This window comes from Nicotiana tabacum, chromosome 11 (genome assembly GCF_000715075.1).
Source record: "Nicotiana tabacum cultivar K326 chromosome 11, ASM71507v2, whole genome shotgun sequence".
NCBI lineage: Eukaryota > Viridiplantae > Streptophyta > Magnoliopsida > Solanales > Solanaceae > Nicotiana > Nicotiana tabacum.
In genome coordinates this window covers 125200713-125272801 of record NC_134090.1, presented here as the reverse complement: position 1 = coordinate 125272801, position 72089 = coordinate 125200713, and the positions used below count along the sequence as shown (strand labels likewise).

At 38.6% G+C, this 72089-nt stretch overlaps 1 long non-coding RNA gene and 1 pseudogene across 1 annotated transcript; one reads left to right on the top strand and one right to left on the bottom strand.

Annotated features, from left to right (window-relative positions):
- The first annotated feature begins 38450 nt into the window (after nt 1–38450).
- On the top strand, nt 38451–40937 carry LOC107803780 (20 kDa chaperonin, chloroplastic-like; annotated as a pseudogene).
- LOC142166362 (uncharacterized) lies at nt 40233–44587 on the bottom strand. Its single transcript, XR_012696736.1, has 2 exons — nt 44153–44587; nt 40233–40787 (listed from the first exon to the last, which is right to left on the bottom strand). It is a non-coding gene; the product is annotated as an uncharacterized LOC142166362 (long non-coding RNA).
- Between the last annotated feature and the right edge of the window lie 27502 nt (nt 44588–72089).

Below are 72089 nucleotides of genomic sequence, written 5' to 3'. Positions count from 1 at the left end.
CATTGCATTTGCGATAAAAGGCTTCGCAATTGCGAAGCTGGAAACTTCGCAAAAGCGAACAAATGTTCGCAAATGCTAACTTAGTCCAAATCCTGCCGAATTCACAAATGCGAAGGGGAAGTCGCAATTGCGACATTTGAGCCTCCACTATTACCTTCGCAATTGCGAGGTTGGTGCTCGCAATTGCGATAACTGAGCTCCAACAACACTAGCAATACATTTTCAGTTCAAAACCATTCCGATACATATCCGGAACTCATCCGAGCCCTCAAGGCTCCAAACCAAACATTCACACAAGTCTAAAAACATCATACAAACTTGCTCGTGCGATCAAAACACAAAAATAACGTCTAAAACTACGATTTGAAATCTAAAACGCATGAGTTTCATAGTAAAGTTCAAGAATTTCTAGAATTACAACTAAGCGTCCGAATCCTATCAAATCAACTCCAAACGACACCAAATTTTGCAAACAATTTTTAAATAGCATAATAGACCTATTCCAAGTCCCAAAATCAAATTCTGAGCTCGATAGATAAAAGTCAACCTATGGTCAAATCTTTCAACTACAAATTGCCAAATTTCGGAAAATCAACACAATTCAACCTCGGACTTTTGAAATCAATTCTAGGCATACGCCCAAGTCCGAAATCACGATATGAAGCTATTAGAGTCATGAAAACATAGTTCTGGATCATTTTCATAAAAGTCAAAGTTTTGTCAACATTTCTAATTTAAACTTCTTAGTCAAGAATCAAATGGTCCAAATTAACCTGAAAGCTTCCCGGAACAAAAACTAATCAACCCCGCAATTCATAGACTAACGTGCATAAGGACATACCTGAAGTGATGAATAGATGAAGATAATGACTCTCCATGTTATGTTCGGTCTCCCAGGTCGCCTCCTCGACTGGGTGACCCCTCCATTGAACCTTTATTGAAGCAATGCTCTTTGATCTCAACTTTCGGACTTGTTGGTCCAGCCACCGGCTCCTCAATATAAGTCAAATCCTCATCCAATTGGAATGTGTTGGAGTCTAGAACATGAGACGGATCACCATGATACTTTCGAAGCATAGAAACATGGAAATCCGAATGAACTGCAGATAAACTAGGTGGCAAAGCAAGCGTGTAGGACACCTCACCATTCCTCTCAAGGATCTCAAAAGGTTCGATATACCTAGGGCTCAATTTGCCCTTCATCCTGAACCTCATCACACCCTTAATGGGTGAAACCCAGAGTAAGACTCACTCTCCAACCATGAATATAACATCGTGAACCTTCTGATCCACATAACTCTTCTGTTTGGATTAGGCTGCACGAAGCCAATCCTTGATCATCTTGACTTTCTCTAAGGCATCTCAAACAAAATCTGTGCCTAATAACTTAGCCTCTCCCCGCTCAAACCACCCAACTGGAGAACGACAACGTCTTCCATATAGGGCTTCATGAGGAGCCATCTGAATACTCGATCGGTAGTTGATATTGTAGGCGAACTCCACAAGCGGCAAGAATTGATCCCAAGAACCCTCGAAATACATAACGTAGGCACAAAACATATTCTCCAAATCTAAATGGTGAGCTTGGCCTGTCTGTATGTATGAGGATGAAATGTTGTACTCAACTCAACCCGTGTACCTAACTCATGTTGTAAAGCTCTCCAGAAATGCGATGTGAACTGTGTACCCCGATTAGAGATGATGGATACTGCCATACCATGAAGTCGGGCAATCTCGTGGATATAAACCTAAGCCAGCTGCTCTGAAGAATAGATAGTCACTACCGGGATGAAATGAGCCGACTTGGTCAACCTGTACATAATCACCTATACCGCGTCAAATCTCTTCTAAGTTCATGGGAGCCCAACAATGAAGCACATGGTGACACGCTTCCATTTTCACTCGGGAATCTCAAGTCGCTAAAGCAAATCACCCAGCCGCTGATGCTCATATTTTACTTGCTAATAATTTAGGCACCGAGCTACATACTCCACTATGTCTTTCTTCATTCTCCTCCACCAATAGTGTTGTCTCAAATCCTAATACATCTTAGCGGCACCTGGATGAATGGAGTATCGTGAATTGTGGGCCTCCTGAAAAATCAACTCACGCAACTTTTACAACTTCAACACCAATAACTCAATAATGAGACAATGTATAACCATGATATTAAATAAGAATAACTTGCAATAGAAGAGATAACGTATAATAATGACTTCAAATAATGGAGATCAATAAGGAAAGAGATAACATGAACAATAACTTCAAGTAGTGATAATCAACAATGAAAGAGATAACACGAACAATAACTTCGAATAATGATAATCAACAACGAAAGAGATAACACGCAACAATAATAGAGGCAATAAGTTCAACTAAAGCATGAGAACAATTATCAATTAGGATGTAGAACAAGTATTAATGAAATCATTTAAGGCATGTAAGGATAGACTAACATAAGTAAGAGTTGATTGATTATGAGAAGTTAGAACATGATACGACAATTCAATTAAAGCATGGAAAGAGTCTAAGTACCCTAAACCGGTCAAATACCACGTACGATTCGTGTACCCACTCGTCACCTTGCGTACATCACTTTCACATACAACAACAACAACGACCTAGTAAATTCCACTACCCCTACCACGAGGGAGTAGAGAGGCTGTTTCTGAAAGTCTCTCGACTCAAGAAGATGAAAAGAGAAAAGAGACAATTGTGAGCACGTGATTTTTGCCTCACGAAAACTACTCCAAAATAAATCAAAAATAAAATTAATTTCTTTTAGTGTGCAATTTTAGAATTTGTGTTGCGTTTATTAATTGTTTGTGTTTTGTCCGTAAATGTTAACATTGTTATAATTAAACGAAAATAAAAATACATGTTGCATGCATATCTAGGATTTAATTATGCATTTAAAAAATAATTGAAATAAAATCACAAAAATATTCATCCACCCCATCCCTATATAAGTCCAAACCCCTACCCCGGCCCCCTAACTAAACACCCCCCCTCTCCACTGTTCATCATCGTCTCAAAAAACACACCCCTAACCCTAGCCGCCCTAATTCCCCATTGCCTGAAACCCGGCGGCAACAACGCCGCCGGTCACCACCTAAACACCCCAAACTCATCACAACCTCCTCTTCACGGATCTGGCATTAGTTTCCTTCGAATCAGGTCCCAACTCTTCGAATCTTAAATCGAAGGTTGGCCTGAAAACCTTATCTTCTCCAATGGCCTCCAAAGTAACACCACAGCTTCCCCTGAATACCCTCACCACGGATCTGTTAGTAGCATGGCTCGAATCCTCCTGGAACTGCTCGAATCTTCATTTGAAGATTCGAGTGAAACCTGACCCTATCCCAACCTACCTCAAACTCACACCAGTTACCCACCTGACCTCCCTCGTGTCTAGAATACCATTGGTTTGATTCGAATATACCTAGAAATGTTCGGATTTGAAATCAAAGAATCAGAAACCCTAAAAAATTTCAATTTTTGGGTTCTGCCCCAAATTAAATAAAAGGTTGGGGTGTAATCGACCTTAGTCGAAGTATTTTCAGTTGATAATACTTCGACTAAGGTCTGTTTGATTTCAAAAGTTCGAATCCAAGTTGCCCCTGTGTCCGTGTGAATTTGAAGAAGTAAAGGTATTTTCCCTATTTTTCTTTTGTTTCCTATGTGTATAATGTTATTTGTTTCAGTAGCTGGTGTAATTTTTCATATTTGTTTAGTTGGTTCTGTGATTCTATCTCATACCCGTCTATTTGATCAAAATTATACTATTGTTTCTGTTGGTATGATTACTTACAATGTGTGTAATCGACTCGATTAAGTTCGTCGATTAGTTATAGTATGAATTCTCGTTTATGATAATACTGATTGAAACAATTTGTTTCTATTTTTATAGACTGTTTGTTGACAATTGTTGTAGATAATCAGTTTAATTAATACTCGTCAATTAAATCACCCTTGTTTATATTTCAATGAGTCTGTCAAAATAAATGTTGTGTATATATTGTTTCCTGAACATTAAGTTTCAGGGCATTGTTAGTATATTGACAATGCTCCTGTGTTTGTTTGATTTTAGTCCAATGTTGAAATTCAGTTTAACTTGTTATGTTGAATTCAGTATAATGTTGTTGTGATGTTGGGTTTGAATTCAAGTTTACAGGGGTTGGTTAAATACATCTATGTTAAGAAGTTGATTAGGATTGGTTCTAGTTGTTTAAATCAGAAAGATAACTAAGCCTGGATAGATTATAAGATCTGTTTTGTATCAGATTCTGATTTTTGTATTAAGGGCAGTAATAACAGTAGGATTTCAGGGTATTTCTGGGATAGAATAGTGAGGGTAATATGATAGTATAGTGGGCTGAAAGTGGAATGTTAATGGCTATTACTTAATGAGATAATGGGAAACAAAGGGTAATGGGCTGCTGAAATTCAGGATAAGATCACTTAATGAGATTTAAAGTAGAAAAAGCAGATTTTAATGGGACTTTCTGATTTTAAAAGAAGAAAGGGTCCAGGCAGCATTTAAGATAAGGGGGGTAGACCTGTATAAATACAGGAAGCAGATTTTTAGAAAAAAAAGATCAGATTTTAAGGCAGATTTTTTTAAGAGAGAGATTTGGAGAGAGATCTGATTGGAGAGATTTTGAATACACAGAAGAGAGACATTAAGAGGAAAAAGAGAGAAAAAATCTGGAGGAATACACATAAATACATATATACAGAGAGAAAATCTGGACAGAAAGAGAGGAAAACTGAACAGAAAAATCAGAAATAGGAATTTGAAACAGATAGAAGAAAGAAACTGAAATCTGAAACAGATAGAAGAAAGAAACTGAAATCTAAAAATGTTATTTTTCTAGAATCTATCCGTTGTTTGTTTGTGGATATTGTTCAGTTCAAATCTGAAATTTTTCTCAAGTTTCTGTTACTGTTCATCTGGGTTAACGGGTCTTGTTCAGACCTGCTGTGTTATTGGTATATTCTGCTGATTTTGTTACTGCTGCTACTGGTGAAATTTACTCCTTCTACCTTCATTTTCATGTACATATCTTTTAAACTCATGTTGTGAAAAGCTTCAGCACGGCAAATAAATGAAGTTTGGAGTTATAATTCTGTCTTCTATTCATCTAAGGTCTTTAGTGTAAAAGTTTGGTTTTGTTTCAATTGATTAATATAGTAGCATGTTTTGACGTGATGACTATAAGTTAAATGTCATTTCTTGAAGTTCGTATAAGTGTTGTAATAAGGTTAATTTCGAAATTTTCATTAAGTGAAGATATAATTGAGTTGTCAAGGTAGGGAACATGCCATAAAGTTGGCCATTATTTAAATTTTATGGTATTGTTAGCTAAGTAAAGAGTAATGTAGAAATATCAAGAAAACTACATTACTAACCTCTGTTGTTAAATAAGGTTAAAATGATGTTGGTGGTATTTTTCGTATATAAGATAACGGGTGTGTGTATAACCATTAGTGAAAGGTGGTTTGATATAGCTCGTTACGATGTTAAATGTTATGAATGTTTCAGACGTACAATTATGTTGCATGTAAGGCAAATTTTATTGAATCGATTTGTATAATAATTCCCTTTCTTATCAACTTGATGCCTATCTACCATCGTAAACAAATTAACCAAACGATTACAACTTTGGATTAAAAACAAGTAATGTAGAAGGTGATTAGGTTTATAAATTATAACATTTTTTTAAAAAAATATAAAAATAGCATTCGCCTCAAATAGAATAATGAAAATTCTTCGAAAATATCACTTCCTTTCTTACATCAATTCTTTCCCAATTTTATACGTAATTCGCACGTTGTTTATTTGGGTAGGCAAATATTGTATTCACTAAATGGTAGTATTAATCACACGTTGTTTATTTTTACTCCTTGAATTCGAATGGTTTGAGGAATATAATTCATACGCGAAAAAGTATAATTTGTGATCAACGTCCAATAAATTATAAATTTTTTCAAGGAATTTAGAGACTAGAGGAATATTTATTTCTCATGATGTTCACATAAAAATACGTAGATATAATAAACAATCTGTAAACAAATTTATACTACCATCAAGAATATTTTTATGATTAGGGATACGTTCGCGTAACCTGATTATATTTCTAAAAGCAACTCGGATTATGCGTTCGCGCAACTTCGAGTGAATATTTAATAAAAGGGATTTTTCGGAGAATAGCAAATGAATTTCCTAAAAACCCGAGATGTGCGGTTCACTATTTAAGAAAGACGAACGTTCTTAATTTTATTTTAAGCGCAGTTTCGAATATCAAATAAATTTTTTTTTTATATATAATAAAAATATAAAAATATTATCAACCTTTTTGTGTACACGTATGCGTGGCACGATTCTCTACAATTATAAAAGGTATATAATACGAATATACGTACGCGTAATTCGTTTATATAAATTGTAAACAATAAACAGAAGCGGTAACAAAATCATGCAATAAAAATGTAAAATCGAGATAATTAAGCCAAGAATAAAAACAGTTAAGCGACCGTGCTAGAACCACGGAATTCGGAAATGCCTAACACCTTCTTCCGGATTAACAGAATTCCTTACTCAAGATGTCTGGTTCGCAGAATAACAAACAGAGTCATATTCTCCTCGATTCAGGGATTAAAACCGGTGACTTGGGACGCCTTAAAATTCCCAGGTGGCGACTCTGAAACAAATAAATAAATCCCGTTTCGACTGTCCTTTAATTGGAGAAAACTCCCTATGCACCTCCCGCGGGCGCGGTAAAAAAGGAGGTGTGACAGCTCTGGCGACTCTGCTGGGGACCGAACCCAGAATCTCTGGTTCAGGGTTTAAGAATTCGAGCTTAAAATAACTGTTATAGTTGGCTTTATTTATTATTTGATTTTTACATGATATATGCCCAATGTGCTAAATAACACTTTTACCGCTTTAATATTATTTGAATTATGAATATATACAACTGCTACGAAACCCCCTTCTTTCTGAGTCTTCTAAATTTATGGTGCACACGTGCGCGTGGCCCACCTTTCTGTTAAAGTCATACCAAATAAGACGAAGTTGGGACAAGTAACTAGGCCGGGTAGACTTTCGTGCTCCCGGTACGTTGCCCCCACTTCGGCTCAAACTGTCCGTTTGGGTAAGCCAGGTTTAGAACAATATGCCTCAGGTTTTTCACCTAGAATAACTCAGCCATGTACCGGATCCCTAGTAGGAACGTCTATTTGCATCATGTACATTTGGCCTTGGAGACTCAACACAAGGGGTTGGGTCTGTCTAGGACAGGTGAACCTGAAATAAAAAGACCATCCTGATGCATCCTACTTGCTACCTGTGCATTCATTTGCCTCGAATTTGCTTGTTGACCAGCTTAATTGAAAATATTTTTGAGAGCCGAGGAATAAAATGGATTATTTTTAGAATATTCACAAAAAATAGTTTTAAACCTTGAAATAAAAAGTGTTTAATAAATAAAAATTGAAAATGATTTTTTTTTTTAGTGTATATTTTCAAAATGAGTCTTGACTTTATTAAAATTAAATTTCAGATACAAAATGAGCACCACACAAAACCCCCCATCCACGAATACAGACGAGTTTCTATTTCAGCTTCAAATGTGGTGGTATGAATTAGGCGAAGACGGTCAAAAATGGGTCGTCAAGCATTTGGGAAATCTCACGGATATTATGAAAGTTAAACCCTGTGATGATCTGATTGCGGCGTTAGTAACTTTTTGGGACCCTGTTCACAATGTCTTTCGTTTCTCTGATTTCGAGCTTACTCCTACATTAGAGGAGATAGCTGGATATGTTGGTTTTGACGGAAGTCTAAGAAATCAAAACCTAATATTTACAAAGGCTCCCTCGGTACATCGATTCTTCGGTCTTCTGAACATCAGTAATCAAATCAGGAAAAGCAATGTCATCAACGGATGTTGTTCTTTCAACTTCTTGTATTCAAGGTTCGGAAAGCCAGATGGATTTGAAATTCACGAGAAAGGCCTTACTAACAAGCAAAACAAAGACACCTGGCAGATTCACCGTTGCTTCGCCTTCATAGTGGCTTTTTTAGGAATCATGGTCTTCCCAAACAAAGAGCGAACAATTGATATTCGCACGGCAAAAGTTGTACAGGTCCTCACCACCAAGGAAAATCACACTCTTGTCCCGATCATTCTCTCAGACATTTATCGGGCGTTGACTTTATGTAAATCAGGAGCAAAAGTCTTCGAAGGATGCAAAATTTTGTTGCAAATGTGGGTGATTGAACATCTCCAATATCAGCCCAAGATCATACAGTATGGGCCAAGCAATGATAATTTCATCGAGAGTTATGAGGAAAGAATAAAAGATTATAAGTCCCCAGAAGGAATAGAAGCATGGGTATCTCATCTAAGGGCTTTAATGGCAAATCAAATTGAGTGGACTTTGGGATGGCTCCCGATGAGGGAAGTGATACACATGTCAACCTCAAGTAGTTATTTGCTACTATTGGGATTGAGAAGCATCCATCCATATGCGCCACTAAGAGTTCTAAGACAACTAGGGAGATACCAAGTAGTTCCTGATGATGAAGATTTGAGTATGCAAGTAATCGAATTACACCCGGAAGCCACTATTCCCGAGGCTCTAATTCAGCAGATGTGGAATGGATGTCGATACTTGAAAAGTGATACTCAAGTCCCAGACACTACAAGGGGTGAGATAAATCGTGGATATGCAAGGTGGTTTGAGAAACGGTCTCGTGTGGATGATGTACCAGAACCCGAGTTAAGAAGGCCAACAAAAAGACCCCATGTTCAAAACTTTAATGATAAAATCCAAGAGCGGTTGACTTGGGGAGAAAAGGAAAAAGGGTACAAAGCAACTATCCATGCCCTAAAGGAAAATCTGAGGAGCCTCAGTCTGGAGAAAGATTTGCAAGCACAAGAAGTCGAAGGCGAGAAGAAGAGTTTAGCTTGTGAGAATGAAAATCTTCACGCTCGATTTCAAAAAATGAAAAGAGCTTCTGAAACACCAATGAGGAGTTGGAAGGATCAAAAACCCATCGCCAATCTTTTTGAAAGAATGCAAGATTATGATTCCATTCTTGCAGAAAACGAAAGGGCGTTGAGCAAAGCTAAAGAAAGAATCCAACAATTAAACGAAGAAGCCAGATCTAATAAGGAACGCCAAGTAAGGCAATCCGAAGAAGACAGGGCACAATTCAAAAAGGAAAAAGACCATTGGATACGTTCAGAAGACCAACTTCGTGCACAACTAGAAGAGGCAAGAAGATACAATAGAGAACATCAACAAGCGGACATCGACAGAGAAAGAGCGCAGGCAAGATTAGAGAAGGCCAGACTCCGAGCTCTATTAGAGTCAGCTCTAGATCGTGAAGACCGTGTCAGAGATATAGCCACCACTCGCCAGCAGCAATTGCAGAACCAAGACCAACGTCTCCAAGATTTCAGGGCACAAATCCACGACCTGGCGGTCTACACCTCTCAAAGTTATGTAAACTGCCAAGGAATGTATTATGAAAGGTTTACAGAGCATGCACCCATTTTTGCCCATCATCTAGCAATGGAGTTGGAAAGGATGTATCGTACGCTGGGAGGTCATCCAGGTCAAGCCCCACATTGAGCAAATAATCCAATGATTGACAACAAAAGTGGAAAGTGGGGCATGTTGTGAGATGTTAAGAGTTGTATCTTTTATTTGATTTGAGTATGTGTGTTTCAAACCATTTTCTTATAAAGGTTTTCAAATGTAATGTCTGTTCCATCTTTGTATAATAAATAAAAGTGTTTGCCTTAGGTCCGAACTACGCAAGGTCTGATTCATGCGGGGGCATGATACGTAGGCAATCTCTATAAGATTCGACCACAATACAATAAAAAATGTATATAAGAAAATAAAATAAGAGTGAACAACAATAAAAGACCAAGAAAAGCTGGGATGACGCAAGAAGCCGAGCAAATGCATAATAGAAATGGGTTATTTGTCTAGGAGCATCGCATCTCAACGTGTAATTGTATATGTGTTAAACTCTCAAAACTAACAAGTTTGCTCATTTCCAGAATTCAAGCAGTTAGTTTCTCTAAAGAGTATACTGGCATATTATCATTATCACACGAGATCAAAAGGACCAATACCCGAAAGTATGTCTATCCCAGATGTTGACACAGGTATTGAGATAGAGTAGATGAATGTCGGGAAAATAAAAGAAGAGATGTTTAAACTCAAGCAGCAAATGGCTGAGATGTACCAGGCCTGGTCTACAGGGCAGTCACCCCCATCTTACCCAACTAACCCTGCTCCATCAATGGCCCAAACTCAGGATAATCTTACCACTGAATTATCCCCAAATTTCCCCATCTACCAACACTACCAAGGCACCACCTCTCAGACACAGCAGTCTCCCCCTCCTAAACCAGTTCCATACTTTCCTCCACCAGTGACTCCTATTTTCGTAGCACCTCCCCCGGCTACATTCCACAAATCTCCTAGTGAGCCCATATTCCAGGCCCAGGACAATCAATATTACCCCCGGAGCCCACCTTCAAGGCCTCCGAAATCCATTCAACTACTCCTCGTTTTGACCTCCCAACCGAAATTGACAAACCAGTCAAAAATGTTGAACAAGAAGAGATGTTCAGAAAGGTCAAAAGCCTAGAACAATTGTTCCGAGACATGCTAGGGTTAGGAGGATAGGTCAGTGTGGCCTACAAAGATTTATGCTTATTCCCAAATGTGCAATTGCCAGTTGGCTTCAAGTTGCCCAAATTTGACCTATACAATGGGCACGGCGACCCAGTAGCCCACTTAAGGGGTTTCTGTAGCAAGATGCGAGGAGCTGGGGGAAAGGACGAATTATTGATGGCTTACTTCAGTCAAAGTTTAAGCGGATCAGCTTTGGAGTGGTATACACGCCAGGACCATGGGAGATGGTACACCTGGGATGACCTGGCACAGGCATTTGCATACCATTTCCAATACAATCTGGAAATCATCCCAGATCGACTATCTTTGACAAAATTTGAGAAAAAACACAATGAAAGTTTCAGAGAGTATGGCTTCCGGTGGAGAGAACAGGCAGCAAGAGTGGATCCTCCTATGAAGGAGAGTGAAATGGTAGACTACTTCCTCCAAGCCTTGGAACCAACTTACTATGCCCATTTGGTTTCAGCGGTAGGTAAATCATTCAACGAAGTAGTAAAAATGGGAGGTATGGTGGAAGAAGGCCTCAAGACAAATAAAATCATGAGCTATTCGGCCATCAAAGCGACTACTCAAGCTATTCAAGGCGGGGTAGGAGGAATCGGAAGAAAGAAAAGGGAAGAAGCAGCGGTAGTTGATTCAGGAACTTGGTTGGGATCGAGAGGTTCACCTCCTTACTATAATCAACATCGACCTCACCAATCAACTCACCACCACAATTCATCTCAACACTACTATCACCCTTCGAAACCTCATTTTTCCATCAACCATACACAAGCATACAATCATCCACCGGCACACGCTAACTGGCGTGCTCCTGTCATACCAGGTACTTACCCACGAGCCTATCCCAGACCAGGTTTCAGGCCTAGGCCAGCATTCAGGGGAGAAAGGGAATAGAAAAAGAAAACCTACACTCCATTGGGAGAGTCCTACACTAGTCTGTTCCACAGGTTGAGACAGCTAGACATGCTAAGACCAATACAATCCAAGCTACCCAATCCTCCTCCAAAGAATCTGGACTACACCATTAGCTGTGAGTATTGTTCCGGTACACCAGGCCATGATACGGAAAAATGCTGGCATTTAAAAAATGCAATACAAGAGCTAATTGATACTAACAAAATCGAGGTTCAAACCCCCGAAGCTCCCAATATCAACAGAAATCCAATGCCAGCCCATCAAGAGGCTAATATGATAGAAATAGTACAGGTTGATAGGGAGACAAAGAAGTTGTCACAAACCGTCATGATGATCAGGTCTCATGAAGCCAAGCCGGATAAGCAGTTAACAGAGGAGAAGTCGGTACTTAAGCAAAACAGAAATGATGATGAACCATTTGTGGTAGTCGAGAAGGGATCTTCGAGCAAAGTAGCCACAAAGCCAGAAAGGCCGAAAGTGATAGTACCAGGGGTTGCCAGCAAACCCATTGTATTCGTGGAAGGAGCCCGTACAGATCGGGTTATTATCAAACCTGTAACCCAGCTACCAGTGATCAACAACAAGGCCATTCCATGGAACTATGAATGGGTGACTGTAATGTACAAGGGAAAAGAAGTCAAGGAAGAAGTCTGTGAGGTGCAAGGCTTGACTCGTTCGGGAAGATGTTTTACTCCCGAAGAGTTAAGAAAAACTAAAAATAATCCAACACCAATAAAGAGAGCTGTGACGGAAGAAGAAGCGGAAGAGTTTTTAAGAAAAATGAAGCTCCATGATTATTCTGTTGTGGATTAACTGAAGAAGACGCCCGCTCAAATTTCATTATTATCATTATTGATCCATTCAGAGGAGCACCGTCTGGCTTTGATGAAAATCCTGAATGAGGCTCACGTTCCCGATAAAATCTCTGTAAATCATTTGGGAAGAATAGCCAACAGAATATTTGAGGCAAATAGAATTACATTTTCTGATGATGAATCGCCTGTGGAAGGGATTGAGCACAACAGAGCTCTTTACCTCACCGTGAAATGTGAAAACTCCGTAGTAACCCGGGTATTGGTTGACAACGGGTCAAGTGCAAACATCTGCCCTCTCTCCACTTTAAGCAAATTGAAAATCAAAGAGGAGAGGATCCAGAAGAATAGTATTTGCGTACGGGGGTTTGACGGTGGAAGCAGAGATTCATTTGGCGACATAGTGTTGGAACTGACAATAGGGCCGGTTGAATTCACGATGGAGTTTCAAGTACTAGACATAACTGTTTCTTATAATCTGTTGTTGGGTCGACAATGGATCCATGCTGCTAAAGCAGTCCCGTCAACACTACATCAGGCGGTCAAGTTTGAATGGGATCATCAAGAAATAGTTGTGCATGAGGAAGAAAGTTTAAATGCTCACAGCAGTGCCATTGTACCGATCGAGGGAATAGAAAATGACCAGGGACCATGGGTTTACCAGGTGTCCGACACAGTGTCGGTAGAGAAAATTCCAGAGGGGAAGTACATTCCGAATCCAAAGATAACCTCTGCATCAGTCATGGTAGCCTATGAAATGTTAAAAAATGGTTTTATACCCGGCAAAGGTCTGGGCTCATCTTTGCAAGGAATTATACAACCAGTATCTCTCCCCGAGAACTGGGGAACATTTGGTTTGGGATTCATACCCACTGTCACCGACGTGAGAAATGCCAGAAAGCTGAAACAAAAGGCATGGGTTCTTCCAAAACCAGTCCCACATCTATCAAAGTCTTTTGTCAAGACCGGTGCTAAAAATCGCCCGATAACAACAATTCCTAAATCCCTGGTCAATCCTGAGGAGGAATTAATTGAAAGATTCGAGAAATTGTTTGACGATGTGAATATGGTGGAAAGCGGGGAAGGTTGTAGCAACGCAGAAGTTCAATTCGTTGGACCAGAAACAAAGCTTAATAATTGGAAAGCCACTCCTCTCCCCATTCGAAAGGAGTCTTGGTAGTTTATTTTGATTTTCCTTCAGTTTGTTTGGGTTACCTCAGGGTTGTAATCCCAATGCTTATCTTACAGTTTGTTTGAAGTGTGCAAACCTTGTTATCTTTCATCATCCAATAAAATACAGTTTCCTTTTTCATTATCATTCCTGATAGTTTTCTTTTCCTTTTCTTCTTTTTCTGTACAGTTCTTTTTACGCTGGCTCTAGTGATATGGCATGCATGAGGAATCCTCAGCCCAGTCTTAAAAATCAATCTGGTTCCGAAATAATAATTCAAGAAATATATTGTGATTATGAATCAGAATACGATGAAGATGAGGTTTTTGAAGAGATTAGTAAAGAGTTAATTCACTTTGAGGAAAAAACCAAATCTAACCTGAGTGATACCGAGGACATCAATATAGGGGACACGAATAATATCCGGGAAACTAAAATAAGTGTCCATCTCGAACCAAGGATCCGAGAAGAGTTAATTAAAGCACTCATAGAATTCAAAGATGTTTTTGCATGGTCATATGACGACATGCCGGGTTTGAGCACTGATTTAGTGGTTCACAAATTGCCCACCGATCCAATGGTGCCTCCTGTCAAGCAGAGGCTGAGAAAATTCAAGCCTGATATGAGTGTGAGAATTAAGGAAGAAATCACCAAACAGTTGGAAGCAAAGGTCATTCGAGTCACTCGATATCCTGTTTGGTTAGCTAATATCGTTCCCGTACCAAAGAAAGACGGCAAAATTAGAGTATGCGTCGACTACCGCAATCTCAACAAAGCAAGTCCAAAGGATAATTTCCCATTACCCAATATCCATATTTTGATCGATAATTGCGCCAAGCATGAGATAGGATCTTTCGTGGATTGTTATGCCGGGTATCATCAAATTCTAATGGATGAAGAAGATGCAGAAAAGACGGCATTCATCACACCATGGGGAACTTATTGCTATCGAGTAATGCCTTTTGGTTTGAAGAACGCCGGGGCAACTTATATGAGAGCAATGACCATAGTGTTTCATGATATGATACACAAGGAGATTGAAGTATACGTGGACGATGTGATCATAAAATCAAAGCATCAGGCCAACCACGTTGGGGATTTGAGGAAATTCTTCTTAAGACTTCGCAAGTACAACCTCAAACTTAACCCTGCCAAATGCGCATTTGGAGTTCCATCTGGAAAGTTGTTGGGATTCATAGTCAGTCGATGATGCATCGAGCTAGACCCGTCAAAAATCAAAGCCATCCAAGAATTGCCACCTCCAAGGAACACAACTGAAGTAATGAGTTTGTTAGGGAGGTTGAATTACATCAGCAGGTTTATTGCTCAGCTCACGACAACCTGTGAGCCTATTTTCAAATTGTTGAAAAAGGATGTTGCGGTCAAATGGACCGATGAGTGTCAAGAAGCGTTTGATAAAATAAAAGGATACTTGTCAAACCCACCCGTGCTGGTCCCACCGGAGCCAGGAAGACCTCTGATTCTTTACTTGAAGGTCTTGGAAAATTCATTTTGTTGTGTATTGGGGCAACATGACTTCACCGGCAGAAAAGAACAGGCCATCTACTACCTTAGCAAGAAATTCACAGCTTATGAGGTTAAGTATACTCATCTGGAAAAGACATGTTGCGCCCTAACGTGGGTAGCTCAGAAGTTGAAACACTATTTGTCGTCCTACACTACTTACCTCATTTCTCGTCTGGATCCGTTGAAATATATTTTTCAAAAGCCTATGCCAACGGGAAGACTTGCAAAGTGGCAGATATTGCTCACAGAATTTGACATCATTTATGTGACTCGAACTGCAATGAAAGCCCAAGCACTGGCCGATCATTTAGCCGAAAACCCGGTCGACGAGGAGTACGAGCCGTTGAAAACCTATTTTCCCGATGAAGAAATAATGCATATCGATGAGATCGAGCAAATTGAAAAACCTGGTTGGAAACTTTTCTTCGATGGGGCTGCTAACATGAAAGGAGTCGGTATAGGAGCTGTAATCATTTCTGAAACAGGGCATCACTATCCTGTTACGGCTCAACTACGATTTTATTGCACCAATAATATGGCTGAATATGAAGCTTGTATTTTGGGGTTAAGGCTAGCCGCAGACATGGGTATCCAAGAAATCTTAGTCATGGGAGATTCGGATCTTCTGGTACATCAAATTCAAGGAGAATGGGAAACCCGAGACTTGAAGCTCATACCATACCGACAATGTCTACATGATCTTTGTCAGCGTTTTCAATCAGTGGAGTTCCGACATATTCCAAGGATCCATAATGAGGTTGCTGATGCATTGGCTACCCTGGCATCAATGTTGCATCATCCAGACAAAGCTTATGTAGATCCACTACATATTCAAGTCCACGATCAGCACGCTTATTGCAATATGGTTGAAGAGGAATTTGACGGTGAACCGTGGTTCCACGACATCAAGGAGTATATCAGGATGGGGATATATCCAGCACAAGCCACAGGGGATCAAAAAAGAACCATTAGGCGATTGGCAAATGGATTCTTCTTAAGCGGAGGATTTTTGTATAAAAGAACACCAGACCTTGGATTATTAAGATGCATATATGCCAGACAAGCTACAACTGTTATGTCTGAAGTACATTCGGGAGTTTGCGGACCCCACATGAGCGGATATGTGTTGGCAAAGAAAATCCTTCGAGCTGGTTATTATTGGCTTACCATGGAGCGAGATTGTATCAGTTTTGCGCGCAAGTGTCATCAATGCCAGATACACAGAGATTTGATTCATTCTCCACCATCCGAGTTGCACACAATGTCGGCACCATGGCCCTTCGTTGCCTGGGGCATGGATGTGATTGGACCAATTGAGCCGGCAGCATCCAATGGGCACAGGTTCATTCTGGTAGCCATTGATTATTTTACCAAATGGGTTTGAGGACAAAACATTCAAATCAGTGACCAAGAAAGCTGTGGTCGATTTTGTCCACTCAAATATCATATGTCGATTCGGGATCCCAAAGGTGATCATCACAGATAACGGTGCTAATCTTAACAGTAACTTAATGAAGGAAGTATGCCAACAGTTTAAGATTACACATCGCAACTCTACTCCATATCGGCCCAAGGCGAATGGAGCAGTCGAGGCAGCCAACAAAAACATAAAGAAGATACTTCGGAAAATGGTAGAAGGTTCAAGACAATGGCATGAAAAACTACCATTTGCGTTATTGGGATATCGCACTACTGTTCGCACTTCAGTAGGAGCAACTCCTTATTTGTTGGTATATGGCACTAAAGTAGTAATTCCTGCAGAAGTTGAGATTCCTTCCCTTCGGATCATCGCCGAAGCAAAGATTGATGATGATGAATGGGTCAAAACCCGTCTGGAACAGTTAAACTTGATTGATGAAAAACGATTGGCCGCAATATGTCATGGCCAATTGTATCAAAGAAGAATAGCAAGAGCATACAACAAAAAGGTGCGTCCCCGGAAGTTTGAAGTGGGTCAACATGTGCTGAAACGTATTCTTCCACATCAGGTTGAGGCAAAAGGCAAATTTGCCCCGAATTGGCAAGGACCATTCATTGTGACCAGAGTATTATCGAATGGTGCACTATTCTTAACAGATATTGAAGGCAAATGCATAGACATGGCTATCAATTCTGACGCGGTAAAGAGATATTATGCATAACTTTTTGAATGTTTGTATTTAGCATTATTTCGAAGATTGGAATGACAAAGACAATTTATTCTGCTATCCAAACACTATACCCTTTGCTTCCCCTTTGAGCCATATTTGTTTCTTTCCTACCCTCTCTTGGAATCAATGAAAATCAAATATGAAATAATTAATAAAAAAAAAAGAAAAAAAAAGAAAATCACTATTATTTAGTGAACTACGTTTGACCTGATTCCTCAAAGAAGGATACATAGGCGCCTCACGGCTCGGTCATAGGGTGCACAATATGCATAATTTGCACAAAAAGAAACATTAAGAGACCCCAATCAAGAAACTGGGGCAGGAATTGTATTAGAGATAAGAAAAAGATTCCAAACCCACATCAAAACTATTTAAATTTTGATACCTTTCCGTTCCAACCCCATACCAAAAAGACCTTTCGACCGATCTTAGAAAAATGCCGAGTCGAGCAAATGAAGATGGTTCCTAACATTCTGGTCCAAACAAGAAAAGAAAGTAAAAATGAGAGAGTCTTATAGGTGAAAACCCACACGGGCACCATGAGACGACGAAAGTTGAGAGAAAGTAAAATGAGAGAGTCTTATTGGTTAAAACCTTCGCAGGCACCATAAGGCGAAAAGGAATGAAGAAATAAATAAATGAGGAAGGTTTGCCGGTGAAAACTCTTTTAGATACAGCGACCCAAATTGGGTTGTGGAAAATTTGGAAAAACAAAATGAAACAATTGAAAAGAGGTTGTTTAAAAAGACTGGGTTGATTAATCCAAAATGCATACCATGATCATTGGTGCCAGTGACTCCAATCAGATAAGTCCTTTATTTTTTCTCCCATAGTCATCCAAATTTGGATTTTTCTTTTCATTCTAAATTTTCGAAATCGTCATGTTTTCGTCACTGATAATCTTACTCTTCTAAAATTTCTGAGATGAGTTTTGTTCCAAACAAATAAGAAGGAATGTCAAGGTATACTACCAAGATTCAAGATTGCATAAAACAAAGATACAGCCATGATGGGTAGGAGGTAATAGGATAAAAAAAAAATAAGATATGGGTGTAAGAAAGTGGAATCAAAAATGGATCAGCAATGTCAGGAGAGACGTATGATTACGGTTAAAAGGGTTTGAAATGAAAACATACAGTTGGGGATCCTATAGTTAAGGATCAATTACAAGGACAAAACAGTCTTTACAAACATTCCAAGGCGATAAAACAAGACAAAGAGAAGCCCCACCGTCGGCAAGAATGCCCAGTTAACCACCCTGCTTTAAACTAACGAAGTTTTCTGTGATTTAAAACAGGGGCAAAAACAACATTTGTGTCAGGAAACACCCGGTAAAATTTTTTAGAAGAAATCAGGCGTCCACCTGGAGAATGAGGATGAAGAATTGAAGAAATCAGGCGTCCACCTGGAGAATGAGGGGAAGAATTGAAGAAGAAATCAGGCGTCCACCTGGAGAATGAGGATGAAGAATTTAAGAAGAAGTCAGGCGTCCACCTGGAGAATGAGGATGAAGAATTAAAGAAGAAATCAGGCGTCCACCTGGAGAATGAGGATGAAGAATTTAAGAAGAAGTCAGGCGTCCACATGGAGAATGTGGATGAAGAATTTAAGAAGAAATCAGGCGTCCACCTGGAGAATGAGGATGAAGAATTTAAGAAGAAATCAGGCGTCCACCTGGAGAATGAGGATGAAGAATTGAAGAAATCAGGCGTCCACCTGGAGAATGAGGATGAAAAATTTGAGAAGAAGTCAGGCGTCCACCTGGAGAATGAGAATGAAGAATTTAAGAAGAAATCAGGCGTCCACCTGGAGAATGAGGATGAAGAAAAGAAGAAATCAGGCGTCCACCTGGAGAATGAGGATGAAGAATTTAAGAAGAAATCAGGCGTCCACCTGGAGAATGAGGATGAAGAATTGAAGAAGAAGTCAGGCGTCCACCTGGAGAATGAGAATGAAGAATTTAAGAAGAAATCAGGCGTCCACCTGGAGAATGAGGATGAAGAATTGAAGAAATCAGGCGTCCACCTGGATAATGAGGATGAAGAATTGAAGAAGAAATCAGGCGTCCACCTGGAAAATGAGGATGAAGAATTGAAGAAGAAGTCAGGCGTCCACCTGGAGAATGAGGATGAAGAATTTAAGAAGAAATCAGGCGTCCACCTGGAGAATGAGGATGAAGAATTGAAGAAATCAGGCGTCCACCTGGAGAATGAGGATGAAAATTTTAAGAAGAAGAAATCAGGTGTCCACCTGGAGAATGAGGATGAAAAATTTGAGAAGAAGTCAGGCGTCCACCTGGAGAATGAGGATGAAGAATTTAAGAAGAAATCAGGCGTCCACCTGGAGAATAAGGAAATACAATTGAAGGATCAGCAGTCAGGCGCCCACCTGAAGAACAGAATGGCAATATAGTTTGACATTACGGATGAATTCAAAAGCTCGCCCATGTGAGAAAGGAGCACACGTAAAGTCAATAAAGCAGAGGATTCCAACCAAATCCCCAGCAGGAAACACAAGAGTCCCAAACAGAAAAAGGAAATATGGGACACAATGAAAGGAAATGCAGAATAAGCCAAATGCCCAAGAATCACCAAGATATCAAGACAACAAGAAACGCAAGGGCATGATCTAGATAAGATTTTGTAATTCATGTACCATAATCTAGTTTAGCTTTTTGTATTACCTTTGAAGCAAGGTGTAATAAGGAGTTCAGCAAGCGGTAAAAGCAGCACGAAACAGCATTAGCATCACAGTCCCATAGTAGTCTCAGCTACCCAAAATTTCCCAAACTACATTGACCTGATTCCTTTATAGCCAAGGATATGTAGGAAACCTTTGAAGTAGAGGTTCGGTCAAATATTTCAAAAAATGCTTCCCACGGAGTATTTGAACGGGCAAAAATCGCTCGTATCCGCTCACTTTTTCTTTGCACGAAAACTCTTCGAGTTTCCGCACAAAGAGGGGCAGCTGTGAGCACATGATTTTTGCCTCACGAAAACTACTCCAAAATAAATCAAAAATAAAATTAATTTCTTTTAGTGTGCAATTTTAGAATTTGTGTTGCGTTTATTAATTGTTTGTGTTTTGTCCGTAAATGTTAACGTTGTTATAATTAAACGAAAATAAAAATACATATTGCATGCATATCTAGGATTTAATTATGCATTTAAAAAATAATTGAAATAAAATCACAAAAATATGCATTTGTTCTAGTTTTAATGTTTCACTGTGTGATTAACGCTTTGTCTATGTGTTAAATAATTATTAAAAAGTAATTAATATTTTTGTAAGGTTAAAATTTTTTTATAATTTTTATTAGGATTTTTTTTATACTTAGGATTAAAATTAGGAAATGTAAAATAAGTTTTAAAAGTAAAAATCGGACCTAGACCTAAATCCAGGCCCAAACAAAAAATTTTTAACCCTCCACAGCCCAATCCTAACACTCCCATGTCCGGTTTAATTCAAACGAACCAAACGACAACGTTTGGTCGTATTTCATCAAGGGTCGTTGGATCAAATCCATCCAACGGCTGAGATCTTACAACCCTTACCCATAACCCTTACCCGACCCATTGCCCCGATTCAACCCGTTCCCCCGAATTAAACCAAACGACGTCGTTTGGTTAAGTGAGTTGATCCTGACCGTGTATCTTACTTGATCGGATGGTCAATATTCATCCACCCCATCCCTATATAAGTCCAAACCCCTACCCCGGCCCCCTAACTAAACACCCCCCCTCTCCACTGTTCATCATCGTCTCCAAAAACACACCCCTAACCCTAGCAACAACGCCGCCGGTCACCACCTTAACACCCCAGACTCATCACAACCTCCTCTTCACGGATCTGGCATTAGTTTCCTTCGAATCAGGCCCCAACTCTTCGAATCTTAAATCGAAGGTTGGCCTGAAAACCTTATCTTCTCCAATGGCCTCCAAAGTAACACCACAGCTTCCCCTAAATACCCTCACCACGGATCTGTTAGTAGCATGGCTCGAATCCTCCTGGAACTGCTCGAATCTTCATTTGAAGATTCGAGTGAAACCTGACCCTATCCCAACCTACCTCAAACTCACACCAGTTACCCACCTGACCTCCCTCGTGTCTAGAATACCATTGGTTTGATTCGAATATACCTAGAAATGTTCGGATTTGAAATCAAAGAATCAGAAACCCTAAAAAATTTCAATTTTTGGGTTCTGCCCCAAATTAAATAAAAGGTTGGGGTGTAATCGACCTTAGTCGAAGTATTTTCAGTTGATAATACTTCGACTAAGGTCTGTTTGATTTCAAAAGTTCGAATCCAAGTTGCCCCTGTGTCCGTGTGAATTTGAAGAAGTAAAGGTATTTTCCCTATTTTTCTTTTGTTTCCTATGTGTATAATGTTATTTGTTTCAGTAGCTGGTGTAATTTTTCATATTTGTTTAGTTGGTTCTGTGATTCTATCTCATACCCGTCTATTTGATCAAAATTATACTATTGTTTCTGTTGGTATGATTACTTACAATGTGTGTAATCGACTCGATTAAGTTCGTCGATTAGTTATAGTATGAATTCTCGTTTATGATAATACTGATTGAAACAATTTGTTTCTATTTTTATAGACTGTTTGTTGACAATTGTTGTAGATAATCAGTTTAATTAATACTCGTCAATTAAATCACCCTTGTTTATATTTCAATGAGTCTGTCAAAATAAATGTTGTGTATATATTGTTTCCTGAACATTAAGTTTCAGGGCATTGTTAGTATATTGACAATGCTCCTGTGTTTGTTTGATTTTAGTCCAATGTTGAAATTCAGTTTAACTTGTTATGTTGAATTCAGTATAATGTTGTTGTGATGTTGGGTTTGAATTCAAGTTTACAGGGGTTGGTTAAATACATCTATGTTAAGAAGTTGATTAGGATTGGTTCTAGTTGTTTAAATCAGAAAGATAACTAAGCCTGGATAGATTATAAGATCTGTTTTGTATCAGATTCTGATTTTTGTATTAAGGGCAGTAATAACAGTAGGATTTCAGGGTATTTCTGGGATAGAATAGTGAGGGTAATATGATAGTATAGTGGGCTGAAAGTGGAATGTTAATGGCTATTACTTAATGAGATAATGGGAAACAAAGGGTAATGGGCTGCTGAAATTCAGGATAAGATCACTTAATGAGATTTAAAGTAGAAAAAGCAGATTTTAATGGGACTTTCTGATTTTAAAAGAAGAAAGGGTCCAGGCAGCATTTAAGATAAGGGGGGTAGACCTGTATAAATACAGGAAGCAGATTTTTAGAAAAAAAAGATCAGATTTTAAGGCAGATTTTTTTAAGAGAGAGATTTGGAGAGAGATCTGATTGGAGAGATTTTGAATACACAGAAGAGAGACATTAAGAGGAAAAAGAGAGAAAAAATCTGGAGGAATACACAGAAATACATATATACAGAGAGAAAATCTGGACAGAAAGAGAGGAAAACTGAACAGAAAAATCAGAAATAGGAATCTGAAACAGATAGAAGAAAGAAACTGAAATCTGAAACAGATAGAAGAAAGAAACTGAAATCTAAAAATGTTAATTTTCTAGAATCTATCCGTTGTTTGTTTGTGGATATTGTTCGGTTCAAATCTGAAATTTTTCTCAAGTTTCTGTTACTATTCATCTGGGTTAACGGGTCTTGTTCAGACCTGCTGTGTTATTGGTATATTCTGCTGATTTTGTTACTGCTGCTACTGGTGAAATTTACTCCTTCTACCTTCATTTTCATGTACATATCTTTTAAACTCATGTTGTGAAAAGCTTCAGCACGGCAAATAAATGAAGTTTGGAGTTATAATTCTGTCTTCTATTCATCTAAGGTCTTTAGTGTAAAAAGTTTGGTTTTGTTTCAATTGATTAATATAGTAGCATGTTTTGACGTGATGACTATAAGTTAAATGTCATTTCTTGAAGTTCGTATAAGTGTTGTAATAAGGTTAATTTCGAAATTTTCATTAAGTGAAGATATAATTGAGTTGTCAAGGTAGGGAACATGCCTTAAAGTTGGCCATTATTTAAATTTTATGGTATTGTTAGCTAAGTAAAGAGTAATGTAGAAATATCAAGAAAACTACATTACTAACCTCTGTTGTTAAATAAGGTTAAAATGATGTTGGTGGTATTTTTCGTATATAAGATAACGGGTGTGTGTATAACCATTAGTGAAAGGTGGTTTGATATAGCTCGTTACGATGTTAAATGTTATGAATGTTTCAGACGTACAATTATGTTGCATGTAAGGCAAATTTTATTGAATCGATTTGTATAATAATTCCCTTTCTTATCAACTTGATGCCTATCTACCATCATAAACAAATTAACCAAACGATTACAACTTTGGATTAAAAACAAGTAATGTAGAAGGTGATTAGGTTTATAAATTATAACATTTTTTTAAAAAAAATATAAAAATAGCATTCGCCTCAAATAGAATAATGAAAATTCTTCGAAAATATCACTTCCTTTCTTACATCAATTCTTTCCCAATTTTATACGTAATTCGCACGTTGTTTATTTGGGTAGGCAAATATTGTATTCACTAAATGGTAGTATTAATCACACGTTGTTTATTTTTACTCCTTGAATTCGAATGGTTTGAGGAATATAATTCATACGCGAAAAAGTATAATTTGTGATCAACGTCCAATAAATTATAAATTTTTTCAAGGAATTTAGAGACTAGAGGAATATTTATTTCTCATGATGTTCACATAAAAATACGTGGATATAATAAACAATTTGTAAACAAATTTATACTACCATCAAAAATATTTTTATGATTAGGGATACGTTCGCGTAACCTGATTATATTTCTAAAAGCAATTCGGATTATGCGTTCGCGCAAATTCGAGCGAATATTTAATAAAAGGGATTTTTCGGAGAATAGCAAATTAATTTCCTAAAAACCCGAGATGTGCGGTTCACTATTTAAGAAAGACGAACGTTCTTAATTTTATTTTAAGCGCAGTTTCGAATATCAAATAAATTTTTTTTATATATAATAAAAATATAAAAATATTATCAACCTTTTTGTGTACACGTATGCGTGGCACGATTCTCTACAATTATAAAAGGTATATAATACGAATATACGTACGCGTAATTCGTTTATATAAATTGTAAACAATAAACAGAAGCGGTAACAAAATCATGCAATAAAAATGTAAAATCGAGATAATTAAGCCAAGAATAAAAACAGTTAAGCGACCGTGCTAGAACCACGGAATTCGGAAATGCCTAACACCTTCTTCCGGATTAACAGAATTCCTTACTCAGGATGTCTGGTTCGCAGAATAACAAACAGAGTCATATTCTCCTTGATTCAGGGATTAAAACCGGTGACTTGGGACGCCTTAAAATTCCCAGGTGGCGACTCTGAAACAAATAAATAAATCCCGTTTCGACTGTCCTTTAATTGGAGAAAACTCCCTACGCGCCTCCCGTGGACGCGGTAAAAAAGGAGGTGTGACAACAATATATCGGTACATCAACAAAAACCAAAGGAATAATAACAGCATCATAAAAATCAAAAAATAGATGAAAATCAATAGCAATAACCAGTAAATAGACCTGACGCTATGAAAAGTGAAATAGCAGTGAGAACATATCATTAACCACTAGAAGTCTAAGATAAAAATCCTATCAAACTAGCCTCACATAGTTACGAAGTAGAAATAGGCGCAACTACCTCCTACCCTACAATCCTAATACCGGACCTCCTTAGCTTCCTATCAAGGGCCATGTACTTAAAAATCTGAAGCCACACCATGTCCTTCCTGATTAACTCTCCCCAATACTTCTTAGGCCGCCCTCTACCTCTTTTCATGCCTTCCAAAGCTAGCTACTCACACCTCCTCACTGGTACATCTGGTCTTCTCTTCTGTACGTGCCCAAACCATCTGATCCTCGCTTCCCGTATCTTGAAATTAATGGGAGCCACACCTACCTTCTCCCGAATATCATCATTCCTAATCTTATCCATCCTAGTGTGTCTGCGTATCCACCTCAATTCCTCATTTCTACTACTTTCATTTTCTGGATATGCGAGTTCTTAACTGGCAATACTCAGTCCCATACACCCTGACCGATCTAACCACTTCTCTATAAAACTTACCTTTGAGTGTCAGTGGTACTTTCTTGTCACACAAGACTCTAGATGCTAACCTCCACTTCATCCACCCCACCCTAATACGGTTTGTGACATACTCGTTGATCTCCCTATACCCCTGGATAACTGACCCACGGTAGTTGAAACTGCCTTTACTGGGGATGAACTGTGATTCAAGCTTCACGTTCATGTACGCTTCCCTTGGCTCAGCACTGAAGTTGCACTCCAGGTACTCTATCTTAGTCCTGCTCAGCCTGAAACCCTTAGACTCAAGGGCCTGTCTCCAAACCTCTAGCCTCTTAACCCCGCCTCGCGTCTCATCAATTAAAACTATGTCGTCAGCGAATAACATAAACCATGGCACCTCACCTTGAATATGGTGTGTTAGTGAATCCATCACTAGGGAAAATAAGAACAGACTGAGCGCAGATCCTTAGTGTAACCCTATAACAACCAGAAAATGCTCTGATCACCTCCTACCTTCCTAACCCGAGTCTTAGCTCCATCATACATGTCCTTAATCGCCCTAATGTAGGCAATTGTCACACCTTTTGCCTCCAAGCATCTCCAAAGAACCTCTCAAGTAACCTTGTCATAAGCTTTCTCTAGAATAATAAACACCATGTGCAAATCATTCTTCCTATCCCTGTACTACTCCACCAACCTCCTAATAAGGTGGATAGCTTACGTAGTAGAACAACCCAGTATAAACCCGAACTGGTTATCGAATATAGGCACCATCCTTTTCACCCTTACTTCTACCAACCTCTCGCAAACTTTCATGGTAAGACTTAGTAATTTGATACCCCGATAGTTATTACAACTCTAGATATCATCTTTGTTCTTATACAAGGAACCACCGTACTCCACCTCCACTCATCCAGCATCCTCCTCATCCTAAAAATTATTAAATAACCCAGTCAGCCACTCCAACCCTGCTCTTCCCACATACCTCCACAGTTCTACCGTAATTTTGTCTTATGCTATGGCTTTCACATAGCACAAATGAATCAATCAATACCAATTCTAAGGGGTAGTTCCCCATACAAATTAGGTAAGATACTTACCTCAACTAGGCCAGCTCAACCTCGAAAATAGCTTTTCCCCTAACATTCTCCTCCACATGATTCAAATCTAACCAAAATCGACTTAATATCATCAAACAATGCAAGAGAAATCAATTACAATAGAAAAAGCCATGATCTTTATACTTTTCCCAAAAAGTCAACAAAAGACAATCCAAGGCCCGCCCGGTCAAAACCCGGGTCCAATGGTAGATTCCGACTACCCATGGGCCGACGAGTTCATATATGTGATTAGTTTCAAAATTCGAGTCCAAATCGACTCTTAAAACTCAAATTCTTATTTTTCAAAAATAACCTTTTCACAAAATTTCACTTTGATTCACATGATTTTGATGTTATAATCTAAGATATATTAATGGAATATGATCAGAAATAGATTAGAATCACTTACACAAATCGCCTCCTACCGAGTCTAGGGTTAAAAAATGAGAGAATGTTTTCAAAAATCCCGTCGCCCGGCCTTTTGTACCAGCTGCAAGTGTCACATTTGCGACACAGGGTTCGCATTTGTGAACCCTCACTATTGCAGACTAGGGCTCGCATTTACGAACCCTAACAATCTAAATCAACATCACATTTGCGATAAAAGGCTTCGCAATTGTGAAACTGGGAACTTTGCAAAAGCGAACTTAGTCCAAATCTTGATGACTTTGTAAATGCGAAAGGGAAGTCGCAATTGCGACATCTGAGCCCCCACTGTCACCTTTGCAATTGCGAATCTGGTGCTCCCAATTGCGATAACTGAGCACCAGCAACACATTTTCACTTCAAAACTATTGTGATACATATTCGGAACTCATTTGAGCCCTCGAGGCTCCAAACCAAACATCCATACAAGTCTGAAAATATCATACAAACTCGCTCGCATGCCCAAAACACAAAAATAACATCTAAAACCACGAATTGAACTCTAGAACGCATGAATTTTAAAGTAAAGTTCAAGAATTTCTAGAATTATAACTAAATGTCTGAATCCTATCAAATCAAATCCAAACCACACTAAATTTTGCAAAAAAGTTCTAAATAGCATAACAGACGTATTCCAAGTCCCAAAATCAAATTTTGAGCTCGATAGCTAATATTTAACCTATAGCCAAATCTTTCAACTTTAAGTTGCCAAATTTTGTCAAATAAATACAATTCAACCTACGAATTTCTAAAATCAATTCTGGCATATGCCCAAGTCCAAAATCACGATACAGAGCTATCGAAGTTATCATAACACAGTTCCGGGATCATTTTCACAAAAGTCAAAGTTTAGTCAATATTTCTAATTAGCAAAATGGCCTCCTAGTCACTTAAACTTGTACCCAATTGTCATGTCATTAAATGAACTTTCAAAATTCCAATATGAACAGTTAAACTTGAGTATAAGTGAACTAATAAGAATCTCCGACCTATTACTCAATCTACGTGGCATCAGTTATTCCTAGTCAGCTGCTGTGCATGTAATACACGCCTGACAGGAGCGTGAATAAGTTTTTTCAGTGCCCAATGGTAATAAACACAAGGTCCTATCTATTTAGAGGGCTTCTTCTTCCTTATTTGGCCTACAACCTCCATTATTGACGCATACAAGCTCTGTAGCATTTCTTCTCTTCAATTTTTTTTACAGATTCAAGTATTTTTTTTCTCTAAGTCGATATTTTATTCTTTAGGCCAAGAATGCAATGAAAAGTCCGGTAGTTTATCATTGTGGAGTTGATGTTGTTGTGTGCATAACATGGAATCCCACCAATTTGGGTAGAAGGTTCTAGGATGCTCAAATTATGGTACAACTAGTTACTGTGATTTTTTCAAGTGGGTTGTCCCACCTCTTCCAGATCATTACAAACAAGTAATTTTGGGGCTGCTATCAAGAATTTGCGTCAATGAGTAGCGAAGGAATAGGGGAAAACAATATGTAATTACGTTTGTTATTGCTGCACTGCTCTTTGTAGTGTTATTCTTAGCTTACAATCTTTGTATTGTATGTTTATTGTTAACAAACAATGACAATGTCAAGTGTATGAAGTATTTTGCTGCAATGAAAAGTTATGCTTGACATTAACATCTGAATATATATTAGACAAGTTCAAAACAACCATTTTGATTATCGATAGTAGGCCATCAAATCTTCACACTAGCAGAAACCAATTTACGGTTGTGTCTAAAACCAAACCAAACTAACATGAACTAAGTTCTTAATATTTTAGACTAAATCTTCCACAAAATGACCTAAGAATAAGTTCTAATACTGACAGACTTAAACTTTCACAAAAAGAAATATTTTTTCAAATCATTATGGTTGAGACAGGTTGAAGTTGGACTGAGATTGGCTCGGGTTTGGCTGAGTTGAAGAAGGAGCTTCAGATTGGCTTAGGGTTGCCTGAGTTTGTCTCATTCTAGCCTGTTGTTGAAGCTGCCTTTGGGTTACTGCATTTGTTCCTTTCCACCTTAGTCCAGGTGCTCTATATCCAAGATTAATATTGGTCTAGCTAGCATCAATTGTTTGCCTAGGATCATGTGTGACTCTGTCCCTCAACCCAAATTGCACTCAAATAGAAATATAATTTAGAACTTAGTATAGTAATTAGACACAACAATTGTAAAGAATTCACATACTTACCCTCTCTATGATTGTCCCTGATTCGCCAAACTGTATCCAAATCCAACAGTCCTAGGCCTAGGCTTTCCACCTAAAGTTATAAGAATTTGTTGAGGTGTCCTTGATCTTTCTTCTGTAATTCCAGATTGTTGTGTTCCTGATCTACCATCAGCAGTAGTTTTAGAATTTTTTTGTATTGTAGATCTAGCCGTTGCAATAGTAGCAGATTGTTGTGTTGCCACCGCCAGCAGTAGTACCAGAATGATCTCTTGATGAAGCTATTGTTGCCTGGGCTTTTACAGTACTACTCCCAGCACCAACAGTTGAACTTTGCCCTTTCTAAAATACCAGAATATAAAAATTCAGCAAAAGGCCAAAAATACTTAAAGCATAAGAAGTATTTGATTCTTACTAGGATTGCACAACCTTTCTTGTTATGTCCTGCTGTCTTGCAATGAGAACAGGTCATTAGTGTCCCCTCTTTTGATCTCTTACCAAATTTCTTTGTAGGTTTATCTTGAGCCTTTCTTCTATGTTTCTTAGTCTACCAGGCATCTTAGTAATTACAGGAGGCTCAACTTTGAGGTTTTGGGTTGGAGGCCACATCTCTATATTGGTCGTAGGTTGAATGTAACAATTGAATTCCTTGAGATATGTTTCCTTCTTATACCAATGCTCAACATAGTCAGCAGTGTCATACCTTTTTAAAAAAATTGCACAAAGTGTATGGGAGCAGGGTATGCCTTTCAGCTGCCACATTCTACATGTGCACTCCTTCTTTACAAAATCAACTATGTGTTTGTAAATTCCATCTTGGATCTCAAATCCAGTGTCCCCATTCCATTTATATTCATGCTTGTTGTAGTTAGGGTCAAAGTAGACCTTTCTGTTGTATCTTCTTGGAGGAAGGTTATGCACCTCATCATTTACATCTACATCATCATCAGTACTATCCTCACTCCCTGAATCTGAACTATCTAGGTACTGCTTATCCCTTCCTAATTTGCCAAAATATTTAGCAGTTTTGTCCTTGTAAATGTCTTCAAATCTAGGGTCAATGCCTACTGGGCCATTAGGTAGCCCATCTACATTAACATCACTAGATCTCTCTTTTCAATTCTTCTGATTTACTTTGGTCTGTCTAGCAGCAACAAGGTCAGCTTCTATATCACTAGGTCCACACCAGTACTTAACATTTCATCCGATTCAATATCAACACATGGTATATTAACATTGTGACATAAATAAATATCAATAAAATTTCCATCATGAAGGTCTTTGCAAAATTCTAACACATCAACTTCATACTTAATAAATCAAAATGGTCCTTTTTATTGACTCGACATGCACATTTCTCCACATCTAAGTACCCCATATCATTTTCCCGTTTGTTAAATTGAATAACATGCAATTCATCAGTGTCAGCAGTTATAATAGAAGGATATGTTATACCATTTTCATACCTCATTAATGGGCTAGCTACCAGTTGTCCCTGATGGTGAAATTATAATTTCATAAGAACAGCCATCCTGCCTCACTACGCTTATGAAAATAAGATAAGATAAGTCCAAATAAGTAAAATATTCAAAAGAAAGAGACAATATTATTTGAAAAAGAACAAGCAAATGCGGGAAAAGAACTCTAACTTTATCACTTTAAGAGACAAAAATTTTCGATATGATAAAAAGCCTTAATTTTTTAACCCTGTATGCCAAATTAGCGATGGAACCGATAAAATTCAGAGAAAAAAAAGAAATGAATATGTTATTCCAAAAAGCTCTAATTTTAAACCCTAAATAATGAAAGAACCATTGCATGCATACAAAATATTATTCTATCATGACCAACTTCAATAACGAATAAAAATACAAGAAAACAACCAGAAATTTCATGAAAGACAACAATCAGACCTTTAGTGACTTCTATGTTTCTGGTGGAGGAAAAAGCGACAGTACACGATTGTCTCAGATTCTTGTTTTGGGACCGATTTTGAAGAAAAAGGCATAAAACACAACCTTCAGATGATCTAATGGAATCCTATGACAACGTTCACTCCATTTTGAGAAGACGAGTTAAAATGTTAGGGGGGAATTGAGAGAGACGGCTGAAAATGAAAATGAAATTAGTGTTTTAGGGCAAAAATGAATGGGAAATATTTGGTGCTTAGTGGGTTTTCATGCCTAACACATGGCAGATTTTTATTCGTTTATTGCTGACTAGGTTGCCACGTTTGTGAAATTGTAATGCTCACACTATGAGTCATAGGTAGGAGGTGTTTATTAATTCACTTATTCTCAACTTTAAGTGTTCATATGGGAATTTTGAAAGTTCATTTACCGGCATGAAAATAGGGTACAAGTTTAAGTGGCCAGGAGGCCTTTTTGCCTTTCTAATTTAAACTTCTAAGTCAAGAATCAAAAGGTCCAAATTAATTCGAAAGCTTCCCGGAATGAAACTAATCAACCCAACAAGTCATAAACACACATGTGTGAAGCATAATAAAAGGGGTAATAAGGCGCAATTACACAAAGCGATCGATCGGATCGTTAGAAGTACACAGAAAAAATTGGTTGCAATCCAGATGTACACGTTCTAAGTGCAATCATAAGTGTCACGACCCGGATTTCTCACCATCGGGTGTCGTGATGGCGCCTACTATCGGAGCTAGGCAAGCCAAATATTTAAAACACCTTTTCTGCTTTCTTTCAAACAATATAATAAATGAGACAAAATTTAAGCGGAAGACTTTAAATCTAAAGCAACTGAAAACCAAAAGTGTGGAAGTTTAATACACATCACTACCCAAGGTCTGGTGTCACTAGCTCACGGACTACTACAGAATACTACAAACAATGTCTGAAAGGAAATACATCATGTTTGTCGAATACAAGATGAACAAACAAAAAAATGGAAAGGGGCTTCGGCCTGCGAATGCCAGCTAGGCTACCTCGAGAGTCCCTAGACTGAAAATAGCTCCCAGAAGTCCTACTGCTGTGGTCCGTAAGCTGCTCCCTGATCTGTGCACAAAAATGCACAGAGTGTAGCATCAGCACAACCGACCCCATGTGCTGGTAAGTGCCTGGCCTAACCCCGGTGAAGTAGTGGCGAGGCTAAACAGGACTTACCACAATTAACCTGTATAGATATATATACAAGTGCAAGAAAACAATAACAAGATAATACAAAGTAAAGCTAGGAGGGGACATGCTATCGGGGAGTGACAGATAAAAATGAAATATCGGAAATAAATAAAATAAACTCCGATTCCCATGATATATATATAGTGGGCGGCGTGCCACACGATCCCATAATATCATATATAAGTGGACGGCGTGCCACACGATCCCAATTTTCATATACCATGTGGTAGGCGTACCACTCGTTCCCATTTCATCTTTATCACAGTGCGCAATATGTCACCGGCAACGGAGGCCAATAACCAATAATCACTCTAATTTGTGGTAGGCGTACCACTCGATCCCATTTCGTAAAATCATACGTGGACGGCGTGCCACACGATCCCATAATATCATATAAAAGTGGACGGTGTGCCACACGATCCCATAATATCATATATAAGTGGACGGCGTGCCACACGATCCCATAATATCATATATAAGTGGACGGCGTGCCACACGATCCCATAATATCATATAAAAGTGGACGGCGTGCCACACGATCCCATAATATAATTCGAAACATCTGATTTTGTAAGGAGAGTCCCATTAGGGGAAATTAACAACATATCACTCTAACCCGGCAAGGGTACAACTAACAGCCCAAAATATCCCGACAAGGGAGAGTATATATATCGGTCTACACATCCCGGCAAGGGAGTAATCATAACACATTCTCTTTTTAAATCCCTTCTTCCTCAACTAACACATTCATGTTCGAGCTAACGCTCCAAAAGTACACCAATCATAATTTTACCTCAACCTTTCACATTATATGAAACTCATCAAATAAACAAGGAGATTGTGTCACATTATTCGAATTAAAAGCAATTAAGACTCACGGTCATACTAGACTCCGGTGCATAGATAACCGTCACCATGCCTATACACCGTACTCCACATTAGCAAGTAGCAAATAACATCCTAATCCTATTCCCTCAAGCCAAAGTTAGAACAAACACTTACCTCGAATGCTCTAAACTCAACTCACGCTTCTAGTATAGCTTTACCTCTTGATTCCACTACTAATCCGCTCGAATCTAGTCATAAGTTACTTAATCACATTAATAATTACTAAATGAATCACTCCCCATGCATGCAAAATAAATTTTACAAGGTTTTTCCCAAAATGGTCAAAAACACCCCTCGGACCCACGTGGTCGAAACTTGAGGTTCGGACCAAAACCCGATTACCCATTCTCCCACGAATCCAAATATATGATTTGTTTTGAAATCGGACCTCAAATTAAGGTCCAACTTCTCAATTTGTAGAAAACCTAGGTTCTACCCAAAATATCCAATTTCCCCCATGAAAATCTCTGATTTGAATTTGAAATCATGTTAAAAGATGTCAAGGAATAAAGAAATTAAGTTAGAAATCACTTACCAATCGTTTTGGAGAAGAAAAGTTGTTTGGAAAATCGCCTCTTAGGTTTTGGGTTTTTGAAAAGTGGATAAAATGACTGAAAATCCCGAATTTATATATATGCTAGGGGCTGGCGTGGACCGCGCAGAAATGCATCGCGGCCGCGTGGCTGCCAGCGCGGACCACGCGGAAATGTACCGCGGCCGCGCCGAGGGAGGGAAGAAGTGGGCTCTCTGAACCCACCCAGCGCGGACCGCACTGATTTGGTGGGCGGCCGCGCTGGTCGACCTGGCTACCGACCCTCTGAACCCCCACCACGCGGACCGCACAGAAAAGCACTACGGCCGCGTGGCTGCCAGCGCGGACCGCGCGGAAACGGCCGCGGCCGTGCTGGGCCTGCAGCACCTGAACCTGCATTTATTTTTAAGTCTAAGACCTCCTGGGCCCCACTCAAAACTTACCCGAACCCTCGGGGCTCCAAACCAAACATACATATGATCTTAAAAACATCTTATGGTCTCATTTGTGCGATCAAATCGTCAAAATAACATCATATACATAGAATCAAGCCTCAAAACACATGATTTTCTTTCAACTTTCATAAAGCTCAAATTCCCCATTTTAAGTCCGAAACACGTCATATGACGTCCGTTTTTAGCCAAACTTTCTATGATAGTGCTTAAAACATATTTAAGACTTGTACCAGGCGTCGAAACCAAAATACGAGCCCGATACCACAGTTTTTGGATCAATTTCCTTCTTCATTTTCCTTAATTAATTTCAGAAAACAATTTCACACAAAATTTCATTTCTCGGGCTTGGGACCCCGAAATTTAATTCCGGGCACACGCCCAAGTCCCATATTTTTCTACGGACCCTCCTGGACCGTCGAATCATAGGTCCGGGTCTGTTTACCCAAAATATTGACCGAAGTCAATATTATGCATATTAATATCAAAATCCATCAAATTTTTCACATAATTCACATATTCTAACATAAAAACTTTCTGGCTACGAGCCTGAAATGGGCACGCAAATCGAGGCAACTAAAAGCGAGATTTTCAAGGCCTCAAAAGCACGGAACAAAGAAAAACTACGGTGATAACCCTTTGAGTCGTCACAATAAGTGCCAATTTTTTGCATGCACTTAAAACATGTGCATATGAAATTACAACATATGAGTGTGACTTCATAACTTTTGAAAAATATTGTATGCGAAGTTACAAGGTTGACAAATTTGAATATATTTTGACCTTAAAGGTACAATTTAAAGAGTAGTACCAATACACTTCCCCGTTTACACTCACATATCTATATTATTATAAAAGCATGAATACAATGTCGGTTTACAAAAATAACTTTATAATATTAAGCATAATAACTTATAGCAAAAGAATATAACCGGAATTTTAGACATTAACTTGGTAATCCTATTAGTTTTAGGATATAATATTACACGTTAGGAATCCTTCGTGATGAATCCCACGATCTCACCTAACCTATGAGCATTAAGTTGGCACACAATTAAAAAAATTTAGTAGTTTCACGCCAAATATTTCAAAGAATAATATTCTATAATTTCGGACTTCACAAATATAGTTAGAATATAAAAATTAAATTGATGTATATGCATTAGTTTATTTCTTAAGCATTTAAAACATGAAAACAAAAACACGTCAAAGAAAAGTGCTCTAATTTGATCGAGATATATATACATATATAGGACATATCTCTTATTCGTTGATCGAGATATATATACATATATTGGACGTATCTCTTATTCGGGTAATTTGAAGTTCCTATTACTAATTTAATTTGAAAACTTATTATAATGTCCCATTACTTATATAATTTGATAATGTATTATATTGTTCAAATCCATTTAGAAAAAAGAGAGTCTATATCTATCTATATCTTCTATATTATTATAAAAATACGAATATAATATTGATAGACCAAAATAGTCAATATTAAACATTAAACCGGAGAACACATAGGGAAAGGACATAACTGCAATAACCTATTTTTGGACTACAACACCTTATATATTAATTTTTAATATTTAAGATTTGAAAATTAGTAAAATTTTGTCTATTACACTATTATTAAAAATATGTAGGAAGGTTTAATAAAATCAATTTCATAAGGATCTCTGTATTGGCAACACATTCCCACTTCATAATTTCCAATACCAAAAAAAGATAAAAGTAATGTTAAATTGATTGCATAAAACGTTGAAATTGAGAAAAATAAATTCCCACAATATATTTTAATATTATATTTGAACTATTTTCCTACTAAAATAATATTTTTTCTTATCAATTTTTGTGTAATATTGAAAAATATACCAATTATTAAACAACAACTGAGAAATATTTAAGAATATTTAAGAAAGAGAAAAAAATAATAATTCGTAAGAGTCAATAGCAGTAATGATTCTATAAATATAAAGATCTAAAAGTGGAATGTTAGATCAATCTTTTTACTTTTTGAAAATAAAATTTATGGTGGAGAAAATTATAATTAAGATTAAATATTCAAAAGAAGAGATGAACTAATAATTAATAATCTAATTAACATAAAATAAATTATTTCTTATGTTAAGACCAAATGATTAAATCTTTCAATTAATTATTTAACAAGAGAATCCAATTCAATTATTCTTAAAGTCATCATATGAGTAAAATTATTTTTCAAGTTAAAAAAAATCTTAGGGTACATAAATTTATTCCATAAAAAGAGTGTTAGAGATTAAAAAAAACTAGGTCACAAAGTAAAAAAAAGTTAGCATGGTATTAAGAATCAAATGGTCATACAAGTATCTGGGGAAACACAATCAAAGCTAAATCTTAAACAAGAACAAGCTTTCATGACTATATTATAAATAATCGACTCTGGTATAGGGGGATTATCCTTTGTAGATGCCTTCGGCAGAATCGAAATAATTTTTCTATGTCGTGTATTACTTGCAAATATCATACCAACATGTATGATAATGTTAACAATAATAACAAGTGGTGTACTAACAAGGAGTATGAGGTCACTCACTTTTGACTTGATATACCTCTTCAAACAACTGAAATAAACATTACAAATATAATAAAGCAGAGCAACGGTGTTAAATTTAAAAGGAAAACATAATTGATAATATAGGATGAAGCGCTTATGGCTAAGTGTCAAATGATTGAAACAATACCCAGAGTTCTAGAGATATATTAAATATCAATGAACCGTTTGGTGAAAACTAATGATTTGGATGGTGATTTCTGTCAAGTACTACCAGTAGTTCCAAAATCGACGAAAGAAGAGACTGTGCTACCTTGCCAAAATTATACTTATGGCATCAAATGAAAAAGATTCAACTGACAAGAAATAAAAAGTAAAAACGAATCCAATATTCAGTGACTTCTTGCTTCGTGGCGGAAACAAAGAAGAGCATCCAATTAAAGATGAATTGGTTCTTCTAGAACACTTAGTTATCAACCCTAATGGTAATAGTAGTGTATTTAATAAAGAAAATATTTCCATGATTAGATTAAAACGCAATTTGTGCAAATTGCATAACAGAAATTAAAAAGTTATTTTAGCTAGCATAAATGAATATGTTGGTCAACTAAATAAAAAGGTTGATTGCGAAGTTTTATGGTAAAAATAAAGTATTTTTCAATTTTTGACTCAGCAGAAAATGATACCAACAATTACTACCAAGAAGAATACTTAAATACTTTAATACCAAATGGCCTTCTACCATACAAGTTTGTTGTTAAGTTTATTTTTCCTTATCTGTGTTAGTGTCACCGTATATATAATAGACAACAACAACAACAACAACAATGACCCAGTAAAGTCTCACTAAGTGGGGTCTGGGGAGGGTAGTGTGTACGTAGACCTTACCCCTACCCCGATAGGGCAGAGAGGCTGTTTCCTATAGACCCTCGGCTCAGGAAAATAAAAATAAAACAAGAAAATAAGAAAAGACAATTCATCAGTAACATCAACATAACCATAAAAATAATGACAGCATCCTAAAAACCATAAAATAGATGACATGCAATAACCATAAGCCGTCTATGGACAACCAAAATCTAATTAAACTTATTCAATTTCAAGACATAACAGAATTTAAAAGAAGAAGATAACAAGAATGATAAAACGAACTGAAAAACTTAAAATTAATTTTTCGTTGCATATAGATCAATTATGAAGAAAAATATGCCCGTCATGCTACTGAAAAACTTAGATCCGTCGAATAGCTTATATAATAGCACACAAATGGTATTTAAAACTTTTGACAATAACGTCATACATTTAAAAATTATGATACTGATCAATATGTTCTAATTATATTTTTATCTCCGAATTCAACTTTCGTCTTCCTAAACTAAAGAATCTACTTTAAATTTGTGTGTAAATAATTTTCGGTAATAAATAAAACACAAAGGCAAACATCCTAAATATTTGACTATATTTATCGTATTTTATTTTCTTGCACGAACAACTATATGTTGCACTTTCAAGATGGATATCAATATCGACAACAAGAGTTCTGGTTATGGCAGATCAACCAAAGCATTAGAAGGAAACATATACTAAATAACATCGTCTACAAAGAAATGTTCGGTAAGATACCATCACATTAAATACTTTTAAATTATAATACATAATTATTTTAACTAATATGACTAAATTGATTATTTATGTAAATTCTGATGATGTCCTTTCATTTTAAATTCAAGTATTATGCTAATGTAATAATATTTTTCGATTTAAATGTTTAATCCACCGTGTGCCATTATTTATGTTCATATAGATACTCTTGAAGAAGTTCTAGAATCATCTTATCTTTGCACAAAACCCCCTCTCAAATCCCCTCTAGGAATTTCTAGGGTTTCGTTATCCACAATCTCCTCCATTTTCTACAACCTCACCACACATCTCAGTCCTCACTCACTCCTCAGTCCCTCGTAGAAGATCTTTTTCTTCATTGCCATCACTCCTAATTCCTTCCTATCGCAGGCACTCCCTCCATTTTCATCCATTCAAATTCTTGATTTCTCCTTACTTTACTCTTTCGCTTCTGGTTGCTCAGCAAATAAAATTTGTTTCAATTCAGCCCAGAAAGGAATGGCAACAGCTCAGCTAACTGCATCATCCATTTCTGTCTAGGGTTTTGCATCCTTTGAAGGGCTTAGGTCCACAACTACTGTAAATGTCGCATCTCTAAAGCAGAATAGCAGGTCCTTTCGTGGACTTATTATCAAGGCTGCTACTGTTGTAGCCCCCAAAGTATTTAAACTTCCTTTCTTCTCTTGAATTATATTCTTTTACTTTGTTTATTCTGATAGTATTCTATGTACTAGAGTTGATGCATCTATTTTTTTTCCAATCGGATAGTGATTTCTTATTAATAGTAATATTTACTTACTTAAAATTACCTTAAAAAAAAATAAATCACTTTATTTTATTTATTTTTTATAATTGAGAATAGGGTTCAAGTTAGTTGAATGAATGTTTACACATAATTAACTTTTTACCTGCCACATGATTGTGTACACATTCTACACCGTGAGTGCATAGAACTTTAACTCCTTGGATAAGTAATGGTGTCATATAAAAGTGCAGCAGAATAGCCAGGCGGATTTATTGGATCTTCCACTGCTCTCCAAATTGCTTTCTGAGTTACCATTCAAATTTAAAGTCCATGTTGCTGAACATTTGTTGCTGTCAACATGAATGTCAATTATGTTATTTATTCTCAATAAATATAAAAATCATCCTTAAAGATTGATTATTGGGGTTGCTGACAAGGTGTGCTGACATTTGTGTCTACCAATAAAAGGTTGACTCTTTAGCCTACCGTTGCAAAGTACTTAGTGCTTTCAACTAAATGCTCTGTTTGACAAAGTGTGTCTGGTGTGCCGGGTAAAGTTGTGTGACATGTTTGTAATTTGGGTTATTGACTATTGGGTGTGTTTTGTGCTTTCTGGTCTTTGTGGAAATATGAGGAAAGAACTGTGCTTTCTTTGCTAATTTAGATGTCTGTTGCCCGAATTGATAGTCGTTGTCTTGAATGAACATATTTGAAGTCCAAAGATAGATTTCATTTGGCATTAGGTTTGATCAGCTAGTGCATTCTTGATTTTCCCCCCATTTTACTATGTTTACCCTTTATCCATATCAAATGTAGACGGATCTCATCTTAAATTGGGTGTTTGTTTCTCTGCGCAGTTATCGTACTATCATATCCATCGTTCATTGTGTTAGGGAAACTTTAATTCTCTTAGTTGCAAGTAGTAATTATATCAAGGCATTTATTAGTTACCTGGATGTAGTCATTTAAGTTATTCCGATGGTCATATTAAGGATTTTAATTCTGGATCTTGCTGACATGCTGCTGTTCTTGCAGTACACTTCTCTTAAGCCTTTGGGTGATAGAGTTTTGGTGAAGATTAAGACTGTAGAGGAAAAGACCGTAGGTGGTATTCTACTTCCAACAACAGCACAGTCGAAACCTCAAGGAGGTGAGGTTGTTGCTGTTGGGGAGGGTCGTTCTGTTGGCAAGAATCAGGTGGACATTAGTGTGAAGGTAAAAATCATGATTGAGTAATATGCTCAATGTTGGCTTTTATCCATGATTGACAGTTTTCTCAAGCGATCTTACTATGTGTAGACTGGCACCCAAGTTGTTTACTCAAAATATGCGGGAACAGAGGTGGAGTTCAATGGATCAAATCACCTCATCTTGAAGGAGGACGACATTGTTGGTATTCTCGAGACAGATGAAATCAAGGATCTGCAGCCCTTGAATGACAGAGTTCTAATAAAGGTTAGTCCTCATGCTCTTTCTATGGAGATTTTACTTCAAGTCTTCAAGCATTCTCATTTCCTGCAGCCTTTAGATGATGTAAGATTGCTAACTATGTGAGGAAGGGAACCGGAAACCACTATCAGTATCCACAGGAAATACAGTTCTATACTCCAAATATGATGTGGCAATGAATTCAAAGGTGCTGATGGTTCTGAGTACATTGCATTGAGGGCATCTGATGTAATGGCTGTGCTTTCATAGATAGATTGAGCCATTCATTCCAATACCAAAAGCTCCAATGGACGTTCTGGGCGCGGGAGAAAGTTACCTTCACATTGTGGAGTAGAATTTTTGCAAGTTAGTGTCAAGTGTTTTATCAAAAAATGATTAGTGCCAAATGTAGTATATAATTTTTGAACTACATTCTGCAACCAAGTGATGCAGTGTTCAAATCTAAGTATAAGTGGCCTTTTCTTCCCCTCTTCTTTTATTCAGGGTTGAAACCCTACTTACTAAGGGAAAAAAAGAGCACATTTTTTATATATATATATTTTAGTTTGCAGATATTCCCATGGAAGAATCAAGACAATTGCCAAAAAGGGAAATTGATTTCTGTCCGTAAATCAAATTTTCATACATTAGAATTTTTCTGATCATCAGTCGTGAGGGATGGCAAACGGGCGGATCAGGTTGGATATGGGCGGGTCGGAAATGGATAATGCAAAAGCGGATAAGTTATCCGAACTGGATTTATATTTAATACGGATAAAAAACGGGTTAATCGATGAATATTCATATTATTTATGACTTCTTGAATATAATCACTTTTGGACGAATTTTTAGTCTCACACTTGAGGAACCTTCAATTTGAGACTTTACAAATGTAAAAGTTAAACCCATTAGTTATTCGTTGGTTATTTATTTTTTAAATAAATAATATGTTTCTTATTTATATTTGACCAATTTTTTTTAAAAAATTATTTTTAACCCATTTTTTTAATGAATAATATGCGTAGATAACTGTTTAACCATTTTAGCATCACTAGTCGTGACAAGTTACTGGCATCTTCTTGAGCAGGTCCTTGGTAATAGCCGAGGGCGGAGCTACATCGTTGGTTGTGGATTCGGCCGAATTCAATAACTTTTGTTCAAACCTTGTATTTGTATTAAAAAATACAATGAATTTATATAAATTATTAATTTGAAACCCAATAACTTAAAAGGATTATAATCTCGAACTCATAAGGTCCAAATCCTAGCTCTGCCTCTAATAGTAGCAGGGGCGAGAGCGGAAATCTTTTATGGAATAATTGTCACTTACTTTAAAGGTTACGTAACTAGGTAAAATGTACGAATCACTTCTTAAATATCGACAGAAATTCTCTTGCTTGCATAAACCTGTACATGTTTTCCTGAGTTTCACTGTGATCCTGTTGTGCGGTCGTGCCAGCCTTACTAAAGGATTGATACATATTTGATCTAAATAATATACTTGCGTGAACTGCTTTTCTACCTCATCCCATAGAAACAGTGAGATTTACTTCGATTAAGTAAATACTCCAGAAAGGAGCAATAGAACTAAGCTACTATTTACTGTGAAAATGGTAATAACAATTAAATTTAATTATGGGACTCTAAAAATACGTGATCTTATTTATATGCTAGTTGTTAAGCAGTTGATGCTATATATGTGAGACTTAGAAACGAAATGAGAGTTAAGGATAAGGTGATAACCGAACCGATAAGTTAACAATCGGGGCCTCAAACTCGTCGATTCGGGGGCCTCGAGGTCGATTCCGGAGCTCGGCTGTGAACTATCGAGGTGGACGAAGTATGGCTAACAGTTATAATAAAATGAACGAAGGCTTTTTATGGCCGATGAACAATAATAAAGATAATAAATGGAAGCAGTAATATCAAGAGAAAATGTTAGAGAGCAAATAGAATGTTCTTGTATATTTCGTGTGGAGTAGCTGAAGCAACAGGCCTTACAAAGTGATAAGGATCCCCTTTATATATTAGGAAAAATCCAACATAGTACAAAATACATTAATGATAAAGAAACGGAGATGGGACAACTAGAAGACATCCTAATTAAGGGTTTGGAGTAATCCACTAGGCTCTGTCAGTCCTAGCCGTGTGCCTTGGGAACTCCCCATTTCTACCATTACCATGATCTTTACTGCCCCGAGGTCGAGTGTCGACGACCCTCGAGGGAGGATACTCGGCCGTAGCCCCGAGTCTTCGAGGTGATCTTCCGAAGTGCCTTAATGGCGAGAAATTGGACGCTCCGATTTCACGGTATACAGATAATCCCCGCGATAGGAAACAATTTTGAGCTTCTATTCCGAGGGCATCATCACTGTGACATCAGCCTATCACAGCATTAAATGCTGTCACACCTCCTTTTTACCACCCCCGAAAGGGGTATAAGGAAGTTTTTTTCCAATTTAAGTGACAACGAGATTATTTTATTTAAAATCAGAGTCGCCATTTGGTATAATTTATGGTGTCCCAAGTCACCGGTTTTAAATCCCGAATCGAGGAAAGATTGACTCTGTTTTACAGTCCGCGAACACAGAAATCCGGATAAGGAATTCTGTTAACCCGGTAGAAGGTGTTGGGCGTTCCCGGGTTTCGTGGTTCTAGCACAGTCGCTCAACTGTTATTACTGGCCTATTTATTTGATTTTAAAACATCTTTGAAACCTATGTGCATTTTTATTCCTTTTAAACCACTTTTAATAAACCGATCGTTGTACAACTACTTATTTGATTACACGTTGCGAATCATGTCAAGGGAACCGTACCCACGATCCACAACATGTTTATTTTATTAACAAGATTAAATTGTTGCCGGGTCACATAAATGTACTCCCATGATTTTTAGAAATTAAGTGTCACGACCACGTCACGGGAATCGTACCCGTGGCTATGACAATTATTTAATTAACGCACCTAGAGCAAACTACGAAAGTTCAAGGCATTTTTTACACTAGTTAAGATAATTAATACGAGGGCCATAGATTATATGATTCAAATGTATGAATGGCACGCCTCAAAACTATTCAACTAAATGAACTATGAATATTCATATTTAAAACTAATTAGGTATCACAACCACGCCACGAGAACCGTACCCGTAGTTGTAATGGTTTTACTACGCGCCAAAAGCAAGCTATGATATTTATGAACATTAACGGCCTAATTATGTTACTAACGAGTGATTAAGTAAAAGCAAGAGTAAAAAGTAAAAAAGAATCAAGTAGGAAAAATTCAAAGCACACTCAGTTTCTATTAATTTTTATTTCATGTATCTAAACCAAACTCAACTCCTAAATAAATGAGCAAATTAACACTAAATGATCAAAGTCTTTACCCCAAACCCACGACCCAGTTCTTAAATTTCTTATCACTAATTTATCATACTCCAATTCCTTATCAACCAACAAACAAGAATTATCACCCAATCATTCCAAACTAGATGACGAGATTCAAGCGTCAAAATACTCAACAACAAATATCGTATTCAACACATGTAATTTTAGATTCATATTATTAAATCAAGCGATAAACTAGAAGAAACGAGAGGTAAATAGCGAGATAAACATGACTAGACCAATTTATTTCAACCAAGCCATGGATGGACATGTAAGAGCAGTAAAATCAGAAAAGAGAATTTATAAGAATTGACCTCACTGTCAAAATCCTTTAAAGCTGATTAACGAAGACAAAACCCAGCAACGAAACGCGATCGTGACTTCGAACGGCGACCTCGACAGAACTTCGCCGAACTTTAACCGGACTGCCTCGCTTTTCCTCCATCTATCTCTCAGTCTGTTTCAATGACCTCTTGTTGCTGCTCTATCCATGTGTGTGTGTGGTCGTGGAAGGCTGTTGAAGGAGGTCGTTGATGTTATGGGTTGTTTTCCGGCGAGCTTGGTTGAGTCGCTGGTGTGAGGAGGAGGACGGGTGGAGATTGTTTTGGTTGTTGAAGGTTCAGAGTCGATGGTTGTTGTGTGTTCGATGTGGGGGTGGTCTTTTGTGTGAGGGTGACGACGGCTCTCTAGGTTATGGGTGTGTGTATGGAGATGGAGATGAGATCTTGGAGATTTTTTGTGAAGACGAAGCACCATCAACTGCGGGATGAACATTGGTATGCATCAATGTCATGCTTACACTTCTCGGAGAATGTTATTCGTAAATCTACATGGACTTGCTAAACATGTGCTGAATCACTAGAACAAAGGGTGGGTGGGTGGGGGTTATGATTGCGGCGCCTGCCACTTTTTGGTGTTCATTTTTTTGGGATTTAGATTTTGTCCCCTCTCATGGAAACGGCTGATTGTCCTAGAGATATTAGAGTCTAATTGTTTTATAGGGTTTTTTTTAGGTTAGGGGGTATGGGCCTAGGAATTATGGGCTAGGTCCAAAATTAGGCCTAAAAATGACTTATTTGAGCCCAAATTTTATTCTTTCCCCGCAATGAGAATAAAAATACGACCTCATTTACTAATTAATCCTACTTATGTAAAATAACTATTAAAATAAGATTGACCGTTAAAACAAAATTATTTTTGGTATTTTTCAAGATTAAAATGACTACAAAATATTAATGAAACTATATTTTTGTAATTTTCATTTTCTTGTAATAAAATAAAGTAAAAGAGTCAAAATTAGTTGAAATAGCGATATTAGGCCTAAATTAAATATTTACATGCTAAAATATAAAAACTCTTGGTGAGGGTCAAAAATCACATGTCTACAGTTGCCCATCTTTGACTGGAAATACGAAGTATTTTCAGACAAAAAATGACTAGATAGGTTTTTTGACCCGACCTTTATTTAAAAAGACCAAATGCTAAAAGAAAGGAGAGTGTGACCGAGCCCTGGTATCTGAGATGCCTACATATCCTTGGCTATAAAGGAATCAGGCCACGTGTAGTTCCGAAGTGAGTGAGATGATGGAGTATACCGAGGTGGAGAGCCGATTGAGGTGCCGTTCTGTCGAGGTTCCGGTCCGCGGTCCTGTTATTACATCAAAATCAAAACATGAAAAAGACTAGCTAAGCCTATCAACTACGAGTTACAAGATTCCTATCTATAAGTCTTCTGAAACTTGATCTTGAGTCTTGAATGGTTCTTCATGCAGACTTTAGATTTGAACCTTGACGCTTGCTAGCTGCAGGTGATGATTCATTCCTCCAAGACTTCTTTGGATCAAGACCGGGCATACCATGCTTGTGACTTTAGTCATGTCTTGAGCAGCTCACATCTTTCATCAAATTCTGCATTTGGATTCACTTCTCGCCTTTCTTTTATTTTTATTCTGGATTATGACTAACTTCCATTGATCATCTCAGACCGTTGACTCGCATTCTTGCCGCGAGCTTCTTTTGTTGCTGACTTGAATTGCATTCTGAAGTGAATTCCTTTATTCTCCAGGTAGGCGCCTGATTGCCAATACTCGAACTGTCTTCCTTTGAAACTTGGACTGCCTTCCCTTGTTCTCCAGGTAGGCGCCTGATTACAAAAACTTGAATTGTATTCTCTTTGTTACTTTAAACTGTTTTCTCTTTGAAACCTGTGCTGTCTTCCTTTGAAACTTTAACTGCTTTCCTTGTTCTTCAGGCAGGTTCCTGATTGCCAAAACTTCAACTGTATTTCCTTGCTCTCCAGGTGGGCGCCTGATTACCAAAACTTTAACTGTATTCCCTTGCTCTCTAGGTGGGCGCCTGATTGCCAAAACTTTAATCGTATTCCCTTGCTCTCTAGGTGGGCGCCTGATTGCCAAAACTTTGATCGTATTCCCTTACTCTTCAGGTGGGCACCTGATTGCTAAAACTTTAAATGTGTTCCCTTGCTCTCCAGGTTGGCGCCTGATTGCCAAAACTTCAACTGTGTTCCCTTGCTCTCCAGGTGGGTGCCTGATTGCCAAAACTTTAACTGTATTACCTCGAAACATAAACTGCTCCTCCTTTGTTCTTCCAGGTAGGTGCCTGATTTCCGACACTTGCATTGTTTTTCCTTGAGACTTGAACTGCTTATCCTTGTTCTCCAGGTGGGTGCCTGATTTCCAACACTCGCACTGCTTTTCCTTGTAACTTGACTTGTTTTTCCTTGTTCTCTAGGTGGGCTCCTGATTGCTGAACTTGAACCGATTTCCTTTGAACATTGCTGCTTTCCCTTTGTTCTCCAGGTGGGTGCCTGATTACCAACACTTGCACTGCCTTTTCTTCGAAACTTGACTCGTTTTACCTTGTTCTCTAGGCGGGCTCCTGATCGCTGAACTTGAACTGTCTTCCTTTCAACATTGCTACTTTCCCTTTGTTCTCTAGGTGGGTGCCTGATTACCAACATTTGAATTTGTATTCCTTTCCTCTAAAACTCGAATTGTTTTCCCTTTTTTTCCAGGTGGGCTCCTGATTACAGACACTCGAATCATCTTCTCTTGCTACTTGGAACTATTTTCCTTAGAAATTTGCACCATTTTCCCTTGCTCTCCAGGTGGGTGCCTGATTGCTGAACTCGCATCGTTCTCCTTTGAAACTTGAGTTGTTCTCCCTTGTTCTCCAAGTGGGTGTCTGATTGCTGAGCTTGACCCGCTTTCCTCTAAACTTGTGTCGTCTTCCCTTGTTCTCTAGGTGGGCGCCTGATTGCTGAAACCGACTGCTTTCTCTTGAAACTGTTTTTCCTTTGAACTGTCTTCCCTTGTTCTCCAGTTGAGTGCCTGATTGCTGAACCTGACTTGTCCTCTTCTTGAAACTACTTTTCTTTTGAACTGTCTTCCCTTGTTCTCCAAGTGGGGCCTGATTGCTGAACCTGAATTGTCCTCTTCTTGAAACTGTTTTTCTTTTGAACTGTCTTCCCTTGTTCTCCAGGTGGGTGCCTGATTGCTGAACTTGAACCGTCTTCCTTTCCTCTGAAACTTGAATTGTTTTCCCTTTTTCTCTAGGTGGGCGCCTGATTGCTGAACTTGAACTGTATTACCCTAAAACTTAAGCTGCTTTCCCTTGTTCTCCAGGTGGGCTCCTGATTAAAACAAACAAAACAAACGAAATTTTCTGCCCCAGTTTGCACTAGAAAGATTTGTGAGTTGTTCGCAATATTATAAACCACTTATACTATTGATGCAATAATGAGAGAAAACTAAAGATGAGACTAGGATGTGCGTCTCCTATGAGTAAAACCAAAAACTTTGACTAACAAATGTGTTTGCTAAAAATAAAACTTGAATGAACCAAACTAGGAAGTACGTCTCCTAGGGGGTAAAACTTGAATGAACCAAACTAGGAAGTGCGTCTCCTATGAATGAACTCTCAATTTAGGAAGTGCGTCTCCTAAAAGAATAACTTGAAAGACCTTGATTAGGAAGTGCGTCTCCTACAAGTAAAACTTCAATGAACCAGACTAGGAAGTGCGTCTCCTAGGGCCGAACTTAAACGACTCAAACTAGGAAGTGCGTCTCCTAAAACAAAAATATAACCTGAAAACCCAGACTAAGAAGTGCGTCTCCTAGGGGTGGAACTTCTATGACTCAAACTAGGAAGTGCGTCTCCTAGGAATGAACTTGAATGAACCAAATAGGAAGTGCGTCTCCTAGTGGTAAATCTTAATTTAAGAAGTGCGTCTCCTAAAACACAAATATAACTTGAAATACCTTGACTAGGAAGTGCGTCTCCTGACGGGTAAAACTTAAATGACTCCAAACTAGGAAGTGCGTCTCCTAGGGATGAACTTAAATGACCTAAACTAGGAAGTGCGTCTCCTAGGGTGAAATCTCAATTTTATAAAGTGTGTCTCCTGAAAGTGTATCCTGCAAGACCCAGACTAGGACGTGCGTCTCCTAGGGGTGAAACTCAATTTAGGAAATGCGTTTCCTGAAAGTGTATCCTACAAGATCCAGTCTAGGAAGTGTGTCTCCTAACGGGTAAAACTCAATTTAGGAAGTGCGTCTCCTGAAAGTGTATCCTGAACGACCCAGACTAGGAAGTGCATCTCCTAACGGGTAAAACTTTAATGATTCCAACCAGGACGTGCATCTCCTAGAGATAAATTTAAATGACCAAAACTAGGAAGTGCGTCTCTTAGAGGTGGAATTTCAATTTAGGAAATGCGTCTCCTAAAACAAAATATAACTTGAAAGACTTAGACTAGGAAGTGCATCTCCTAGGGGTAAAACCTCAATTTAGGAAGTGCGTCTCCTACGACATAATATGACTTGAAAACCCAGACTAGGAAGTGTTTCTCCTAGGGGTGATGTGTGATCATCTCAATAGCCTTTGCGTGAGAAAGGAGCATTACACCTGAAAAATTCAAGCTTCCAAGCTTTGATATGAACATAGCCTTCCTCCCTGTTTCAGACAAAGAAAACTTGTGAGTTTAAACATGGTGATTGGTTTGTGGCCTTGACTTTGAGGCGATTGCTCCTTCACTTGCCATGATAACTTTGATTTCAACTTGAAAGACATTGCTTGTTTATTGACTAACCACTTTCTCTGTCACCCTTATCACAGAAAATACCTCTGATTCATTCAAAATCAATACCCTCTATCTATTGTATTTTGCTCATGAATTGACATTTACCGAACTTGTGAATTTCTCATAAATCCCAAGGCACACCGATTGTTAACAACTTAGTGCGTAGGTTGTTCTTTCCTTACTTATGCCACCTTGATGTGCTAGCCAGATCCCGTTTTGTGCAATTGGAAAGCTGGTGGAAAATTTTGAAGTCATTTCTCACTTGTTCTGACCAAACAGGCTCAGGAAGAGGAAGTGAACAAGACAAAAGGAACATAGTAAATGACAATGGAAAGAGATGATTCCTAACAAGAAAACTACAAAGTAGAAACTTATCAGATGTGGATACTAACTCTAATGACCATGACATGCACCTTCGGATTAAGTGGCCTAAACTGTCAAGCAAGTCTGATGTTCAACTCTTATTGTACCTCTTCGCCGTGAAACTGGGCTTCAATGCTCCGATTATCCACTCTGATTCACGATCCTTATTCGACTTGTAGTGCCTGAAGGGTTTTCACCATCAAGCCTCTCTCATTTTGTTCTTTATCTCAACTTACCGTCACCTTATAGTGCCTGTGAAGGTTTTCATCGATAAGACTCTCTCATTTTTATTTTCCTTGTGTAGAATAGAGTGTTGCCCCTGATGTGAATCATACCTCATAACTCGCCTGGCTTGGCACTACTCAAAGATTGATCGGAAGGTCTTTCTTTGGACCGTAATGTAGGCTTTTGGATAGGATTAGAAAGAAAGGGTATCATAAAGGCTCAAAAACAGCTTAAAAGGGCTCAAAGTTACAACTTTTGGAATCAGATCTCTTGCAACAACCACAACTTTTGCCCCAGTTTCTTTGCTTGGGGACTTTTGAATTTTTATTTTGATGGGACCGAATCGTGAGGCTACCTACGTATCCTTAAAAGGAATCAGGTCGAATGTAGTTCATGAAATAGGAATTGCTTTGTTTTTGTATTTCTCTCTCTTTTTTTTCTTTTTCTCTTTTTTTCTTTTCTTTTATTTTCTTTACTCTTTTTCCATTTTTCTTTCTCTTTTATCTTCTTTTTTTCCTTTTTTCTCTTTTTTTTATTCTGTATCATATTTCTAAACTCCGCTTCTGATTCTAAAAGAGGGATATAAAAGAAAATAAATAAGGCTCAAAGCAGTAATAGAGGATAAAGTGTTTAGATAGCAGAATAAAATGTCTTCGTCATTCCAATCTTCAAAGCATACCAAATACAAACAACACAATTAAACAAACCAAAGAAATCATGCATAATATCTTTTGACTGCATCAGGATTGATAACCATATCCACACATTTGTCTTCTACATATGTTAAATACAAAGCACCACGGGACAACACTCTCGTTACCACGAACGCCCCCTGCCAATTTGGGGCAAACTTGCCTTTAGCTTCAAACTGATGCGGAAGGATGCATTTCAATAGTGTTTCTCTATGTTCTATCTTCCCCAATTTCACAAAATTCGGGCTTGAAGTGATCTTAAAATGGCTTTACTTATTTCCCTCAAATTTCCCTATCATCTTCAAAATTGTTTTATTGCTTCATGACTAAACTAACTTTTAAGACCAGGCTGAGAATTACGCGTGCATGTCGTGTCACTAGAGTCAACAGGAAAAGAACTATAAAAGGTAAAGAGAACTAAACAAACACTGACTAGAAATAACAGAAAATAGGAAATTGCATTAGACAGATGGTGAAAGGGTTTGGACAACAAAACAAGTAAAATAAGCTGAGGTTACAACGCTGGAACAAAACCAGACAACACTAAACGAGCTACTACGACTAAACAAACTTGGCAAAATAAAAGGATAGAAGGGTTTGAGTCACAAGACAATATCCGGATTACAACCCTAAAATAACCCGGACAACAGAAATAACAACAAAATATACCACCAAGACTCCTCCCCTACTTGCCAAGAGATGGAGCGTCTTTCCAATTACCAAGCACGACATCTTAGCTACTGGATTCCACATCAAAATTGCCAAGACCATTAACAACTTCAATATCATTAACTGAGTCAACAGGTTCCCAAGAGGATTCACATTCTCCCTATCACTATCCTTGATCATAATTACCCCTTCTTGAATAATTGTTTCTCTTTCCCTTTTCAAAGCACGACAATCTTCAATGCTGTGCCCTTGGACGTTAGAGTAGTATATGCATCGTACAGTAGGATCAAAACCTTTTGCATATGGGTTTGGAGTATAGCCGAAGAGCGGCTCAATCAGGACAGAATGCTTTAACCTTTCAAACAAGCTTTTGTAGGACTCCCCGATTGGCATGAAATTATTTCTTTGCCTTTGTTCTCCTCACTGCCCCTGTTTTCTAGGGTTGTTGGGTGCTCGAAAATGTTGTGAAGGCAAGAGTGCATTATGCGGTGTTGGCTCTCTCCATAAGGAGTGACCCAATGGTTAGACAGATGACCAGACATTATTCGAAGGATAATACTGAGGTGGATTGTGTGGAGCTCGGGGATAGGTTTGGGGTTGGGGTTGAGGCTAGGTATATTGGTGAGGCGGACCCTTTGGACCATGTTGTGACTCTGAAACAACCATGGCAACATCATCATGTTCCTTCTGACCTAGAAAGCTTCCTGTTTCATTCTGAATTGCTTGTGCTATGGTTATTAAAGTAGAATAGCTCATGATCTTGCTCGACTTCAGCCCATCTTCTACCATTTCTCCCATTTTTAGCACATCATTAAAAGGCCTACCCACATCCGAGATCAAATGCCCAAAGTAAGTTGGCTCTTGAGCTTGAAGAAAGTACTCGACCATCTCTTTTTCTTCCATCGGGGGATTGACTCTGGCAGTTTGCTCTCTCCATCTGAGCCCGTATTCCCTAAAGCTTTCATTAGGCTTATTTTCTATCTTAGTGAGGGACATGCGATTCAGGACAATTTCTATATTGTATTGAAAGTGAATGGCAAAGGCCTGAGCCATATCGTCCCACATGTACCACCTGCTAGCATCTTGGCGGGTGTACCACTCCAGAGCTGCCCCACTCAGATTCTGACTGAAATACGCCATCAATAATTTGTCTTTCCCACCGCCACCTCTTATCTTACTATAGTAGCCTCTCAAATGGGCCACGGGATCTCCATGTCTGTCATACAAATCAAACTTTGGCATCTTAAACCCAACAGGCAGTTGGATGTCAGGAAACAAGCACAAGTCTTTGTAAGCCACACTCATCTGGCTCCCCATCCCTTGCATTTTTCTTAAAGACTGCTCTAATATTTTCACTTTATTGGATATCTAATCTTGCTACACTGTCTTAGCAAGCTTTTCAGTTTTACCAGGAGCCTCAAAATGAGGAGCGTGAAAGTATGGATCCGAGACTTTGAAAGTTGGTTTTGGAGCATAGCGTTGGGCCACAGGGACTTTGAACACAACTCATTAGAGGATCGAGGAAGAGTAGCTAGATGAGGAGATACAAGAGCATGAGTGGCCATAGAAGCGGGATATGAGGTGGTTTTAGCGGATGGAGTGTGAAAAGGTTGCAGGTAGACATCGGAAGCAGTAGGGAGCTAGATTTGTGACAGTGGTGGTATAGTTGCAGGGTTTCCAATGTAGTTAGTGGGGAATGAAGGTGGAGGATGCCCCCTGATCCAAGACCGATACATTTCTGCCATCTGCTATTTCAACATTTGGACCTCCCCTTTCAATTTAGACTCCAACTCCACAAACTCCCTCGACGGGTCAACAACTCTTGTGTCCAGGTCTTTGCTAGTCACGACTACCTTACTCTTTGACCTTGTGTTGTATGGATGAGTTACCTTAAGAACCACAAACCAACCACCCTTCTGCTCAATGGAGATAACAAAAAGGAACAAAATGAGGTCATCACATTAACGTTAGGGCATTTAACAGCTATGAATATCACATTGTGTGCAATGCACCTAGCAACAATTAACAGTTCAATAATGACTTCGAGGGCCACAAGGTCACTTGGCATCATCCCAATTTGTTTATTTCAATCTTCTCTTTTCTTTTCTTCTTGGCTTGCTCATTTTCCTTCCTCTTTTTCTTCTAATTATCACTCTTTTCTTTCCTCTCATTTCTCACATCCCATAATTTCAACTCTTTTTTCTTTTCTCTCTTTTTTCTTTTTTTTGTTTCCTTCTTTTTTTCCTTTTTCTTTTAATAAAATAAAAAAATAATTCGATCGAACCCTTGTAGGTTGCCTACGTATCATGACGCCGCATGAATCAGATCTTTGCGTAGTTCGGGAAGATCGGGAATAAAGTAAACAAACTAACGTTCTTTTTTCTTTTTCTTTTTACCTTAATGACTACTCTGATGAGAAAAGAGAAACAAAAGAAGAAAATCTTTTTTTTTAATTTTCTAGACTGAATGTTCTATAACCTATTTTAAACTCAAGCTTAACGAGCATGTATTTTTCTCATTTTTTTTTCTTTTTGAAACAATACTCTATGAGAAATTATTAAGGAAAAAAAAACCCTAGAAGAGAAAAATATTATTTAGATTTTTTTAGGAAGAAAATCTAAAGAATAAACCACAGAAAAATATTTTGAATTTTCATTTGATATCCTGACGCAAGATTTTGAAACAAGCAATGAAAAAGATAAAACAAAATGTTTTTGGATTTTAGTTTTTGATTACCTAAAGGAGAAATTCTAATGATAAACAAAAGATAAAATATGTTTTTTTCTTTTATGCACAATGTCCTAAAGTTCTAGTGAAAATAGAAAGAATATTTTTTTTTGTTTTATTAATTTCCAAAAGAAGAACCTCAAAGGAAAATCTTTTTGACTTTTGGAATTAATATCTTAAAGAAAACTTGTAAAAAGATATCAAAAGAGAAAAATCTTATTTTTTGAGTTTTTAGTCCTAGTATTCTAAAGGAAATATAAAAGCAAACTTTTTTTTCTAGATATTAATTTTCTAAAGGAAAAACCACCTCAATTTTGTTTCTTAAATTTCTAGGAGTAGTATTTCTAAAGAAAATTCTAACGGAAATATAAAAACGCAAAATATCTTTTTTTGGATTTTCGATTTGTAATACATTTTTCAAATACAAAATAGGAAATAATAACAAAAGACTCGACAAACTTAACTAGACTATGACAGACTCTAGCATCAACTAAATGACTGAATACTACTGTACAAGACTAGAAAGTAAAACATGAACAATAGATTCAAAAACATAAAAGGCTCCTCAGGCAGCTCCTGAATGCAGTGGTCCCGGGGTATCTGTCATGCTCAAACTCCGGTAAGTAGATCCACACCTGTATGAGAAAACTGAAACCAACACTATGTGAGACATTAACATTCCCTACTAAACACATGCAAGACTTGGTTGTGACTATTTTTCTAAAATTAACCTACGTGGCTAAAAGTAGCTAAAAATGCACGATCTGGCTAAGACCCCGCAAAGCCAAGAACCTAAACTTACTAGGAAGACCGGACCCTATGTGAGTTGCCTATATATCCCGCCCCGAGATACGAGAATCAGGTTCACGTAGTTCGAGCAAATTGAATACGGGTGAGAATTAAAAAAATAATTGATTTGGAGAAAATATATTTTTTGTCTTTTGTTTTGAAAAATGATGAAAATGTAAGCTCTTTTTGGATTTTCTTTTTCCTCTTTTTTTTCTTGATTTTTGGAAAATGATGGGAAAGTGCAAAATATTTTTGAATTTTTCATTTTTTTCTTTAAAACAAAATGTGAAAGAAAATATAACTGGGCCCTACTTGCTTTAGTTTCACACTTCACCCTCTCTTTTTTTCCATTTTTTTTCTTTTTCATTTGCCTCAACTATCATTGGTCCGCCAAATGACTCTTTTACCCTTGAAAATTGCAACATGTAGCACATAGGATGCATCAGGATGGCCTTTTATTTTTTGGTGCACCTGTCCTAGACAGACCCAACCCCTGTGTTGAGTCTCCAAAGTCAGATGCACGTGATGCAAACAAACGTTCCTACTAGGGATCCGGCATGTGGCTGAGTTATTCTAAGTTCAAAACCTGGGTATGTTGTTCTAGACTTGTGTACCCGAGCAGACAACTCGAGCAGGGGGGGGACTGCGTACCGGGAACCAAAAGGCCATTCGGCTTTGTAACTTGTCCGAGCCTCTTCCTAATTTAAGGTATGACACTAACAGAAGAGGAGTCACGCCAGCGTGCACATCCCCGGAGATGAGAAGAGATGGGTTTCGTAGCAGTTTATATACAGTTCAAATAGTATCAAAGCGGTGAAAAGCAACATTTAGCACATTTGGCCAAAACATGTAGAAAATCAGATAATGAAAAAAAGCCAACTATAACAGTTATTCTAAGCTCAAATTCTGAACCCTGAACCAGAAGTTCTGGGTTCTTTTCACCAGCAGAGTCGCCAGAGTTGTTACACCTCCTTTTTACCACCCCCGAAAGGGGTATAAGGGAGTTTTTTCCAATTTAAGTGACAATCGAAACGAGATTATTTTATTTAAAATCAAAGTCGCCACTTGGGATAATTTATGGTGTCCCAAGTCACCGGTTTTAAATCCCGAATTGAGAAAAGATTGACTTTGTTTTACAGTCCGCGAACACAGAAATCCAGATAAGGAATTTTGTTAGCCTGGGAGATGGTGTTAGGCATTCTCGGGTTCCGTGGTTCTTGCACGGTCGCTCAATTGTTATTATTGGCCTATTTATTTGATTTTAAAATATTTTTGAAACCTATGTGCATTTTTATTCCTTTTAAACCGCTTTTAATAAACCAATCATTGTACAACTAATTATTTGATTACACGTTGCGAATCATGTCATGGGAACCGTACCCACGATCCACAATATGTTTATTTTATTAACAAGATTAAATTGTGGACGGGTCACATAAATGTACCCCCGAGTTTTTTAGAAATTAAGTGTCATGACCACGTCACGGGAACCGTACCCGTGGCTATGACAATTATTTAATTAACACGCCTGAAGCAAATTACGAAAGTTCAAGGCATTTTTTTTACGATAATTAATACGAGAGCCATAGATTATATGATTCAAATGTATGAATGACACGCCTCAAATCTATTCAACTAAATGAACTATGAATATTCATATTTAAAAACTAATTAGGTATCACAACCACGCCACGGGAACCGTACCCGTAGTTGTGATGGTTTTACTACGCGCCAAAAGCAAGCTACGATGTTTATGAACATTAACGACCTAATTATGTTACTAACGAGTGATTAAGTAAAAGAAAGAGTAAAAGTAAAAGAGAATCAAGTAGGAAAAATTCAAAGCACGCTCAGTTTCTGTTAATTTTTATTTCATGTATCTAAACCAAACTCAACTCCTAAATAAATGAGCAAATTAACACTAAATGATCCAAGTCTTTATCCCAAACCCATGGCCCAGTTCTTAAATTTCATATCACTAATTTATCATACTCCAATTCCTTATCAACCAACAAACAAGAATTATCACCCAATCATTCCAAACTAGATGACGAGATTCAGGCATCAACATACTCAACAACAAATATCGTATTCAACACATGTAATTTCAGATTCATATTATTAAATCAAGTGATAAACTAGAAGAAACGAGAGGTAAATAGCAAGATAAACAAGACTAGACCAATTTATTTCAACCAAGCCATGGATGGACATGTAAGAGCAGTAAAATCAGAAAGATAATTTATAAGAATTGACCTCAGTGTCAAAATACTTTAAAGCTGATTAACGAAGACAAAACCCAGTAACGAAACGCGATCGTGACTTCGATCGACGACCTCGATAGAACTTTGCTGAACTTTAACCGGACTGCCTCGCTTTTCCTCCGTCTATCTCTCACTCTATTTCAATGACCTCTTGTTGCTGCTCTATCCATGTGTGTCTGTGGTCATGGGAGGTTGTTGAAGGAGGTCGCTGATGTTATGGGTTGTTTTCCGGCGAACTTGGTTGAGTTACTGGCGTGAGGAAGAGGATGGGTGGGGATTTTTTTGGTTGGTGAAGGTTCAAAGTCGATGGTTGTTGTGTGTTCGACGTGAGCGGTGGTCGCTTGTATGAGGGTGACGACGGCTCTCTAGGTTATGAGTGTGTGTATGGAGATGGAGATGAGATTTTGGAGATGGAGATGGAGATGAACGGTGGTCGCGTGTGTGTACGGTTGTCCCCTCTCATGGAAACGGCTAATTATCCTAGGGATATTAGAGTCTAATTGTTTTATAGGGTTTTTTTTAGGTTAGGGGGTATGAGCCTAGGAATTATGGGCTAGGTCCAAAAACTAAGCCTAAAAATGGCTTGTTTGAGCCCAAATTTTATTCTTTCCCCGCGAATGAGACTAAAAATATGACCTTATTTACTAGTTAATCCTACTTAAGTAAAATAACTATTAAAATAAGATTGACCATTAAAACAAAATTATTTTTGGTATTTTTCAAGATTAAAAATAACTACAAAACATTAATGAAACTATTTTTTTGTAATTTTCATTTTCTTGTAATAAAATAAAGTAAAAGATTCAAAATTAGTTGAAATAGCGATATTAGGCCTAAATTAAATATTTACATGCTAAAATATAAAATTCTTGGGTAGAGTCAAAAATCACATGTCTACAAATGCCATGCCCAAAGAACCATGCAAGGGTCGCCGTCAAATGCGACTATCGAGAAGTCATGAATCGCTACTAGTTCGTCCCTTCTGCTACCCACACGGCTCCTATAAATGCACCAATCTTTTGATAATTCTTACTTTCTCAACATCTTCAAATTTGCAAAGCCAGACCCATCCCTCTTTGCATCCTTTCTTCTTACTTTCTTAGAGAAATTTCACTATCATCATGGCTAGGACCTCCAAGGCGGTTCCATGGAAAGACGAGGCTGCCTCTTCATCTCGAACGTCTAAAGGGAAACCCAAAGTGATACCCACTGTGGGACAATGTACTCCCACCGAGCTTGACATGTCGAAGGACTTTACCGTCGACAAAACCTTGTCTACACCGGGCCGATGTGAACACGTGTCCCAGTGCATTAGTATTGTGATAAACATTGGGAAGGTGAAGGAAGACTGCCGATGGAAGGAGGCAATAGAGGTGGAGATTCCCGGCCCTGATAAGAACATAACGGATTACAAGGCAGATTTTATTCATGTATATACTTACCCGTTCACTTTGGGTCCGGTCGATCCTTTTGAATCCCCTCCCCCGGAGATAGATCCAGTTATCCTCGATTTTTGTGACAAATACCAAGTGACGCTCGGTCAAATCTATCCTTATTTCTGGAGGATAGTCTTGATGCTCCACCATTTCTTCGATGGGGTTGAGGGCGAGACCTTTACCCTCAACCATTTGATTAGGTTGTACAACCCTCGATTTTATTGAGGTTTGATTAGGCTTCACAACCCATCAAAAAAATCATTTTTCTCGAGAACCAACGAGGACAAGGATCGAGGGTGGATGAGTAGGTTCGTCTGGGTGAAGACCTCGGACATCATTCAGGCTAGGAGGATGCCTTTCCCGGAGAGGTGGAACACACAGCGTAAGCATCTTTTCCCTTGAACATGTTTTGTGATCTTCTTTCCTTTCTTCCGAAAAAATGACCTCTTTTTGGTTCCTGTAGCTAACGTTTGGTATCCCGAAGCGGTCTCAGATTTGAGGAGATAGATCGAGCAGTTGGATACCTCATTCCCATATCTCGTTTGGTCTTGGCCCGACCTGGCCACGAAGCGGTGGGTGGACAAGAATCATGGTAAAGTTTCCTTGCTACCTATGCCTTAGCCTTATGTTTCTCCCCGTATCCTTTATGCTAATAAGTTGTGGTCACCGAGCTCGTGCAAGCCTTGGTGAGAGTATGCGAATGAGGCCGCCTCCTTGGGGATAGATGGAGGATTTGGAGCCTGCTAAGGTCAAGAAAAGGAAGGGTAAGGCGATTGCAGATCCTCATGTGACAAAGAAACCTAAGTCACGCGGGCCTCGAGCTGCCACTAGGACCTTGGCTTCAACTTTCGTGGCAAGCCTCGGCATTGAGAAGAGGATGATGACAAGGGTGAGTGTAGATTGGTACGGAGAACGAAGTTGGGTGCGGGAGCCTCACATGCTCCTCGACCGAAAGCTGCTGAATTGGGAACGGCTGACTCAGGTCGATCCTGTGCGGCTAAGACCCTCAAGGAGGGTGTCAATATGGTTTCGGATCCCGTGGCCGGATATGGTGCAGTTTTTGCTGAGGGGACCATTGCTGCTGGTCCTGAAGCGTATGGATCCGGAGCTTTTTGGGGGCAGAAGTTGCCCATCGGGGATATTGATGACATAGATGACTTCAGTTTGGGCCCTCAGTTCTCGTCAAGGGAGCTAAGGGATGCTTAGGATGCGAATACCGCCAAAGCTAGGGGTCCTCTCAAGGGGGGAGGCATGCTTGGCAACATTCTTGGCGATGTCAGCGAGAACATCGATCTCGACGCTCCGAGCGCATTCAAGGCAGCGGAGAGGTTCCAACAGCAAGTGATAGCTATTTTATGCATATTACCTTTAGTCTCGAGCATTTTTCTTCATTCTTCTAACTCTTTTGTTTTTCCGTAGTGTAAGGAAATGTATGATCATGCCCTGTCCAGGCTTCATAAGGAGCTTTCATGCCGTGAAAAGGATCTTGAGAGGCTCACCTTGGGACTGCGAGAGTCGGGGGTTTACCCTACTCGAAAGGAGAAAGAGTCAGGCGAGCTCCGGGCTGCTTTAGAAGGAGCACTCCGAGAAAAAGATGATTTTGCTGAGCTGGTATTTACCATGAATGAATCCGCCCTTTGTTCCCATCATCCGACACTAAATGGCTTACCTTTCTCCTCGTAGATCGGGCAAAAGAATGTGGAGATCCTCGGGCTGAGAGAACGAAATAGTGTAGCGGCTTTGGAGTTGGCATCCACCCATGGTCTTCTCCAAAATGCTCTAAAGGAGGTTGCCGCACTGACTGTGGTCAAGTCCGAGATCGAAGGAAAAATTGCTACTTATCTGTAGGACGCAGCAACAGCGAATCAAATAGCCCAAAATATATCGATAGAGGCCAAGCTAAAACTGGCTTAGGCTATTGATCATGCTAGAGCGAAGGTGAGGAGGGAATCCTTAGAGGGGTTGGATCCAGAGATGTCGATCTTTCAGCCAAGATTGAGGAGACCCAAGAGTTGGAGAGAAAATCGACACTCTTGATCGCTCCAGTTGAGGATCCTGGTGATGGTTCAGAGGATTGTGGCAATGAAGAGTAGACCTTGTGTCGCTTTTGCTTTTTTATTTTTTCTTTCTGTGCATGTACTCCTGGGGAATGAGTCTTGTAAAGACGTACCTTGTAAATATATTTTTGGCAATGCAAGAGAGTTTTTCTGCTCCAAGTCTTTCCATTTTTTGTATCTCATCGCTCTTGCGGAGTTATTCTTCGAATTTTAATATTAACTCTTTGGAGCCCATTCTTGGAGTAATCGGGACCCCCGAAATTGGGTCCTATATTGAAGTTAGGTTGATAGCTTCTTTGGGGCCGATGCTTGTGATAGCAAGAAACCCTCGAGGTCTCGATACCTCTAGAATTTCCCAGGATAACATCATTTAGGCAATCTGACAAAGGGAGCCCTGGGGTGGTTCCGCCAGTACATTTCCCAAGGAAAAATTGACGTTACCATGGCCAAAATTAATTGGCCCTCTGGATAGGCAAGCAGTCGCTACTTTGCCCCTATATATTCGTTTGCTTGCTCCTCAAAGGAGATTCTGCCACTCTGAGTAACTATTTCTTCCATAGAACTTGGTTTTTGGTGCTAATTCAACTCAAAATCTTTGCCCAAATCTATATCCTCCTCCTCTTATTTTATCATAGCCATGACTGCTACGTCGATATCTGCCCATCAAGGAGAGGGGAGTTCTGCCTCTGTTCCGCGTCCGGTCGGTGGTACACCACTGGTGCCCGGTGAGCGGTCCTCGAGGTGCTTTGTCTCGAGGAGAGACTTTATGTTGGAGAGACCTCCCAATGTTCAAGGACATCGGGAGCATGCGTCGAGGTTCATCTCATCAGTAGGGGAGGAACACATCGAAATAATCAAAAAAGACTATGGATGGGGAGAAGGAGTGGTGGTACAAGTACCTTCCTTTGAGGAGAGCATCATGACCTATGTCGAGGGGGTTTTGAGCGTGTATATGCACACTTTTACATTAGGTACCACGATTGGGTTGTGCTTGAGTTCTGTCGGAGATATTAGGTTACTTTGGCGCAGGCTCACCCATCCCTTTGGAAGATAGTGCAGATGATAAGACACTTTGCAGATAAGGCCGGGCTCGAATTTACCCTCAGTCATCTCATGAGGTTATATCGGCCGCTGCGTTATTGGGATTTGATTACTTTGCAGCATTGATCCACCCGGTCTCCTACCATTGACAGTGAAGAGGACGAGGACCGAGGATGGATGAGCCAATTCATTCGAACACGGACGATCGATATCATTCCTGGAGAGTTTCTACCCTTTCCTGAGAAATGGAATTTCACACCTAAGTGTCATACTTGTATTTTTATCACCTTGTCCATAGCAGAGGTGGGCTCCATAACGACATTTTTCTATTTCATTTTTTGTAGCTACTCCCTGGTTGCCGAACGAGGTCCCTGATTTGGACGATGGTCTCGTAAGCTGGCAGCTTGTTCGACCTATGATAAGCGCAGGTGGAGAGACCTATCCAAGGGGAGATGGGAGGCAAAACATCATGGTAGGCACTTGGTGGCTTATTTCCGCTGAATGATACTTTTCTTTTTAGCGTACTAACTTAACCGCCGCACTTACTAGAGATTTTTCTGAGATGTGGCCGTGCCCCTTGGGGGAGGAGGAGAGACTGCCGACCTTGGGGTCGAGGGTCAATGATAAACGAGAAAGGCCTCTAGGGTGTGAGGAGGCTCGCAGCGGGGCGAGTTCTTCTCAGAGGTTCAAAAAGGCGATTCAGCCGATCATCTAGCTTCCGAGGCCTCCGTTCTCGAAAGAACATTCCCCGTTTCTGCTGAGTTTACTTCAAAGAGCGAGGAGCACGTGGTGCCTTCTTCTTTTCCTACCAAAGGTACTTCGGGGGACACTAAGCCATCGGATATTGGCTCGGCCTTTGGTGAGGCTCAGCAGCTCGGATTTATGGTAAGCTTCGATAGCTGGCATAGGATTATTCCAGTTTCACACTCTTCCTTTCTTATTGAATTTTCTTTTGCAGGCCTTTGACAGGCTTAAATCCGAGCTGCTTCGCTATGAGACTAGGTTGCGGAAAGCTTCGGATAGGGAGAAATCCCTTAAGCTTCTTTGTGCGAGAAAGAAAAGCAAGCTGGTATCCCTGCGGTGTGAGGCGGATCAAAGTTGGAGCCGTGAGAGCTACCTTGAGAGATAGGTATATTGTATTTCATGTTGACGTATGCTCCTCCTTTCATTTTCGGAGATTAACGTTTTGATATTTCAGTTGGAGAGCAAAACGGAGGAGCTGGAATGACTTTGGGGCGAAGTTGGCCGGGCCAAACGTGAGTTTAACGAGCTGCAGGCTCATATAGATGCCCAAGTTGTGGCCAAGAAGAGTGTTTTGGCTAAAGCTTCCACTCTTGATATGCAAATCCGGACTGCTCGTGCGAATAATTCTGCACGAGTGAACATGATCGCAAAGCTCGAGTCTGAGCTTTCAAAGGCGAAGGCCGAGGTGGTGAATGCCTAAGCCGAGGCTGTGATGAGCAGCACTCGGGCAGACCGAAAAGTGGTGGCTTATTTGAAGAGCGCTGCCACTGCTAGAGCTGAGCTGAGGAGAACTCTTGGTCGTGCGAGCATTAGTAAAGAGTACGCGAAGTGCGAATCTCGGAGGGAAACTCTCGAGGAAATTCATCCCAGGGGTTTCGATCTTTCGGAGGAGATCGAGAAAGACAAGGCAGAGGAATATGACACCAAGTTACTTTTGTCCGATGTCGAAGATAGCGAGGACGGGGCCGTCGGGCCATAGTCCCCAAGGGGGAGATTTGTTTTCTTTCTCTGTCTTTGTATTAGTACTTTCACAATATGCTATAAATGGAGCTCGTATTTTATTACATGTGTGTATGAGGGGGAAACCTCGCAATTTTGTATCTTCTAGGCTGTTGTTTGCCTAGATTTTAGCCAGATCAATTGGCCTTTGAGTTGGTAGGAATCCTTAGATTCGTGGTATGGCCCTGGGGCTCACTAGGCTAGCCCATAGCCTCTTACGCGCTTGATCGATACGACCTTTTAGATGGGCTGGCGACAATGGCTCTTATGCCTTGGGTTAGAGTGACCATTTAGTTAACTATTTTGGGTTCAGTCTCCAAATCGGGTTTCGACCCTCAAGTTTTGTATTTGTGCGGGCTGGCGACAATGGCTCTCACGCCTTGGGCTGATGCGGCCTTTTAGTGTGGGCTGGTGAAAATGGCTCTTACACCTTAGGTCGAAGAAACCTTTTATTAGCTTTATTTTTCCCTCGTTAAGGACTTTTTGAAATAATCTTTGCTTGACTTTTCGAAGGTTCGATAAAAACCTCGATTACGAGTCGTTATGTGGCGATAATCGAGCACCTCGAGAGGTTTGGCTCGGAGGCTGAGTATCTCGAAGCCTGTGATTTAGAGCTGACATGGTCGAAGCTTATTTGCCTATATTGAGGGTAGCCTGTTTAACAGTTCTTTTCGAAGTAATTGAAGGCCTGTGATTTTGTAGGGACGGTCGGGCATCCCCAAGTCGCGTTAGTTCGGCTGATACAGCCTTGTAACTGGAGTCATTTGTGTTCGGTTAGAGCCTTTAAGTCTGAGTGAAGTAGTTTCGGCATCTATATTGAGGGTATGCCTTTTTAGGGGTCTTACAAGTTCGATATATAGCCGAAACTTTGAGATTGGGTTTATGCCTTTAGTATGGTCTTACAAAATTTTCATGTCTTTGAGGTCTTACAGTTTTACATGCCTTTGAGGTCTTACAGTTTTGGATACTTGGTACAAGTATTGTTCACGCCATGCTTGAGGTCTTACAGATATTGCTATTGCCTTATGTTGGTCTTACAAGATCGAGGCTGCCCTCATGTGGCCTTACGACCTCGGATTTTGATAAGTCAATGGAGGTGGCGGTTGACGACAGTCCCCGAGTCATCAAGGGTTTCTTGACTTGGTAGCCATTACATGTAAACTTGGTATTGCCTCATTGAGGACTTGCGATTTCAGAGATTTTTTTGACCAATCCGCTAGGCAATGACCTAGGGCTAGATTTTATATATATAAAGAAAATCGTACAAAAAAACAAAATACATTGTCAGGCGGTCTTAGGCTATGAAAGTGATAATACTTGAAAATTACAATAAACCTAGTACCAATATTGAGTAATGAGCTCAACATTGATATCACAAAATGATTAATGTTCTTCTAAAACTTCATTACTGCCTCTACATTGGTGGTGGTGCTTTACTTTTCTTGATAATTCCTTTTCATTGTTGTTGTCCAAATGCTGTAACATTTCCGTGGTATAGTTGTTCTAGTCCCTTGTTTGCTATGTTTATCCGAAAATTCTAGGCAAAATTTCGTTGTGAATTGCCCATTCCAACTTTGCTCCAGCATGGATTGCATAACCTCCATTTTGAGTTTAATTCCTATGTTGTTGACTGGGCTCATTATGTGATTTGATGCTTGGTCTAATGTACTGTGAGGCTGCATTTTGTTCCCAATGCATTTGCATTGCCCAGAAATCTTTGGCCAAAACCTGGTGCATTCATGAAAGTATAGACTCGTCTTGGACTTGTGTTTACCCCTTCCTATTGATGCTACTGTAGTTCTGCTCATCCATGATTCACTCGCACTGGATTGAGTACATAGTACTAATACCACAAGTTGCAAGCTCCTCCTGAAGTGATACATAGCCACAGTAGTGAAATTAAAGGTCCCTTTCAAAATGTGGATAATTTTTGCTTTGTCACATATTTCCTTGTTATTATGGCTCGCCCAGAAGTAATGTATGGGCTTCACTTGTGATATGTTTATCTTTGTTGAACACACTACCCAGCACCTCGAGTTGTGCTTTGTTGATGCCAGTTTTTTGTACAAATGGCGACTGGAAGTCTGAAATTTGCATGCTTGACCCCATTCCATAGGTGTACAGAAAAATACTCCCAAAGTTCCAAGATTTAGTATCTCAATAAGCAAATCCAAAATGTCACCCACAAACCTTGGAAATTACAACCATGCCTGGGTCCTTTTTGCTTTTATCGAGTCTGGTTCCTCAATTCTTTCCTCATGTTTATTATTAATTCTCCAGATGTGCACGCTTTTGCTTAACTTTCTGACCTTGTAATGCATGAGCTTGCACTTTATTGATCTTCTTTTTGCTCTTGATATTGAATCTTTTTCGATTCCCCTTGCTTTAGAGTGAGTACTAGGTACTACCTCCACAAGAAAATTTCCTGGAATGTAGGTCCTTAAAGTGTACCATGTCCCTGCAAAACAAAGAAAATAGTTAGCTGTAAAAGAGATCTTCTTATCCTCAATTTGACCATGAAGTTTGTGTGACCCTGGTCCTTCGTTCCTTGATCTCTTCCTCATTCTTCTGTTACTCATATACTCCCTTATCCTCTTCTGTCTACTCTTATACATAGGTAAGGACATTGAAGCTTATCCCTATTAACAATCCTCATCCCTTGTATCTCCAGTTGCTGAAAATTGTGAGCCTCATGATCTCCATAGTCAAGTGCATGATTTGCTAGGAAATCAGCCAATTTATTCCCTTCTCTCATGATATGTGACAATCTGCAATTATACCTACTCATGTACAATTTTATCTCCTGAGCATATTTCTCTACTGTCCAAGGTGGATCCCAAATTCCATCTACCACATTCTTCATTAGTAGAGAATCTATTCGGATGTGGATATTGACATATCCTTGCTGCACACATTCCTTTATTGCCTCAAGAATAGCAAGAACTTCAGCTTCTACATTTGTCCCTTCTTGAATTTCTTTCCCCCTGCATATCTCACATCACCTCACTATCCCTTAGGACAAAACCAATGGAGCTTCTACCTGGATTTCCCTTTGATGCCCCGTCTGTATTCACCTTTATCCAATCCTGTTCAGAACCCTAATGACCTTTAGTTTGGGAATGTATTGTTCCATCATTTTTAGAAGGTCAGGCCACTTATGAGGGACATGATTTATGTTTGGTTTTCTGAGTTTAACTAGAGATTGAAGAGTTGTAGAAACCTGGTATATAACCCTACTAATAGTGACCACTTCTCCATGTTTGTAACAGTTTTTTCTCTTCCACAACTCCCACAAAATGATCGAAGGCAAAGCATGGAAAATAGGCTTTAGTTGAGTTTCAACTTGCACTGTCCAACATTTGACTATTGCCTACTTCAATGTCAAACCATTTATTGAGATTCCTGCGTTTGCCATGAAGTAATACCACACTGTGTATGCTGCAAATGACTTGAAAAATACATGTGACATAGTCTCTTCGTCAGGTTCTCTGCAACACCAACATCTGGAGGGTAAACAATAACCCAATCTCTTGAAGAAATCATCTAGAGGAATCCTGCCCTTCCAAACTTTCCACATAAAAAAGGCAATCTTGAAAGGCAATTCGTTGACCCAAATATTTGTGAACACAACATTATGATCCCTTCTCCTTCTCACATAATCCCAAGCTAATTGTACAGTGAAGTTGCCTTTTGGTTCCATCATCCAGAAAGATTTATCTAATTCATCAGAAAGTGCTAGAGGTTTGATATTATCAATAATGTGAGTGGCTAGGTCCTGAGGTAATATCTTCATTAATCTGGTTTCATCCCATGCATCTTCCAGTACTATATCACAAACATTATGGATTGACTTGTCACAGTAGAAATCTAGGGGAGTTGCGAAATACAATCCTCCCAACCCTGTCCAATTTTCAAACCAAAAAATTGATGACCCCATTCTTGTTTGCCAGATGATTTGTTGCTCAATAGTATCCCTACACTCAAGCAATTTCCTCCAAATATGAGCACCATTTCTCTATGGTACCACCATCGCATTCATCTTTTTACAATATTTTTGGCTCACGAATGAACTCCAAAGAGTTGGTTTTGTTCTAAAATTCCACCATAGCTTGCAAAATAAGGCCCTTGACACATCATGTAGTGATCCAAATCCAGCCCCTCCTTCCTCTTTAGGTAAGCACAAGGTATCCCAGGATGCCCAATGCCTTGCCTTTCCTCCTATAGAATTGCTCTAGAAAAACTGAGCTAATATTTTGTGGAGCTTATTGATGACACAAAATGGTGGATTCACTGCTGAAAGTAGATGATAGGCATTCCTTGAAGAACATGAGTAATTAAAACTGCCCGACCTCCAATTAATAACAATTTCCCTTGCCATGATTGCAACTTATCCAGGACCTTTTCCATAACATCTTGATAAAATTCCATCTTCCTCCTAGCATAGAATATGGGGCACCCAAGGTAGGTGAAAGGGAAGTCCTGCCTGCTTATACCTGTTATCCTTTGCACTTTGTTTAGAACCTCCATATCTATTAAATGATGCATGTATACTGCAGATTTCGCCTTATTGATAAGTTGTCGAGAAGCAAACTCATTTTCCATTAGCACCTCCATAATCAATCTTAATGAAGTAGCATCAGAAGAAGAGAAGATGATAGTATCGTCTGCATATGCAAGATGATTAATTTTGGGGCTCCATTTTGGCAGTCCAAACCCACAGAAATACAATTTCTGATGTAAATCATTGAGACCTCTTGATAAAACTTTAGCAGATAGAATAAATAAGGTAGGTGATAGCGGATCAACTTGCTTAACTCCTCTTGTTGATCTAAAAAAACCATAGGGCTGTCCATTCATTAAAATAGAATACCAGTTATTGCCAACAATGCCAAACACAATTCCGATAAATCCTTCAAAGAAGCCCATTTTCCTCAGAACTTTAGTCACGAATAGCCAAGATAGCCTATCATAGGCTTTTGTCATGTACAACTTGAGCACAACATTTAGCCCTGCTTTGGTCCTCAGCCTTATGTCTGTTATTATTTCTTGGGTCAACAAAACCTTTTCCACAATGCTCTTACTTTTGACGAAACCTGCTTGCTCATCAGAAATTAAAGAAGGTAGTAGTGGTGCAATTCTTTCATGAATGACTCTCGAGAACACCTTATTAATAAAATTGCTAAGGCTTATTGGTCGCATATCTGTGAAAGTGATCACATCCTTCTTCTTTGGCAACAACAGTAAGTTGGTATGTGTGATATACTTAGGTACTTCTTTATCATTGAAGAACTCCTTAATCATAGCAAACACATCATCTCCTATTATATTCCAACAATGATGAAAGAATTTCCCTGTGAAGCCATCAGGACCCCCAGCACTATCCGCATTTAATCCAAATACAGCCTGCTGCACTTCTTCTTTTGTAGGTTGCTTCAGTAGTTTTTGATTCTGTTCCACCGAAATAATATTTGGGACAAGATCTATGATCTCAAATGAGGTTGGCACCACATCTTCATGGAACTGATATTGAAAGAAATTGATTGCTTCTTCAGCCATCTGCTCATTTCTTTCTATCCAGCTGCCTGCATTGTTTTGAATTTTCTTTAACTGTAGTCTTTTTCTTCTCCCGTTCACTTGAGCATGAAATAATTTAGTATTGCGATCCCCATCTTTAAAGCATGTCATGCCTGCCTTCTGCTTCCAAAAATATTCTTCTAGAGCTAGATATCTAATAAGTTCTGCTTGAACCTTATTGAGCCTCTCTCTGTTCATTCTTGTTGGATTCAGTTCGAATTGTGCTTCATGTACCAGTACTACCTCTTCTAAACTTGCAACCTTTTGAAAAATATCCTCAAAAGTAGCCTTACTCCAAAGAGATAAAGCCCTTTTAAGCTTCTTCAATTTATTGTTAAAAATTGTGAAAGTACTACCTTGATAGCCTGCCAAGGAGTCATCCACCCAATTCTCTGTTACAACCTCTTGGAAGGTACTGTGTTCTGTCCGAAAATTCAGGAATCTAAATTGTTTTTTGATTGGCAATTGATTTGGATCACAATTAATTAATAAAGGGGAGTGATCTGAACCAGTTTTAGATAAATGAGTCACCTCCAACCCCGGGAACAGTTGTTGCAATTCCATGTTGCCTAAAACTCAATCCAATCGTTTAAAGATGCAGTCCTCTTCACCCCAACCATTCCACTATGTGAATATGCTTCCCTTGAATCCAAGATCATTGAGGTTGCATGTATTAATACAATGCCTAAAGTCGTCCACTTCATTTAGTGGTACCAGTAATCCACCAAATTTCTTCTCCTCATCCCATATTACATTAAAGTTCCCACCAACTATCCATGGTTTAGTCATGTCACTTGCCATAGCATACAACGTATCCCATAATTCTATACGCTCAATGTGGTCGCATTTGGCATATACTAAAGTAAGGATAATTTCTTGTTGAGTACTGTTGTCAGTTAGTTTTAGGGTAAGTTGTTGCTGCATGTCAAACAGAACCATATACTCAAAACCATCATCTATAAAAGCCCATATATTATTAGAGATGTTGATAAAGGATTGTGCTAAACCAAGTCTGCTCCTATATCTTTCAAGCTTCCTCGCCTGTTGCTTTGGCTCCATTAATATAACAAATCTGAATTTGTACTGTCTGTGCATTGTAATGAGTCTTTCAAAGGCTTGTTGTGTGTTTACTGATCTAATGTTCCATATTAATGCATTCATCATTAAACAACTGATTTAGAACCTGCCCTTCTTGTTTGAACACCAATACCCGGGATACTAGTGTTTTCTTTGTGTTGCGTTTTTTCCCTCTGCCAGCTGATTTCACTTTATCCATTACTCTGGGAGACAAATCACCTTGTCTTGCTATGTGCTTGAAGTTTTGTGCAGTAGATTCCTCATCCATATCTTGGCCATGAATTTCTTCATTATTGACCTGATCTTCATTCTTGTTTTCCTTGACTAGATGAGTCTTCACAATTTTAGGAATTAATGCAGAAATTTCTTTAGTCTTTTTTGGACTGCTAAAGCTACAGAGGAGAGTTTGTTTTCTGGTGCAATGTTAGCAATTTTGGTATGTAGGTTAGAGTTATCTGACACTGGATTTGGCACAATGGAGCTGCACTTAGGGTTGCTTTCTGGTTGGGGTTTATATGGTGGTTTAGGGCTTGGTTTTTGATTGGGTTCAAAGACTTGTGAGCACGTGATTTTTGCCTCTCATGAATTACTCCTACAGAATCCCCAAAATTAGGATTTTCCTTTTTTTATTTGAGTTTTTAGGAATTAATTGCTCAATTTTCGTGTTTGTTTACATTTTTGTGTGCATAATTAATTTTATTTAAATCATGAAAAATAGCAAAAATATCACGCATTGCATTTAGGAATTAATTTTATATTTTTAGATTAATTAGTAAATTATTTTGTTTTATAAAATATGAAAATCACAAGAAAATAGTTCATTTTTTGCATTTTAACTCTTTAATTTTGAATTTTACAGTTTTTCTTTAAATTTAGGATTTAATTAATTATTGTAAATACTATGATGAGTGATTAATCTAATTGGGTAGATTAATTTAGTTTAAAAATTAATTTAGGATTTTATTTTTAATTTGAAAAGAAAGGATTTGAAATTGAAAAAGAAAAAGAATTGAAATAAAAGAAAAATCCGATTTTTGGGTTGTTACAATTGAGTTTGTCCCAGGCCCAAGTGTTAAACACCCATTACCCGTTAAAATTGCCCCACACCTGGCCCAGTCCGGTAAAACACCCGATCCGGTTTCCCCCTTCACCGAAACGACTCCGTCCCACTTAAAATGAATCTGGACCGTCAAGGTTTTTCTCATCCAACGTCTTGGAAGTGAGGTCGTTGGAGTATATATATGTCCAAACATCCCCCTACCCTCGTCTCGTCTCTCATCTCACCCTCTCCAACCAGACCTGAACCCTAGTAGCCGCCCTTGAACGCCCACCACCTGAAGGTGGCGGCGCCACCACCAACCACCCTGAAATTAACACCCCACAATATCCTCCACCTCCACATCCCAAATCCCCAAACAACTCCTATCAAATCCTTCCAGAACTCCTCGAATTTCAGATTAAAGATCGAAACCCTAGCGCCGCCCTTGTTTTCTCCGGTGGTGGTGCCACCTCTGTTCAACTCCAAACTAACACCGGAGAACCTCCAGGGCTCCCTCACTCCAAATCCCCATGTGTTTTCCCTCGAATCACCCTATCTTTCGTTGAATCTTGAATCGGAGTTTGAAGTTTTAAAAGCCCAAAATCAGAATTTCTTGAATCTGTGGCATACATGACCTTAGGCTCCCGAATTTTCGGGTTTTCAAGGGTTAATTTGACATAAAGCAGTGTTGGTCATTTGTTCTTGGCAAAGAACAAGTGATTAACACTGGTTGTGTTAAATCGAGATATCCAGTGTTGGTTTCAAGTTTAGTTGGTAAGTTTTCTTTATTTTTCTGTCCACTTTTGTTATTTCACCTCCTATTCCTCTTTTTTTCTTCTACTTTTCTTTAAATAGACTGGAAATTGGTCAAGGTTTGAACCTAGATTTCCCCTTCTCGATTGGTTCATGCTCGTATTTGTTCCGTTTGGTTTCTCAGTTTTTCCTTTCAAATTTTTGAATGTTGTTTTCTGATTTTTGTTTAAATTATTCACTCGCCATACTTATTTGTTATTTATGACATTTAAGTTTTCTGATTTTTCTAGTCGTATAATTAGTTTAATCAGATGTTGTTATTTCTAACTTATTGTTTAGTTTAAAAGGAAATCAGTCATTTAGTTTAGATTTTGGTTTGAAATCATTTAATTGGTTTCTTCTGCTTCTCATGAATTACCAAATGGATTTCTGATTGGTTTTGGGCCTTGGGGTCATTTCTGACCCATTTTTGAAGAAAACCCATTTGTCGTGGTTTGAGTCTTGGGTCAGACTTGACCCATGTGGTATGCTGAAGTAATTGGAAGGAGTTTAAAGGGTACTTTAGGATTTTAGTTAAGGAGAATCTTGTTGAAACTTCCTGAGAAGCTTCCCAGAAGTTGCATGATATACTTACCTGACTAACAAGTCAATAAATGAAGGACTAAGCAGCAAAAAGGAAAATTGGAAAAGGACTAAAATGA